Source organism: Trifolium pratense, linkage group LG6, assembly GCF_020283565.1.
Source record: "Trifolium pratense cultivar HEN17-A07 linkage group LG6, ARS_RC_1.1, whole genome shotgun sequence".
Taxonomy (NCBI): Eukaryota; Viridiplantae; Streptophyta; class Magnoliopsida; order Fabales; family Fabaceae; genus Trifolium; species Trifolium pratense.
The window spans coordinates 41,967,445-42,027,989 of NC_060064.1; the positions used below are offsets into that span (position 1 = coordinate 41,967,445).

Sequence of the window (60,545 nt, forward strand, 5' to 3'; positions counted from 1 at the left end):
AAACTTGACTATGGATACTTTAAGAATAGTGTCCTTATGTTTAATGGAGTCTCACTATTAAGTCACACTTAATGTTCCATTAATTAGACTAGCTATTCTAGGGACTTTATTAGTTTCAAATAAACATAATAAAGGAATGCCTTATTATATATATTAAATATATAAATCAAAGTCATCATACAAAATACGATTCTATCAAAATAGATTGGCTTTTAGGGCTTACTCCAACAAAATTTAATTTAAGTGTGCAGATATTAGCTTAAGATAAGCTCTGAGTGAAGCTCAGAAGATTTATATTCAGAAGTTTACAAGCGCTCAGAAGATGTTGAACTTCAGAAGTTACAACCTTCAGATGAAGAAGGCTTCAGAACTTCTTAAGGTCTTAGTCTCATCAAACTCTTAAGATCTTCTTGAAGTCTGTGAAGATTCCCTTTTGCAAGTCAACTCTTCTACCAATGAAGAAAAGGACCTTTCAAGCTTGATTAGAACAGCTACTCTCATTTTGTCTGTCCACTCTTGAGAACGTGGGACATCAGACTTGTTAGCTGAATAAGGAAAGTCTTCTCTGCACATGGTCAAAGTATCTGAAACTCTTACTCAGTTTTAGAAACAACCAAACTGCATCAAGACAAGTTGCTTGAAGACAAAAGGCTATCTACTTCAACGGTCATTTCTGCAACGACTCTTTTCTAGCTGTATATATACTAGAAGGATCAGTTGTATTATATAAAAAAAAATAAAGATAATCAAGGATTTAACACGCGCTGACACTACAAGAAAATAAGCACTTTGCGACGGTTAAAATTGCAGTTTGCAATGGTTGAAACTGTTGCAATTGTACATTTGCGACGGTTGGCAAACCGTTGCTGATTTGTGTGTCGCAAGAGAACTTTGCGACAGTTTTGAAAACCGTTGTTACAGCAGTTTCAAACCGTCGCTATGTTTTCCCCCACATAACACTAAATTAATGTTGCAACGGTTATAAAACCGTCGCAAACTTGTTTTTTTTTTTATATAAAATTAAAACACTTTATTCACTAAAAAAATATTTTTTATTCATTTTGATGGCTTATTAAAGAACAATTACAATATCCATATAGGAGTAAAGAAATTAAAATACACAAATATATAAATATAAATAACTTAATCTCATTTATATAATTCATTCAATAGTGACGAGATCCATACATCAAAAGTTTAATTCAAGTACATGAAGTTCCAAACGAAAGAAACTAATGTAGTTCAAAAACTAAAGCATAAATATTGTTAAACATAACATTACATCAAAATAAGTTTCAAATGTTGTGATAGTTTCTCCAAAGCCACCAATCCTCTCCATCCGCCGCCAAACCTGATCAAGAAAGTGAACGATTAGTCAGAGTAAGATTGGTGAACGCAGATTGAGCATCTCATGGTGTTCTTCCTTCTGAAAGGCGAACAGCGGTTCAGAAAATCGGATTCGTGAAAAAACCATATGTAATAAATACCCCGACTTGCTTGAGCATCAGCTTCAGTGTTATGGCCCTTAAAACATTAAAAACAGGCATTTGTTAAAATCATGAAACAGGGAGGTAAAATTATATGGACTAATGCCATTGATGCTAGTGATTTTCTATTCAAAGTAGTGGAACTAGTATTTTTAATTTCAAATCATACAGGTTTTGACCATTCAAGCATTTGAATCATATATGATTTTCAATAAAGATATATGCTAGTGATCTTTAGTAGTAGACAGATGTGCCAATTAAAAAACAATTTGAATAAGTATGATCATAAATGATTTTCAAATTCTAGATGAAAAAGTGAATACCCTAGGAACATGTTCGACAGTGACTGACTTAAAAGTTATCCCTCAGCTGCTGAGCCTCATTACACAGACCACTTAAATTCTGGTTGTTCACTTTCCAGGAACCCTCAAACTGTTGCAAAACCAATAAAAAATGTGGTAAATTCGTTAGAAAAAATATGGTTATTAATAAGTAATAAGCAGAATGATCAGTAGTAATAATCTTCTTCAACTAACCATTGGGAATTGTATGAATTAAATGAATCCTTGCATTGTGTTTAATGTAGAAGAACAAAACTAATGAAATTTTTGTACATGATTTTTAACTTAACCACCTATGATTTCCTCAATCCTCTAATCCATAATTTTCTCTTGTCCAATGTAGAAGTCATATAATTGCTTGTAATTTCAAATCAACATGCAATATTTTTTAAACAATTGGATTATGTTTTTCTTTTTATTATCATTCATTTCATTCAGATGCAAGTTAAGTAGTGAAATATAGACCAAGATTGGTCAATGCATACTCTCTCTAAGGGAACTAACCTGGTTGCAAACAAGCTGAGAGTCACCTCTAACATAAACACGATCATATCCTTGGTTGGCTACTTCTTTCAATCCCAAAATTAAACCTTGATATTCAGCAGAATTATTTGTCTGAGTGCCCAGTCCTTGACTGAAGCGCTGAACCTGTAAAGAGACCCAAGGGTTACTACATTTGATATATAGCATATAGCTTTATAGTACAAATATGAATATTGATGCATAGAGTAGACACCTGGTTCCCATCACGCAGCACAGCTCCTGCTCCAGACCTTCCAGGATTTCCACTATTTGCTCCATCGAGTTCAAGGATACAAGAACCCTACAAGATTTAGTTGATGCTATGTTATCTCATAGATAAAATAGAGTCACGACTTAGGATATAAAACCCAGGAGTTGAACATGCATGTCATCACCTTCTACTAGATTTCAATTTTGCAGAACTTATATTTCCAAAACCATACATTACCACAACGTTTGAAGTGTAAAAAATATCATAACATAGACAAGCAAATTAACATCTAAAGTTAAAATATTAAAACTAAGCTTAAATTTAAAATTCACAAGTTTAACTAATTACAATCATCTGAGTCTAAATGCAAATAATCTAAGTCTAAATGCAAGTAAATAGATTAATTGTATAACATGTTTGAATGATAGTTTTCTATTTGCTAGTTTCTATTATCATGGAGCTTCAATGTAAATTTCAATAAGAGATTAAGTCTATAAAAACATACAACACAAATATCAATAAGAGATAAGGAATATGAGTGAAAATGCTTCTTTATAAAATCATTAGAAACTGGATGGAGCTCTTGTGAGCTTCCAAGGTATTGAGATGGGAGAACACTTTACCCCACGCCTCTAAGACGTCCTGGATGTTCTTTTCCAAAAACTGTTGTGTATGCAGCATCAGCCAGAGAAGAATTTTCTTTGCGATATGTTTCTAATTCTAACTCCTCCTGTATAATGAAAACTATAAAATTACATTTTCCACGGGAGAGATAAGCTTAAAAACAAAATATCTTTCATAAATTGAAATAGAAATAAGCAAATAAGCACTTCATAGAAATTAGAAGAATATCTTTCCACATAATATCTTTCACCATTGTCCAATTAAAAACAACATATATATCCATCTCAGTCACTTGAGAATGTACAGAGGTTGTGGAAATGTTGTGCAATTTTGATTATAAGCCCTACATCTGCAAACTGGTTAATTACTGCAGTGTGAGTTCAATTTAGTGCTGTTGATTTTTGATAAAGTTTAACAGCTTAAATTGTGTAATTGCAGATCCATTAATATCAGGAATGAAACTCAACTGGCAAGAATGGGTAGGTAATTTTGCAACACAAACTAACATACAACAGATAAAGAACAAGAAATAAAGTACAAAGAAATATCAGCATTACCAGAACAGCTTCAAGCAAAATCCAAAGGGAAAATTAACATTTCATCTTCAAAACTATCAAACAACAGAAGAATCCAAGAAATTAAACCACTAAACTCAAAAACCCTAAAATCAAACTATAAAGAATCCAAGAAATTAACAAATTAACAAATTATCGTCACTCAAAATAATCATAATCAAGTTAACAAACAATTAAGTAATCGCAGATAGAGAGAGATACAAAGAGTGATACAGAGAGAGAGAGAGAGAGAGAGGAGGAGATAGGAACCTGTGTTGAGAGAGAGTAATCGGAGGAACGGCGAAGGGGTTTGAGGTTCTTCGATTAGGGATTCGGAGGAGGGGTTTGTGGTTCCATATTTGCGATTCCAGGAGGAGGGTTTGTGAAATTTGGGGGAAAGATAAATTTTTTTTTTTTACGGCAAATTGGGGGAAAGATAATAAAAAAAAAGGTTATACTATGTTTTTTTTTTCTTTAGAAAAGGTTACACTGTATGTTTGTTTCTATAGAAAAATAAAATAAAAAATAATTTTAGTGAATTTTTGATTTAGGAGAGAAAGGGGCAAAAATTTTAGTGGGCGGCAAAAGGCAAAACATTGCAACGGTTCACTCATAACTGTCGCAAAATTCCAAAATTAAATCCATACATTGCAACGGTTGATCTAACCGTCGCATGAACCGTTGCAAAATTCTAACATTTAGCACATTGCAATGGTTTTGGTCAAATCGTCGCAATGCAAGTGTCGCAAAGTGACAATTTTCTTGTAGTGTGAACAAACTCTGAATTCTGTGTATACAAGCTCTGAACCTCTGATCTAGTGTTTTTGCACTTGTAGTTCAAATACTTTGTATTCATTGTATTTGCTCTTTTAGGTTCTTCTAAGAGCAGTTGTATTCTTTCAACTATATTCTATCTCATGTACTTGAGGAAACTTAAGCTTGTGTGCTTAAGTGAGAAGTCTTAAGCTTGTGTGCTTGAGCATTGTTGTGAAGTCTCTTGCTTGTGTGCTTGAGCATTTGTAATCTTGTGTGATTATAGTGAACTCCCTTGGAAGTGCAAGGGGACTGGACTACTCTCGTTTAGTGAGAGGAACCAGTATAAATTGCTTGTGTGCTTTCTCTCTCTCTCTCTCTTGTTATTATTTGTGTTACTTATCCGCTGCTAACGTAGTTAAGTTAAGAACTTTGAAAAAGTTTTAACTTAGCTAAAACACAATTCAACCCCCCCCCCCCTTCTTGTGTTTTCACACCTTCATGGTTGAATGGTCCCTAGAAGTGGAGGATGGACTATTCATGACAGGGTGTGTAATAGACTTGTCCATTATTATTCAGGCGTGTAGCTTTGGTGATGATTTGTTGTATGGTTTGATTTATTTTCAAACATATATTAACCTGTTGCACCTAGAATGTGGAGTGTGTGCAAAGGTCATTATGTTGTGCCTAAAGTTTGTTGATGAGTTTTCTAGTTTGAATTCTGCTGCATATATATCAGATGGAAAACTCATGGTGGTTTTGGGTGCTGAGTATGCAAAACTATGTTTTTCTTTGAAGATGTATCCCTTGGTGTGGTGATACTCGATGAGAGGTCCAACTAACTTGTTAGAGATGCCAAAGATACTTGAGGGTGATCTCAAGTCCACTCAAAAAGGCACTCATATATGAGTTTGTTGAAGAGAGATCTGTAGGATGCTATCAGCAATTTATTTTTTATTTTTATTTTTTTTTCGACCTAAAAGCCAACCTCTAGTGGCTTTGATAAAAGATCTCCTAGTATGTTCCTTGAAAAGGGAACTGATGTCCTCCCAAATGTTGGAACATCTGACCAGCAGATTATGTAGTTATTAAGGGGGAGTCCTTAATCTGAAGCTGGAAGACCTTGAAGACATGTCAGACTCAATGTCTTGACATCTTTATATCGAGAATTTATTTTTCTCAATATGAATGGTGGTATTTCTATGAAACAGGATGGAGGTTGTTTACTCTAACTTGATATTATCAAGGCTATGAGAGCATGGAACTCTTGTTCTGTTGTAGTAAAAAGAACTTCAAGGGATTATGAACATTAGAGTTATTCAACTTATGTTCAATGGTTGATTGTTATCTGCACTTTGGAGTGTCATCCAAATCACCTAGGATGAGCATTTTAGTTGTTTCAAGCAAGGAGGAGTTATTATTCTTGAGAGCAAAGGATTATTGGTCTTTGATATTGAAAGTTGATCAACTACTGATGGTTAATTCTCTTGTGTCCCCCTGCTATTGTTAATCATGATGTTGGTGCTTCCACTAAAACCACAAGTGAGTTGCTGCTGATTCACTCGTGGAACTCGGCCCTAAGACGGATGTTGTGTCAGATGTTGATACATCTATGACACTGGAGACAAATGTTGTACCATGTGTAGGTACATCTGCTCAGCCAATGGTTGGTACTCTCACTAGGAAGCAGATGAAAATTCTTATGTTCTGAATGTGCTCAGATATGTGATATTCAGAGGTGATTACTACTAGTATATGTGACTGTTTCAAACCTGTTTCTGAAACTTCTGGTTTGAAGTTCTTATGTGATTGTTGAAGATGGATTTGGTATATGCCTCTTGAAGTTGAAACTGGTTAATATTCATCTGTGTGTAACTCTGAGCTAGATGTCCTGGACATTATGTCACCTAATAGAAAGAAAGATGACATGTAAGTGTTTCTTCTTAGATGATGTCTCTTTCATGATGTGCAAACAAGGGGGAAATGTCTAATGTGGTGGATATGATATGGTTCCTCCACTACTGATTTATATATGATGAGGTATGTATCCCATTGTGTTATCTTCGGTTGTAGTAGCTTTGTGCACTATGTGGTTGATGTGATGAAGATAGTATAAGTTTATGTTTTATGACTTATGATCTTCATGCTATATTGCTGGAGTTTGGTGATGATATTGTGGATGAAAACTCGCATGTTCTCCGTATATTTTGTGGGCTTTGCCTTGGATTTCTAGCACCCCTGTGCGTGCCTATGGTCTGTAATATGTGCACTCTGATATTTCTCTTGTCTGCTACTCTATGTTTTGATAAGCATGGTGTTTGTCAAAATTATGGCTAAAAAGGGGGAGTAGTGTGTGTGTGTGTGACAAGTGTGTGGACAGATGTTCTTACATCTGGTGACTGTTTCTGTGCTAATAATCGTATGCTTGTATTGAGGGGGAGTGTGAGTAATATGCATGTATTGAGGGGGAGTAGTGAATTATTCTTTCTCTATCTGATGTTCGTATGCATGAATTCAGGGGGAGTGTGAGTGATATTATCTCTTGATCGCCTGAATATGTTTGATGACAAGTGTTGTGCCAAGTGTGATGGCACCTGACTAATGAGTCCACTATTCACTATGACTGAGAATTTATTTTTCTCAGATGTTTATGGGAATTTATTTTTCCCTGTTGTTCTTATGATGAATGGATGCGCTTTAACTATTAGGAGTTTATTTCTCCTATTTCTTTGCATCTACTATGGGAGTTTATTTCTCCCTTGTGTTGTTCCATGAGGCTAGTTGTGTTTTTTATTCCGTTACTTTCTTTCCTAGTTGTGTGATCATGTTGACTCGAAGGAAAGGTAATACTGTATCTCTCTATATACTGGTCTAATATTGTTTTAGCCAAAATTTGCCAAAGGGGGAGATTGTTGGGTTTTTGTATGTTGGCTACATTTTGCAAAAACATCTTTTAGCCAAGTGTTAAGAAATATGTGCCTACCCCAAGTGTTGTGACAAATGTGGGTACACTTTGGAACAACACCTGTCTGTATGACTGTGCGCGCCAGCTAGCGGGTTTTTATTTTCTACAAAATCTTTCGAAGATTTGATTGAAGAATTGTTTCAAGGTTTCTTACAGAGGAAGGCGCACGTGTTTAATGTGTTTCAGGAGGCAGCCAAACCCTAGTTATATTTTCTAAAGGAATTATATTTTTGGAAAATATATTTTTGTGTTTCAAAAATATAACTATTATTTTCAAAAATATATCAGCTGCTGCAGCAATTTTAGAAGCCCTAATTATGTCTTGAAGCCCAAGTTGTTCTACTACTATAAATACGAAGGCAAGCATATGGTTTCAAGCATCTAAAATCGTGTTCTTACAAAGCGTGTGTTTTAGGGATTTAGAGTGTTAATTGTGAGCCTTTCTTGTATCTCATTGATGCAAGCTTAGGACCTGTGTTTATTGAGTTGTAAGTGTGAACTTCTCCTAAGCTTTGAAGTACGGAGATTGTTCTAGTGTTATGTGTGATTTGCTCGTAAGCTTTTAAGCAAGAGTAAATCTTAGTTTTATAGGAGTGTGTCTCCACCATTCGTGATCGTTGAGTTGATAACAACGCTGAGTGTGTTGTTAAGGTGGGAATTGGGACGGGGTCTCATATCTAGGAGTTCCTAGGTAGAAGTGTCATTGGGTGGTGATTAAGTGAGAAGTTGTAAACGGGTGAGTTTAGCTTCGAAGTAATACTGCTGATAGTGGACTTCATTCCTGGATTGGTATCCCCCAGAGTAGGCAGGTTGGCTGAACTGGGTTAACAACTCTTGTGTGTTATTTACGTTACTGTCTTTATTATTTTGTGTTCTGTGTTCTGTGTATAGACAAGTGTTGACGCACCTTGGTCAACATCTGTCTACTACGTGACGGACAAGTGTTGTCTACTGTGTGCCAGGAATTTCAATCTCCTTCACAGGATGTTTGTTGATATGTCTCAGAAGGGTAAAGTTAAAGGAATGACTGACGAATGCAGAGTTCTGTTCAAGATTATCATATCATCTATTTGTCCTAGAATAGGTGGTACTGATACAATCTCCTTGACGCATCGTCACCTCATTTACTTCCTTCTGACTGAGAAGAAGGTTAATCTGGGAGATTACCTTTTTGAAAGGATTTGTGAAGCTATTCATCTAAGCAAGACTCAGAGGAGAACTTCTATTGTTCATCCTACACTTATGTCTGAGCTTTTCTTCCAGTGCAAGATTGTCAAGCTGGTTAAGAAATGTGACCCTGAACTAGTTGCTGATGAAGTCATGACCAGAAGTTCTGTCTGCTAGCTTCTTGACCAAGATGCACATCATCAACACCAAAATAGTTCAACCCCAGCAAGATTTTCAAATTCACTCTGGTGATCCTTTCTATATGGATGATTACCCCATCATCTTAGAACTTGATTGTGAAGAAGTTATTCAGAACTATTTAGAACAACTCAGAAAAGAAGGTCATAATGTGACAAGGGAGATGGTGCCTCCTAAGCCAACTACTGATATTCATAGTTTGAGAAGAAAAGGATCCAAAAGGAAGATTGAGACTCAAAAGCCAGAAGTTAAGCCAGATCTTCTGAAGCAAAAGAAGATTAAGGTGGAAAAGGAAGCTGAGCAGAGAACCAAGCAGAAGCATGAAGCTCCTGCTAAGAAGATTATTGAAGAACCTTCTGCGGCTCAGAAAAGGAAATTACAGCTTGATGATGATGCTGATTCTGAAGAAACTGATACAAATGAGCAAACCCTTGGTGCTGGGCTTCAACAACGAAAGAAAGCTCCTGATGTTAAAGGTAAATCTCTTAAGCTCACAACTAATACTGATAAAGAACTAGGCTATACCAAACCCCTTCAAACTATTCACCCTGACTCATCCCAACCCATCAACATCTCATCATCTGACAACTCAGAAGAACAAAGTTGTTCAACTAATGAGCTCATCAAAAGAGGTAAGAAAAGACTTTCAAAACTTACCTCCACTAATAAGTCTCAGCAGATGGACAAACAAATTCTCTCTGACAACCCCCTCCATGAACTAGAAAAACATCTTAGCCCAGACACTTTAAACACACACTCTTTCACCCATGAAACCACTCAACCACAAAAATCCCCAGAAAAATCTCAATCACCAGAAAAACAACAACCTCTTACCTCCACACCATCCTCACCAGCTAAACCATCATCTGACCCACAATCAGATGAACCTAAACAACCCTCTCCAACAAAATCGTCTGAACCTACCTCTGAGCCTATAGACTCTGATCCTATCTTTGAGCCTATGGACTCTGAACCAACCATAACCCCAAGTGTTTAACATGAATCTCCTGTACGTGTTCACACTTGTGCTCCTCGTCCTCCACCTCTCACCTTGGATGATCTAGTCATGTCTACCTCTGTCTTTGATGAAGCCTTCTCTCGCTTCAAAGATCCAGAAGTAGATGTGGTTTCTTATGTTTCAAGAAAAGATCTTCATTCCATCAAATTCATCAAAACTCCTCCTGAACTACCAAAACCATATAATGCCCCCTACACATATTCCACAACCTCTGACCCTAAAGTTGACCCTTTTGATAGCCTATTAAATCAGTTTTACTGTGATCTTCTGAGGTTATCTGAGCTAAGGAACAAGTTTCTTGTCTTTCCCTCTGATGTGGATGCTGAAATCTTTGCTCTCAAGGCCAAGTTAAGTGATCTTCTGGAAGTAATTGGTCAAGAGATTAAGGATGATATTAGAAACAATGGAATGGAAGCTGCTAGACTTATGATGGAAGCTGTAGAACGAGCCAGTCAAAAGAGATTGACTCTTCTCAGTCATGCAGAACTTGAGTCTACAAGATCTGAAGCTGAAGCGGCAAGAAAGGCTGAAGAGGACAAGATTCTTCAAGTTCTTAAGGGATGCAGAATGGAGTCTGAGTTGTTCAACAGATTAGAGGCACAACGCATTGAAACTAAAAGGCTAGCTCAAGAGACGCTTCTGATGATTGAATATCATGAGGATCTTGGTTCTTCCTCTGACAAAGGAAAAGCTCCTATGGACTCAGACATGGAAGATAAGATCAAGGGTCTAGAGGAAGCTATTGGGAATCAAAGGTCTGACCATCAACAGCTTGCTGGAAAAGTGGACAATCTGGACACTAAAGTGGATGGTCTACATGAAAAATTTGACAAGAATCTAGCCTACCTCTCATCTCTTAAACCCTAGGATTCTTATGTCTTTGCACATGCTATGATTTGTTTACTTTATTTTGTTATTGCACCTTCAAACCTTGGTTTATTTTTTTTAATTATTTGTGTTTTTCGTTTGATATTATTTTTGCATGTTCATGATGTTTTAAAAGAAACCAAAACTCAACCAGTATCTAAAGGAGCAAATAAAGAAAAACAAGAAGTTAAAAACTCAAATATTTTATTAAACTGGCTGAAAGCCTTGATTACATATGATAATGAAAAAGAAAACCTAAGAATCTACTCTGATGAAATCTCAGATTCTTCAGGCTCTGAAGACTTTCTCTCAGATTCATCTGAGGAGATCTCTATTGGGTCTTCTTCTTCTTCTTCCTCCTCAGGAACATATGTTGCCAGGTATTCCGCATAGTCAGCATCAATCTCATCCTCTTCAGATTCTGATTCAGATGAGATTATTATGACTTCAGCTTCTTGCTTCTTCTTTTCTTGCTCCTCCTGCTGTTTGTTGTCTCGCTCTTTTTCTTCTTCTTTCTTTCGACGGAATTCTGCGATTCTCATGCTAAACCTTTTCATCCTTCTTTGGTTTGATAATCTTTGCTTAAGTGTCTAATTACACTTACAAACATCAACAAAATGTTGCAGTCTCAGTACTGTTCGCTAAGCGAACTGTAGCGAGCTGTAGCGAACAACACCATGAAGACACTGACTCATGGCGAGCAGTGGCGAGCAGTAGCGAGTTGTTCGCTGAGCGAAGGCTAAGCGAGCCATAGCGAACCACACCAGTGGAACACCTGCTCGTGGCGAGCTGCAGCGACCTGTGGCGAGCTGTTCGCCACGCGTTCGCTGAGCGAAGGCCTAGCGAGGACCTCCTGTCAGGAAAACTCAAAACCTGCGTTTTCCACTCCAATCACCCAAAAATCCCATTTTTCATGTTATAAATCCCAAAAGAGTTTGTTTTCAAGCATAACAAACATGGATAGACACAAAAGGACAGTTCATTTCATAGATCCACATCATAAACATCGAAAAAGTAAGGATTGAACACTTTTCATCAAAACTCTCAAGAACACAAAGTTCTTGAGTTTAATCTTTCATAAAACTCGTTTTTAACCATTAAATTTGTTCATTCATCATGTTAAAAGCATGTTAAGCATGTTAAGAACCTTAGAACCGATTTCCATCAAGAAAATCCATTTAAAGCTAAAACGAAAATGGGGTGGAGAAAGTTCGGGTGAGGAGAAATCGACATTCTCCCCTTCCTCGAGTCACCCACGATTATGAAACCTACTCTCATACCTAGATTCGAAGAAAACACAAAGGTTGATCTTGAATCTCTAGCTTTCCTCTTGCCCTGGCTTCTCTTGAGCTCTCCCTTCTCTCTAACTTCAACAACAAAAGAGAAAAATGATATTTCTCTCTCCTTTCTTGACCAAATGGGCGCCCCCCACTATGCTCACAAGGCCCATTGGGCCTCAAGCCCATTGGCTTGGCCCAATAACGTGTTAACTCACTCTACTCGCTTAATAACTAAAGTACTCGATAAATGACTAAAGTTATTAACTTAATTAAGATGTCACGTCAATAAAATATTTTAAAACACGAAAACTAATAATTTGAAAATTGGGTCGTTACACTCACTTCTTCACAAATTCCTTCCACATGCTGTGCGTTTTTCTCGCTCTCAGACCCTTACGCGTTCCAATCCGTTCCTTGCTTCCACTAACAAAATTCTCGTCATGCTTATTCTGTGGATTCTTGTGTGACTCATCCTCTTCTAGAATGTTTGTGATATTGGGCCTTATATTGATATTGGGCCTCATTACATAACAAGGGCTATTGAAACTCAACATGGGAAGCTTAGTCCACAGGAGCAGAAAACTATTGATGCAGTTGTTGAGGCCAGGTGACTATTCTCAATAATTAATGTTCTAACTTTTCAAATATCTTAGAAAATTAAGCGGGAAGAGAACATTATTATTAAGTGGCACCGGTCATCAACCAATCGTTAGTTGGTTCAGTGTTGATAGGGAGGACCACGGTTGATCCCCGCAACTGCGACCAGAGGGGGCCGGTCATCTTACTTATGGACGTCTCAGATGGAATTTGAACTCTATACATTGAGATTTTGAGATTATAAAGTCAAATATCTTCTCTTATTTCTCTGCTTATTTTGTCACAGTAAATTTCCTCTAACAATCATATTGATTGGTGTTGGAGATGGACCTTGGAACAAGATGAAGGAGTTTCATGACAATATACCAAACAGGGCCTTTAATAATTTTCAGGTACATAATGAAATATTGATTCATTAGTACTTGTTACTATATTGAAAATTATTGGAATTCATCCCCTAAATCGTTGTGAAATTTTCAGTTTGTGAATTTCACGGAAATTATGTCAAAAAGTATTTCTTCTTTACGAAAAGAGGCAGCATTTGCTCTAGCAGCACTGATTGACATTCCTTCGCAAGAGAACTTGGTCTACTCAGGTAAAAATTTGATTCCTTACATTATTCTCCTAAGCATGTGGTCAGGGGTTCGAAATTTGGTGACCCTATACACATTCACCACTACAAACCATAAAAAAAAAAAATTACCATTTCATCATTTGACTCCACCCCACAAAATAATTCTGGTACCTAAATTTAATTCAAAATTGAATAAATTTTTGGAAAATTTAAGCTAAGTTTGTTGGTAGCCAAATTTTAAATCAAAATATTTGGGGGAAAGTCTCGAAAATTTACCGTGGCTAAACTGCACATTCCTCGAATTAGAACTACTACAAAGTACAAAACCATAACCAAAAATGACTTGTAAACTTGAATACTTAGACAAAGATTTCAAAAATGACTTGCAAACATTATAATAATTTCAATCATTCATGCATCAATGTTGCCATGATCTTGGTGTATTTTTAACTTGATCCATTTTGTTGTGAATTCATTTTTGACTGATTGCAGGTGGACCAATGTTGCTCATATAGAAGCAATTGATGGTTCCTTCATTGGAAAAAAGGAAAGTGGTTTGGTTTGGCAACGTCAAGAAGGTGGTTTTGGGTCATATCATTATCATTATCAAGCTAAAGAGCTTCTTGACCATTTGGAGAGTGTGCTTGCCAATGAGCCTATAGTAGTTAAAAAGGAACAACATTTTGTTGAAGTAAAGCCTCGGGTATCATATTGAAAGATCATTCTTTTTAAGATTTCATTAGTTAATTAGAATGAAGGTGAATTTTGCAATGGTGACTCTTTACCCCGATTATAATGTTCGAAGTCATATTGGTTCTGCGTTACTTGTGTCGGTTTTATGGTAACCTTTGTTCATCCCTCTCATGTATGGGAAGATATGTTAATGGATATATTTTTTAAAAACTGTCAATGTTCGTATGAATTTGAATTTTGAACCTTTAACTCTTTAACTCTGGTTCAAATCAGTTGAGCTATCAACCCCCACATAAAACCTCAAGTATCTATGCATTTGCTTTTTATTTACCCTTTGTATTGAATTTTTTAAAATAAATAAATTTATTATGATTTATTATTTATGATTTTTACAGAGTGATTTTAGGGTAATGCCGAAGAACGTCGTCTGGAAATTTCAAGGTGTTAGACCTAGGTCATTGTTTTGTGATCACAAAGCTTATGGTGTGTCTTTTTTTCTCAAAAGTGTGGTGTTGAACCATTTCAATATTTTTTCAGAAGCTACGGAGTTTTAATTACAAAGTAATGCAGCGTTATAAGTTATAACAGGGGAAATGTTAGTTTACGCGAAAATCATTTCACCGAAATATCACGATAGGCACGTTACTCTAGTACACCTTCATTTTACTTCCAACCAACTCATTCGTGATAGATTCACGACCATAATTTTAGCTATAAATAGCACAGCTCTTGTCTTATTGAAGTGTGTTAGAGAGCGTGATGCTAGCATTACTCTATGGTGTATTACGGATTCTCTAATCTTTTGGTGTATGATGCAGTGGCTCTCAAAAAATCTTCGTTGCATTGGGTATTTGGGAATAAAGTGAGTTTCCTTACTCTTTTGTTTCTTCACACTGTATTCTACCATGTTGAAAGACATACTAGAGTTAAACAAAACAATATATTGCATTATTAATTATTTGAAATTGATAAAATAAGAATAATTGATTCCGTATAAAAATATTGCATTGCGTTGAAGTAACCGCACATAAGGTGTGACGGGAAAATTTAGACCCAGAATTCCACTAAAAATTTCACTGCCCAATTTTCACTAAGGATGTAAATACATCCATGAATCTTTTAAGTTTCGTATTGTAACAGTTATGTTCTTGAAGTTTTTTAAGTAATAGTTAGGTGTTTAAGTTTTTTACGTAATAAATAGGTCTTTTACGTTTGTAACTTGTTGCAATGTTAGCCTTTCGGTTAACTTTTGTTGCCTTGTTGCATCGTGGTGGTTAATGTTGACCTCGATCATGATTAGTATTTTGTTAAAAAGGCGCATATATATGTTGGAGGATATTAACGAGAATGATAATGGTGTAATGAAATTTTTGTAAATAAGGATAACTGCAAAATTAAAAGTCCAATAAGTTAAAAACTTAAAATCTATTTGTTAAATAAAAAATTAAAGATTTAACTATTAAAACTTAAAACCCTTTGATGCATCTGGGGAAGTAAAATAAGTTTTTGCTTTTAATTTTAATATAATTCTAAACAATATATTCTGAAGCTACATTGATGGGATATTTCATGCTTTTCTACAGGATAATAGAGAATTTTCTCTTCCTTTATACCGGAAGGAACAGGAAGAAATTTGTTTGACCTCGATGGCTTTTATGTATTACACACGTGACAGTGTGTTTAACATTCACCCATAATATCATTGGGCCTTACTACTATTATGTGGTAGTTTCCTTGAAATTTTCTCATTCCACCCACTCACTTTCTCCCCTACCCCCCTAGCAATTCGGAAAACGTTTTCCGAATTTTTTATAGTGTAAATTTTACAGTAGAAAAACAACCAAAATTTCAAAAGTTATCAAGCAAAAACCACAACTGCTCCATTTGATTTAGGATTCAAAAGTTCAACTAATGCACCACCACGATCACTACTACTTACATTTGGGGAAGCATTCTTTCCAGAAATGACACATATAACAAAGTTCATGTTGTGTTATTTTCTTACATTGATTCTGGTTTGTCCACTAGAACCTGGAGTGCAGATTTTTTGTATGCTACTATTGATATCTGCACCCCTCTTTTACTTTCCTGAGCTTGTTCGCAGGGCTTCGGGGATTAGTGTTGCTCTTGGATCATTTAATCTGCCTCTAATTTGGTTTGCAACTTTTGGGGCTGTTGTGCTCTCTCTAATTTGTGGGCTAGAGTAGTGACATTGCTACTGGTTTATATTAGCTGGAGGTTATTATACAAAGGGAAACCAAGAGTTAGAGAAGTTGAGGTTAGTTTTGATGGTTTGTCTGAGCTTTTTGAAGGATGAAGCTGATCATATGATGGTGCGACTAAAACATGATGTGGATCATGTTGAAGGGAGTAATTCAAAACCTGTAACCGGTGGCTTAGCGAGCCAACCCTGGCTTAGCAAGGGAAATCGTGCTTTCTGGCTTACCTAGCTTAGTTTGGCTAAGCGAGCACTGTGACATTCAGCTTTTCTGTTATGGCAGTTAGAGCCAATGTCTTTAGGAGAAGTTGTTAGCTTTTTACTTTTGTTGTAGAGTAGTTATGTTTGTTGCTTGTAGTTCAAGTAACCTTGATTGTAGTATAAAACCAATCCTGGTTTCATTTTAATGAAAATCATACAGATAATGTAAAAACTATGTTTATACTCTCTTTTTGTTTGGGGGCTTTTGAAATTAGTACAGATTTTTTATTTTGACAATTTGAAATTAGTATAGATGGCTGATTGGTTTGCATTATAAATAACTGCACTGATCCAATTCAGGGGTTAGAGGAAAGTCATAGAGATTTTTTTAATTTTGTGAACTTAAAATCCTGTATATAGATTTTTTTTATTTTATTTGTTACAAAAAAGCATCTTAAGCTTCAACATTATATTTATTTATTTATTTATCTATCATGAAAATATATTGGTTCCCTAAAAAAAATGGCCCTATTTGATCACACACTCTAATAGACACTAGACAGTCAAACGGGCTTCAAAACAAAGTTCAGGCTGATGATGTCTAACAAACATAACAATGGAAAGCTACGATAAGTGGCTTGTGAAAATCACAAAAAAATGTGCATTGTGAAGCAATTTTAGTCTTGCAAAAGCTAAGACAAAACATAAGCTTAATGTGGAACAATTAACTCAAGAAAAAGCTAAACAAAATATAAGTTTAATGTTGAGCAAAGCACATCGTTACACAATTCTTTTTTCTCAGCAGATGTTTGAAATATGAGGCAACATGTGAATCAATGACAGACAAGAAATCTTATTCAATACACGAAATTCTAACATAAATATCCAAGTTTTCAATTGATGGAACATAACATGTTCTGTTTTCATCGAAAACAAATGGCATCATCTTTGAATCCTTTCCTATAATAAAGAACAAATTTCAATTTCCGATCAGAGATTCAGATCTTTAATTTCAATTTCTATTCTTACTACTAGTATTTTCAAACACTGACATTGTAAACTCCTAAACTTAAACAACAGTTTCTACAAGACGAGCAGATTCCCTTTAACTACATGCATATGACAATGGTCAGCATTGAAACATAAACAACAAGAACATAGATCAAAACACAACAGAACATAAACATAACATAAAGTTCATAATATCATCAAGAGATTCCATACATGATTAATATGAAACTATGTTCCTCGAGTCAAATCATCATATTATAATTTAAATACAAGGCAGCAACATGATTTACCACTAGAAAGAAAGAAAAAACCAAACACTAAAACGCTACTAAATTCACCGGACAATACATCATAATCTAAAACTAATCATGTTCCAAAATTTACCAGAAACAAAATAAAAAAAAGAGCGATCACAGATGAATATAGCAACATCATTATATAAACCTAGCTAAAACAAGCATGATTTTATCTCATGGTCATGGGGTGAAATGCAAACACATAATCAAAAAAGTACCAATCTTTATTATCATAACTATCGATTATAGATTTATCTACGATTCTGAGGGTGAAGCTATGTTGTTATTGGTGTTGCTATTGTTATTGTTGTTACTATTACCCTTATGCAGTTTCCTCTTCTTGTTCTTCTCCGAAACTGCTTTCGCAAAAGCTTCAACAATCTTCTGCTGAGACTCAAGAATCATTTCAGTACGCTTCATCTCCATCTCCATACGCATGGTTTCAATCTCTCTAGCCATCTCCATTTTCATTTGCTCCATTCTCACAAACCCATCTCTCAAAACCTTAATAGCATTCACCATTTCACCAATTGGATCTTTTTCTCTCTCTACCTCTCTCTCCCTCTCTCTCTTCCCCAATCCAACTCTCTCTTTATTAAGCCTCATTCCACCGCCATTGATCCGAGAACCAGATTCCGAACCCGATCGGTTATCAATCATTTTCTGAAGATGGTTACCGATGAAAGTTTGCGCCACGCTAACGCCACTCGGAATCCTGATACGAAAACCACCACCGGGAGGACCACCACCACCGGAAACTCCATTCCGGTAGAGTTTATCGATACTCCTGCTATTTCCAGATCCACCACCAGCAGCACTTCTAAGTTCCTCGTAAAGATCATCATCGTCAAGATCATCGTTATCAATTAGGGTTTCACGGTGATTAAGATGATTAGGGTTTTCAATTTTCATCGGCGGAGGAGAAGGACCTTTTTCCATAGAATCCATAGATTTAAAATGAACCCAAGAAGAAGAAGAACGAGATCTGGGAACAGGAAGAGATCTAAGCCGTTGGATCTCAGATCGGTAACGTTTACGTAATTTTTCCATTTTATGACGGCACTGAACGGCGGTTTTGTGTGTCGGTGAAGCGTTAGGGCACTTAGCGGTAACGGCGTCAGCAACTTCTTGCCAATGAATTGCTTTGAGATTCGTACGGCCAAGAGAATACCATTTGTCACGATATGAATCGATTAAGGCAGATGTTTCTTCTGGTGTCCAGCAAGGAGGAGGAAGACGGCGGGAAGAGGTTGTTGTTGTTGGTGGTGGTGGTGGAGCAGGTAAGGAGAGAGGGAGAGGAACGGCGGATGGTGGATTGGAGTCAGTTGGTGAAGAAGCCATGGCGTAGGATAGAGAGAGGGGGGGTAAGAGAGAAAGTTATGAATAATAATAATAATATTTAGGTTGTTGAGGAGGGTGGTGTAAGGTGGTGGAGGAAAAGAGATAGAGAGAGAAAGAAAAGTAGTAGTTGTTATAATGTGACATGGTGAGGAGATGGGTTAAAGAGGGTGGTGCGGCAGGATTAGGTGACGTGGGTGGATGAGGAGACGACCACCGCTTAGGTGAGAAGGAAGTAAAGGCTAATGTGCGCCGTAGGGTGGAGAGGTCCACACCTCTCTGACTATGATGCCCATCAACAATCTTATTTTTCTTTGTTATTATCATCGTCATCATCAAAATTAGCTGTTTGTGTGTGTGGGACTTTTGGTTTTGGTTAGGCTAAGAGGAAAAAAGTTACTCGACCGCTAAGTGGGGTGACATAACATTTGTTTCAATTTTTTGGTTTTGGTTGTCATATGATCCGTGACTGGGTGAAATTTGGTTGGGTTTGGTTTGGGTTAGTGAATTTTAGGAATATTTTTTAATGATTTCATTTTGGTCGATGGTGTGGTGGCAAGGCAACAGGTGTTTGGTTTGTTTCACTGATGAATAATAAATAAAATAAGGAGAATGTTAACTTGTGCCCTTAAGGGCACATGTTAAGAAGCTAAATGTGGAAAACATTTATTGAAATTGTGGTGTATTCAATTATCTAATCATTAAATTCTTTGTATCATTAAATGCTATATTTCTATTTTTAGGTAGCTTAACATGTGCCATAAGGGCACAAGTTAACATAACCCATAAAATAAAAATGGGTGTGGTGTAAGTGTAAACTATTTTTCATTTCATTCAAATTAAAAATAAACATATAATCACATATTTAAAATAGCTAAAAACTGAAAAAGATAAATCTAAACAATTTTGCCGCACCTAAATTAATAACATATAACGGTATCATGAAAGTGTCTATAAATATCATAAAATAAAAGTAATAGGAATATCCATACTACCGGATTTGCAACGCTAACGTCCAAATCTTCATCAAACATGTAATGAGTTGAGGTAAATATGTCAATTTGAATCAACAAAATACCGTACTGAAATGAAAAACCAACGAACGACGCATAAGACGACGACAAACTTAAAAAAACAAAAAAAAAAAAAGCAAATCTATTTGGATAACCACTTATTTAAATAAAAGGGAGACAAAAACGATCTTGAGGAGTGATTCAGGCCAAAATTCGCCAAAAACCACCCCAAAAAATAAAAGAATGAAAAGAGAGAAAAGTTGAGAGAAAGATTAGTGTGGTGTTACTGCTATTCATTCATATATATCTGAATAAATAAGCTATGTTGTTAATTCTATTTTTGGTTAAGTAGTTTACTGGATTGAAATTTCACATGGATAAGTGTGATGACCGGATTCGAACTCTGATCCGTTGCATATATAATACAATCTCCCGCTAATTGAACTAAGTTCTAGTGACGTTAACATTTTTTTAAAAAAGAGATTATATAATATAAAATAAATGGTTTTGTTTTTTACACATAAAATAAATAAATGGTTACATGACTTGATATTGTTCACTAAATTTTTTTTTTTTTTTTACGTGGTAATTCACTAAAATTAAACTCACATATAATTGTGAGATCCCGGGTTCGAACCTGGATCACAACGTTCGGTCTAACAATTTCAGCATTTTTACCAGTTGAGTTAGGACTTATGGGACTGTTCACTAAATACTTATATGTGGTTGAACGTCTTTCATTTTTTGATTAATAATGAAGTAGTGAAAATTCTACCAAAAAAAATGAAGTAGTGAAAATAATTATTAAGATATACTAGAACAAATATAAAATAGATCGGGATTCAAATCTTAGACACTCCACTTATTTATTTAAAGGTGAAATTTTTAATCACTAGCCTAAAAAAAATTTCCCTTTGTTAAATTGGCAATTAAGGATTTTAGGTGGTTCACGTCATCACATTTTCGTGATTGAGTACTAAACTCATGTGTCGTCACAATCCAACAACCAATCTGAATTACGTACTCCTTTGTATATTTTTATTTTGTGGTAGAAAAAGTGAAAAATACTACTCTACTCACATGTAACTAGAAGATTTCAATCCTTTGCTTGGGAATTATATTCCATAATATGGACTCACAGATTGGACAGTGGCATGATAGCAAGCGAGGAATGGTATGGTCAAACGAAAAGCATATCATCCTATATAAGCAGCATTTTTGAAGTGGAAGCGAGCGAGGATTGCGTACAAAACCTCATACCACTGAGGGAAAGAGTTGTGTGGGGGGGGGGGGGGGGACACACCACAACAATTAGAGAGTTAAAGTGTCGTGTGCTTTTGTGCCTCCCCAGTGGCGACGAGTTCGAATAAAAGCATTCAACGTAGTAATACCAATATTTGTCGGTTGAGCTAAAATTTATAAACTATTCTTTTCTATATTTGGTTCTTAACAAGTGATTAAGAGCACTTATTAGTTTTTTTTTTTTTGTCAAGTTATTAGTATTTTCTTTGCTATCTATTATTCTCATTTTTTCAATTTATATTTCTCATTTCATAATTTTATAAAACAATTATTAATTTTCCTTTATGTTAAAATATTAATTGTATTTTTTAATTTATATAAAATTGTTAAAAATTACTTATAATTTGAAATAGAGGTACGTATCCGAGATTAATTCTTTTTATATGAGTGGAAAGACAGGGAGAAAAGCATTGATAGTTTTCAAGTTCCACCGCTTGCCTTTATTTTATATAATAAGCCCGAGGGGACAAGAGAAGAGCAATAAAAGGCCCGGCCTTTCTTGTTGTAGCTTCAAGCCAGCCACTCAAGCAGAATATTCTTTCAAATTATTAGATACCTTTATTAGCATCTATATCTATATATATAAATCCTAAATAGTTCTCCTACCATTAATCCTAACCCTAAATGTATTAACCAATCATAGCTTTTAAATCATTTTCTTTAAAAAATAAATAATAAAAAAATTAACAATTGTAAATTTGTAATTAATTTTTATTTATTTAGCCACATGCCACATTATTTCTAATGATTTGTCACATGCCACATTTAATTAATCTCAAGCATTCATATGCCATTTCATTTCATTTCTATTCATACACCATTATCCTTTTCATATGCCCAATTTAATTACCAAGAAATCTAATGGTTTCCAATAAAAAGTTTTTTTTGAAACAATGAAAAGTTGTACAAATTTAATTTCATATCTTTCTGGTGGACATTGTAAATACTTTTCTATTTCTTTGTTTCTTTTTCAATTTTTTCCATCACCCGAGTCATTTGGAAAGAATTGTTTTTCTTCTTTACCTATGTTTTTTTTATCTTCCATTCACATTCACTTCTTCATTCTTCTTATTTTTTCATTTTGTTCCTTTTTAACGTGCTTGCACATGGTATTAGGTAATAGTTCATCATTTTAACTATTTTTGTTTCCTCCATAATTACTTGCATTCAACATATTTGCAGTAGTATGTTTAATTCATATGCTTTGAATATCTATAAAATCTTTTGTTTTGTAGATATACTAATTTACATTGGTTGATCTAACAAATACTTTATTTTAATTTTTGTCCAGGTAGATATTGCTAACATCATGGAAGTAAGATTTGGTGTGATTGCTTATATATTTATAATGTAATACTACTATTATGCAATTGCCTTTATATATGCTACAATTTATTTTGGGTTTCTATTACGGGAATATATATTAAATAGTGTATTGTTTTATTTATTTATTTATACTTTTTTATGTTTGCATTATATATATATTTTGATTTTAATTTAGAGATTGATATAATTGATCTATATGTATACGGGATTTATATTATAATTGTGTTTCTCCAAGCAATTGACATTGTTTATGCTTAATAATTGATTTGTTTGTTTGATTTTTGGTTACAAAGTTGGAAGAACTTGAAGAACTATGTTTGTACCAAAAAAACAACTTATGAACTATGTATGTCCTTGCCTAAAAAAAAGTATTGTTCACGGTGTTTTTTTTTTTTTTTTAATTTCAAGTTTCAACTATAGGTCATTTCTCCTTCAATAATTTAAATTTTTTAGTTGACGTTATATTATAAACAACAAATAACACTCGTGCATCGCACGGGTAAGAGTCTAGTTATCATTATTATCACTGAAGTAGTAGGTTACAAACTAGTAGATTTCTTTACCTCTTCTTTCAAATTATTAGATACCTTTATTAGTATTTTTTAAAATTGTTAATACTACTGATTTGTCTTGCAATATTTAAAAATTGATGTTGAATACTTCTATAATACTAATTTATCTTGTGATGTAAATGTTTGGGATATATTACCAGAAAGGAGGGTTTTTTTTTTTAAATTAAAGGTACCATCCGCGCGCAACTGCAGAGACTAATTCCCTCGAGGTAACTGAGATTCATTTAAGGGGTTGACCTCTCCCAACAAATATTTCTCCATATGCACCGGCTGGGGATCGACCAGAAAGGAAGGTTTTGAAGGCAAATAAACAAAACACACAAAAATGAGTCACGAGAAAAATATGTTATAATATAGTATTTGTGCTCATTACAGCTCCAAGAGCAATAAATTGATATTTCATTACTTATCCAGAAAAAATCCCAAGCATATAGACTTTTCTGACCAATCTATAATATATGGACTACATACATCAAACATTCTATAATATGAACCGGAGGGATTATTGCTCATTGTGCTCATTGCTCATTGAAACAAAGAATGCTCATTTAAGAAAGTTAGAGTATAAGTTCTTTAACTCATGCCTCTACTTCTACTTCAATAGTTATTGCTCATTGTGCTAATTTTACAACTATCAAAAGAACAACTGAACAAGGCAAAACTACAACTTAGAACAGATCACTAGTTTAACATGGTTCTGTGAATAAGGTGATTAAAATTAAGCTGTAGCTTTTGCTTTTTTATCCACTTGGGAATCTACTACTAAATTATGTCCAAATACTAATAAGTTTAAACGCATTGACAAATTTAAATTTATCAGCATTTGATCACAAATTAGCTTTAGATTCCCAAGTCCTAGCGCAAGATTCGTTGCTTGGTCGGTAGAGCAGTGCTGCCAAAGACCTAAAATATTGCCGTGAAAAAGAAAGAAAGAAAAGTACACGAAAGTGTATAAAAAAAATCTACTAATGCTTCTGGTGTCTTTAGAGCCTATTTTCATTTTCTCTATGCATTCTTTTTCTTTTACATCTATATTAGTTTCTTCAAAGGAAAAGAAAGAAAAACAAATCACGAAAATTCCTCAAAGTCACATACCTATCAAAAACTAGTTGAAGCAGCATACCTAACTCTAATTGTTTTGCAATCTGAATCAGCTATAATTTTGGCGTCAGAATACCTAAATTATTTGAATCCCTTTTTATGCATTCGAGCATGTAGAGAAGGAACTTGAGACGAGATCCCTTCATGTATCGCCTTGATTGATAGATAAACCGTGATCACTTAATAAAGGGAAAAGAAATTTATGAGAGAATGAATGGAACAATGAACAATCTAACAGATTATGCGCCTCATGGCTCATGTGTGTATTCTTCGAAACCGTAAAATAACTGGGTTTTCCAAGATAGAGACAGCAATGTTACTCCAAACATCTGATTTAGTTGGAAGCTGAGAAATTTTCTCTAAAATTTCCATATCTTTAGATAGAACATAGCCAAACACAGTATATTGATCTCTCCATTCCTTGTGATTAGCAAGACTGATGAAGAACTCTGGACCAGAACCAACCCATGCCACAGACCCTCGTTTTATGGCAGGACAATGTTCTTTTGGAATATCTTTGAACATAAATTCATGGGATTCCAATGTTCCTTGAATTAGAGCAAAAGGAGGTCCAAATTTAGCCTACATCATTCAAATTCAAATATTAAACTACAATCGTAGTGCTTAAATTCTAATTTCAAAACAAGCACGCATTAGGTATCTAAAAGGGGGAAAGACAAATTGTTCGGGAGAACCCGAGTTCAAATACTGACTAAAACAATCCTTTGTTAGACTTTACTTACCTGACAACCGAACTCTAGATTGATAGGCTCCCCTTCCCCTCGGAACCGAAGGGTTAAGACCATAAAAAGGGGAAAGGATACATGCAAGATTTTGCATAATCATTTGTGTAAGTAAAAGTTGCAAAGTCTAGGAAAGGGTTGGATCCACTATAGCTCTATTTTAAAGTCTTTGTATTTTCGAAAGGTTGATTTTACAACGTATACCTATGATCTCGTAATCACATGATGAACCTTACCTTTTTTATATGGTTTCCCTGAGCATCCCAAAAACTTCCCCGACTTTCAGCACGATAAATCTGGCAACCAATACAATGAGGCAACGCCAACAGTTCAAGAATGTAGGCAACAGAATGTGGAGCACAGTCTGGCAAAAGCTGTAGCAATGAAAGTTCATAAAATGTTTAGGAAATATAACTCAAGTAATAAAAATAGATAAAAACTAATTGGGATGACATTACAATTTTTCAGTTTCCAGCTTTCAATTCAAACTATCTATTAAAAACCAGATTAACATTAGATTATCAGAAATCATATATCAGTAAGCATTCAAGCCATTGTAACAAGATGTCGACTATGAAACAACATTATAAGTCACATTAACAACATTACCGATACCTAGAAATGATAGAATCCATATCTCACAAGGGCAAAACTACAAGCAGAATTCAAATCTAACTACCCCCTCCGACACAGCCACTCTCCAACTAAAGGAAAGTATGAGCAAAAGACGAGGATGTAATGATGTAACTTGTAAGCAATATGTTCAAGATATAACTATTTCTCGGTACTGTTTATACCAGTGTTGTCAATCGCGGATCACAGAAAATGGGTTTGCTCGAGTTCACCTAGGCTACAATGCTATAGCGCTGTTGTAGCTGCTATTTGACAAGACCTTTGTGTAAATAACTATTGTGGAACGATACTGATTTTTTCAAGTTCCACACCATTGAAGCCGCTATTTGACAACACTAGTTTATGAGTCACTTTTTGTCTATAGGAACTTGCACTTTAATATCGAACATGTCCTGAACTCTGGTTAACAAATTGGACTTTTACTAACCCAAGTACGAAACCATGTTCCTAGCAACTTTAGCGCACCTGCATCCCAAGCTTAAATGCAACAACAACAAAAAAAACTACCCTTAAAGATTTTTATATATATTGTATTCAAAGTGATCTTCTTCCCAATAAAATGTCTTTAATCCATGCTGCTCAAACCTTCGGCTGGTGATATCAGCAGGGAATTTTATCAACCAAACGAAGTATAATCATAAGTTCAAAAAATTCCTTTATTATTGTAAATTTTTTGTCCCTCTGCCTTAGACACATACATGCACAAACACATTGAGAACCAAATAAGCAATCTACAGATAATTGCATGCTTTTTAGATAGGGACATATCTCATTTGCCAGATTAAATATTATGAAATAGACAATAGAAAATATGATAAAATGCAAGACATATTAAGCATTTTCAGTGCAAAATAAGAAGGTAAAATGTGCAATGAGCATCATAGACAAACAACAAAGTAGACATGTAGAGAAATACTTACTTTTATTCGAAGAATTCCATAGTCAGTTTCCAAACCAACAACCCCCTAAAAGTATAAATATATAATAAAAAGATAAGTATGTAACAAAAATAAATATGTAACAATCACATAGCGTAAAGAAAAGCACAGAACAAAAACCATTATCATGACATAAAACATTGCTTACAAATTAAATGTACTCATGGACAGTTTTCAAGATCATGAAAAAACAAAATTCATTAATACATATCCAGTTCTTAGAATGAAGTGATTATAGCGTAAAGCTGGATTCTCAAAACATTGTTGGATTGGAATAACTTGTAGTGAATGAAAGATGTAATACTTTTGTAAATGCATATAAAATAATGCGAGAAATAATTACAATAACACAATATTCTCACCTCGCCCTTATCAAAGACAAATCCAGAAGTCCACATATTTTCATTTCCTGGGTCTACTCGTTCAGGGTTTAAAGCATCTTTTTGTCGTTTTAACCAACACTGAAATGAAAGAAGAAAATGGTATAACACTATATAAAGTGCATATAAAATTCTATGCCTAAGAGACATGAATTTCCAATCCTTACACAATTTTACATTTCAAGCAACAATAATAAGCTACAGATGCTAAAAAAGTTAATCTTTATAATGATTATAGTGTCAAACCAAGTAATATAAATCATAATCCATATATGAGTATAGTTCAGTTACAGCAAAAAGGGACTACACCAACCACCAAGATTCATATCTATCAAAAATGATGTTTGAGATAATCTTCTCTACAAGTTCATTATGTCAAGTATTAAGTAAACAGAAAAATATAATTCTAATAAAAACCAATTGGAAATTAGGCAAAAATTGAAAGCATTATTATTTATTACTAATAAGATAGGTAGCTATCAGGGTCATGGAACAATAATGGCCCGTTTGGATTAGCTTATTTTTTAACTTATGCAAATAAATAAGCTTTTATGTTAATTTATAAGTTCTCACTAGTAAAAAATTGTATCTTCATAAGCTATGATTTCATAAAATACCTTAACAAACTTATAAATAATACATAAAAGCTTATTTATTTGTATAAGTTGTTTTGCATAACCTCAAAAATATGTCATTCCAAATGGGCCCTAAATAATCAATTGTGAAGAAAAATCTCCATATTCTAGCTTGATGTTATAATCAATTCTACTCGAGAATATACAAACATGTCAAAATCAATCATACCGACTAGAAACAATTTTGAAATGGAACCAAAATACACAATTATGAATTATGAAGTATAGTATTAACACCAAAATAGAAGAAGATAGAATTGCAACAATACCTCGCCAAATCTAGGTCCACAAGCATCTCTATCACCACACCAAACCCAAGAATTACACAAACAACGTCCACCACCACTACCACCACACATATTCTTACAAGCCATACAACAATCCTCAGAAGAATTAACCTTAAATTTATCACCCCATTTTACAGCTTCACCCCAAAGTTCCAAATGTTCAACCCCTTTACAACATTTTCCTTCTTCTTCACTCAACAAATCATCAAAATCAAAATTTTCAACCAATGTCACATCCTGCATGGATGGCATGGATTCATGGATTGAACCAAAGACCACAGTAAGGAAAAGGTACACCGCGGAACAGGAGATTGTACCTATTAAGAAGAGAATGAAAAGGGTTGATTTACCGAAATCTGAGTCGTTTTGACGACGACCCATTTTCAGATTATGGAAAAAATTTGTGGGTTTGTAATTGTTCCTTTTTGGGACAAGATTGTGTTATGGTGTCCGTGAAGGACCCTGTGATGAGAACAACAACAACAACAACAACAACAACAAGCTTCGTAGGTTTTCATCTTTCTTTTTTTTTTTCACGATGAACTTGCGACAAAGGCTAAAAGTAATGTTTCATTGTCACCGTGAACTATAAATTTATGACACGTTGCACCTTTGCTTTTTTTTTCCCCTCTAGTCTATTTTACGAGCGTAAAGATCCCTTGAAATCTCGAAATTTGTCAGATATCCCTGAAATTTAGAAATGGGTAAATACTTCTTGAAATTGTAAAATGTCAATCAAATTGTCTTCTGCTCCGTTTACTGAGTCTATTTTGAAGACGTGACAGTTAACTGCATGAGTGGCCTCTGCCAACGTGGTGTCACATTACAATCACATCATCAAAATAGACGTGTATCCTGGGAAATTGATTATGATATACGTCACAAGTAATAATTGACTAAAATTTGCAAAACCAATGGGCTAATTGCTCTAATTTCAGTCAATTAGCCCTCTGATTTTGCAGATTTTAGTCAATTACTCTTATGTGATGTGTATCCTGATCAATTACCCACCTCATGTGACGTGGCACGTATGCAGTTAACAGTCACATCATCAAAATAGACCGAGAAAACAAAGCATGGGGCAATTTGATTGACGTTTTATAATTTTATGGGGTATTTGTCTATTTCCAAATTTTATGAGGGTATTTGACGAATTTAAAATTTTAGGGGGGTATTTGACATTCCACTCATATTTTGCTTTATACTCAACACTTATATATTATTCAGATTTTTTCTTTTACAATAAAGCAGAGGATCGAACCCATAACATACGTATATTATTCAAATCTCTCATCACTATATCAAACCTAATGGTTCATAAATCTTTGTTTTTAGTTCGCAAAATGAAATGGTAAATATCATTAAAACTTACACATTATAATGTTGATTTTAAGTTAGATTTTTCTAAAAAATTTCGTTAGAGTGTGTTTAGATGAGAAAATATTTTGAGGTAATGTAATTTTTTATTTATTATATTACACTTAAAATGTTTGGAGTTGAATTTTGATTATATGATGACAAAAGAAATGTATGTGGCAATTACATGGGTTGTAAGTAGGGTTGGGATGCCAGGCGGCCTACGGGCGCCTTCGGCCTGACTTGTTTAAGTCTGACCTGGCCTGTTTATTAAGAATGCTAGGCTCAGACTTTGAAAAGAGCCTATTTACATAAATATGTCAAGCTCGGGCTTTTAAAAAAGCCTACAAAGCCTGATAGGCCGGCCTGTTTATATTTAATAATTATTATTTGTAAGTTTAAGAGTGCAACCTAAGAGGGAGGTGAATTAGGTTATGAGACTTTTTGTTTATTTTTAGAGATGTTATGGTAATTTTATTTTTCTTGAAGGTTTGTGATGAATATATGAATAAAGTGCAGAAAAATAAAAGTGCAGGGAAAGAGAAAATGGACACAGGAGATTTATAGTGGTTCCCTTAATGATACGTCCACTCCCTTCACACCCTGTGAAGGATTTCACTATGATCTTTATAAAGTGAAACAATAGAACAATCCTCTCTTTTTCACTCTCTTGCTTCCAACAATCCTGGACAGCAAGGTGATTCCCTACAAAGTGAAACAAGAGACAATCCTCTCTTTTTCACTCTCTTGCTTCCAATAATCCTGGACAGCAAGGTGATTCCCCTTATAATCTCTACAAAGTGAAACAAGAGAACAATCCTCTCGTTTTCACTCTCTTGCTTCCAACAATCCTGGACAGCAAGGTATTCACACTAATCTGAATTTTATACAAGAGTTTGAGTACAAGAGAATTTTGATACAACAAAATTCCAATAATTTGTTTTCACTTAATATAACAATTCAGAATGATAAACACTAAGTGCTCAAGAAACTTTTATCTGTTACGAAAGTTAGCAGGAAAGTTTCAAAGAGTTTTGTAAAAGTTTGTACAGAGAATTGTTATAAAAAGTTAATGAAAGTGATTCATTGTTTTTGAGAAAATTCTGATGTATATTTATATAGAAAATGATACCTCTTTGAAAATACAATTGCAATGATTTGGAAGAGGTATAATAATGAAAAGGTGTGTTTACGTATAAGAATTTTCAAATGGATGCAGAGGTAAATCGATTTTCATTACCAGGTACATCGATTTCCCTTTCCTTTTTAACGTTAAAAGAAGTTTCAAAATTGCACAGGGTAAGGCTCTGTTTGGTAACATAAATAAGCTAGCTTATAGCTTATTATATGAGCTTATAAGCTTGTTTCAAAAAATTAGAGGTGTTTGGTAACAAGCTTTTTGTACTAGCTTATAGCTTTTTTTCAGATGCTATTTCAAGTAGCATTTGAGCTTATAGCTTATAGCTTTTTACACTTTATTCCATTTTTACCCTTTAATTTAATAACTACCCACTTTAAAAAATAAACTACCCACTATCAATTATGTAATTTTATATTTAATAACCACTTTAAAAGCTAATTTTACCAAACACTTTAATTTCAATAAGCTAGCTTTTCAGCTATCAGCTATAAGCTAGCTTTTCAGCTATCAGCTATCAGCTAGCTTATAGCTTATTTTTACCAAACTGACCCTAAATCGATTTCCCTGTGTGGTAAATCGATTTACCTGTCAAAAATTTAGCAACAGAGTGTTGGTAAATCAATTTCCCTGTCAAGGTAAATCGATTTCCCTCTTTGAAAAATAGCATTTCAGAAACAACAGACTGTAGGTAAATCGATTTCCCTGTTTAGGTAAATCGATTTACCTGCTTAAAAAACTTGAAAAAATTCTAAGTTAAAACCTTTTTGGATGGGAATCATGCAACATTATTATAGTAACTTTAGAAAGGTTTTGTTGGAACAAATAGCACATTATGTGTGAATTGAAAATAAAATATTTGAGTCCCACATCGGGTACTAGAACATATTAGTATGTATTAAATACTAATGTGTATTTTGAGTATAAAATTAATAATAGAAATAGTAGTAGAAAAGGTCAAGCATGTGTTACTATTAAGAAGCATTTGATATTTTCTTTTAATATATAAGTGTTAACTATTAAGTGGGTTGAAAAAATATTAACCCTAATTTATAATAACACCATATTAAAGTGGCGGCTCACAAAAGAAAAAAGGGAAGTACCAACCGTTCCTTGTTACACAGAGTTCGCCACATGAACACAAGATTAGTCACATTGAAAAAGGGTATTCAACTAGTTTTGGCAAATTTTGGTTGTGCACTCACAATATATCAATCACTAGTGGAAAGCTTAACATGGAAAATGGGTAGATTGTAGAGAAAACCTCAAAAACCAAAGTTGCCTAATCAATTTCGATCATGCTCAGCCAGTGAGGTTGGTATACTCATTTTCATCTTTTATACGGTTTGGATAATGGCATTAGTTAAGAAACCGAATGTTGTACTCATGCTTTATATCATTCGGTTCATATATAGACTAATTGAATATATGTCATTATTTCATAGAGTTTTTGCTAATTGATTTATGATTACCTTTTATCATTTGTTTTTATCAAGTGATAGTATCAGATAGTTTGTGTGGTTCATAAACCGTGAATTATATGACTATATGGATTGTGAAGAAATAGACTATAAGCTTTTATTTCCTATCAACAACTAAGTGGACTAGATTTTGTCTAATTCTTTATTGTGTTAACCAGTAAGGTTGTTGATAATTTACACAAGTAAGAATCAGACCTTTTCATATTAGTACTTGTATTAGTATTAATTTGTCTTTAGAGTGGTCAAAGTATCACAGTTCCTTCAAGTTAAGAATGGTCATAGTACCATAATCCCTTTGATTTAAGAATGGTTCAAGTACCATAAGAGAGTGGTCTCAGTACCATATTAGAATGGTCATAGTACCATATTAGAATGACTTAAAACCACAGCGCAATGGTTTTGAGTACCATATTTGAGGGTGTAATTCTTGCGCGATATCTACAGTGCAGTATTTATCGGTATTAGTAGAACTGGGCTGTTTTATCCTGGGGACTTCGTGGTTGATCGTCTGCCTTGCACAATTTTGGGCAGTGCCACGAAACGTCTTAAAGAAAGCGTATCGACCCGCGACTCAATCCAGTAATATCTTCGGTGGCTGAAAATTATTTTTAACGATTTTGAACCACGGAAACAACAGGTTTAGATGAAAGTTTGTGAGCACCTAAAGCTTATAACAATGAATTGCATATTGTACCTAAGATTATTCCCCATAACTTGATCAACATCTTCATGTGATAAACTGAATTTCTTCAACCTTGAGCACTTGAACATAATCAATCTTTTTCTTCTTTTCATATATTTGTCTTCATCAAAATAACTTCAATCTAGAAGCTTGTCTTCACATTCTCCCCCTTTTTGATGATGACAAATGCATACTTGATGTTTGTGAGTTTTCCGTAATACTCCCCCTAGGATGAATCATGAATATCTCCCCCTTAATCGATGACTTGTGTTCATTTGAAAATTCATGATGTACTTGGATATCAAGGAGACAAGGAAAACACACATACATATATACATCCTTCTCCCCCTTTTGACATTATCAAAAAGAAGGGAAAGATGGGTAAAAGTGAAAGAAAATCCAAGAATAAATGTATATAAACATAATCATCCAAATAACATAAGTAATTTAAACATAGGAAATTTTAAGCATAAATGTCTAGACAAGCATAAATGCAACATTAACTTTAGAAGATTCAATTTGAAAGACAAAAGCCATATTTAAACATGCCTCACATAATTTATCTTTTAACAAACTTAATCTTTGGCAAATCAATAACTATATTACGTTTCACTAATTTAAATGATTCATATGAATATGAGCTGCCCTTTTATGCCAAAGTCATGTGTCATTGTTGTTTATCATGAGACATTTTACTTTCAAAGGTGGATCATCTAAGAAAATCATGAAAATGTTATTAATTTTTTTACCTTTGAGTTTTACCTCATGATTGGCTTCATCTTTAATCAAGCATTCATCCTTGGTAAACTTGATTTTGAAGCCTTTGTCACAAAGTTGGCTTATACTTAGAAGATTGTACTTTTAATCCTTTAACATTAAGAACATCTTCAATGGATGTGAAAGGTGGTGCTCCAACTTTGCATACGCCAAGAATTTTCCTTTGTTGTTGTCTCCATAAGTGACATAATCCTTGACTTTAAACACTAGATTTGAAAATTTGTTTATTCAAAAAAGATTTGAAAATTTGTGTATTCAAAAAAAGATTTGAAAATTTGTGTATATCTCCCGTCATATGCTTAGACCAACCACTATCAAGATTCAAGATACCATAGATTTGTAGTGGTCTTCAAGCAAACCTACAAAACAAATTAAGTTTTTCTAGGTACCCAAATTGCTTTGGGTCCTTCATAATTGGTTCCTTTCTTTACCCACACATAATGCCCACTTGGTACACTAAAGTTTCTTACATATCAAGCAGCATTAGGTGTATGGCCACTTATACCACAATAAAAATAAGTAGGAACAAAATTACTTCTATATCTAGGAACATAAGATTTCTTTTTAGATATCTTCTTAATATTATGATTAACTTTTTGTGCTTTATCCACTTTCTCTTTGGTGGATTGATCAATTTCCTTAACAAAGATTGTTTTATTTGGTTTGTCAAATTTAGAATAACCAAGTCCACTTTTATCATTAGAATGTCTTTGTTGACTAAGGATATTGTCCAATCCAATTTGTCCTTTTTCATACCTTTCAAGAACTCTTTTCAACTGGACAATTTGGAAGGAAAGTGAATCACACTCTTTGCATGTAAAATTTTGTTTTTCTTTTTCAAGAAAACTTTGTTTTTCAATTTCAAAATTCATTTCCATAGTGTCAATCTTTTCTTCAAGAAATTGAATTTGTTTCTTTTGTGTTGACACCGTTTTATATAGAATTTTACATTCATTGAGTAATTCATTAATAGCACCTTGAAAATCATTATCATAAGAAGAAGATTTACTACTAACCTCTTCACATTCATCATCAGAATGATGTGATGCCATTAATGCAAGTTTTGCATATTCTTCGCTCTTCGAGTCGGATGATGAACTTACTTCATTATCATCCCATGCAATATAGGCTCTTTTGGGCTTTGACTCCTTTCTTCTTTTGAAACTACTTTTCTTTGCACGTTTTGGACAATCCGTCTTTATGTGTCCTTGTTTCCCACATTCATAACAAGTGATATTTTGTGTGGAAGTGGATTCGTCATTAAATTTCTTTCCTTTATCAAATTTCTTTGTTTTGTCTCTTTTCAATAATTCCTTAAGTTTCTTGACAAGTACTTCTACATCATCATCTTCTTCACTTTCCGATTGAGACTCTTCATCATTACTATCATAATCTCTTGCTTTAGATTTTAAGGCGAGACTTTTGTATTTCTTCTCTTGCACTTCATGCTTTTCCAATCTTCCAAGTTCAATTTCATGTTCTTGTAGTTTACCAAATAATGTTACAGAAGTCATTTTGGAGAGACTTTTCTTTTCTGATATTGATGTTACCTTTGGTTGCCATTCTCTTGTCAATGATCTCAGAACTTTGAGATTTAATTCATCATTAGAGAATGTTTTTCCAAGTACTTTTAAATGATTTGTCAAATGCACGAATCTTTTTTGCAAGTTGAGGATTGATTCTCCGCGCTGCATTGTGGATAATTCATATTCTTGACTCAAGGTGTTCAATCTAGATCTTTTAACTTCAGCAGTTCCTTCATGAGTTTCCACCAATGTATCCCATATTTCCTTTTCCGTTTCACATGTTGAAATACGGAAAAATTCATCCATGCTAAGTGCACTTTGAAGTATATTGATTGCCTTTTTGTCGTTGAGTACTTTTTTCTTATCATCCTCATCCCAAGAACTTTGGATTTTGGGTGTGCCTACACCATTTACAACACTCATAGGAATAAATGGTCCATCAACAACAGCCTTCCATATACCATCTCCTTGTGCTTCTAAATGTGCCTTCATACGGATTTTTCAAAAATCAAAATATTCAGCACTGAACAATGGAGGCTTGTTACTACTACCACCATCTCTAAAAGTCGGATTTGCGAAAGCCATTCTTGATCTTTTAGGAACAGGTTACATATAACCCGCTTTGATACCAATTGTAAGTTTAAGAGTGCAACCTAAGAGGGGGGTGAATTAGGTTATGAGATTTTTTTGGTTATTTTAGAGATGTTGTGGATTCCTTTATTTTTCTTTGAAAGTTATGATGAAGGTAAGAACAACATGCAGAAAAATAAAGAGAAGGGAAAAGAAAAAAATCGACACAAGAGAATTATAGTGGTTCCTGATGGTTTATGGCAGAATAATATTGAAAACTAAAGTAAAGTATGTTGAAGAGAATAATACTGAGATGAAATAGGGAAATTCAGTTTATTAATGACTGCAGCAATACACTTAATAGTAAGTTCAAAATATCAAAACAGAACACAACCACATCACCATAGAATTAGGAATGTGGGATAATAAAAGCTACTTTCTCTCCTAAGATGTAGGAACCACTTATTGACTCAAATAAAAAACCGAAACAATAGAAAATAAAGATAAAACAGCCACGTAATGCAGTCCAAAAACAATAATTAACACTCCTCCTTGCTTTAGGATCTGCAAACTCCAATTTTCTGCCTTAAAAACTCAAACTTGCTGACAGGAAGTGGCTTTGTAAACAAATCTGCCAATTGATCCTCTGACTTGCAATAAACCAAAGTCACTTCTCCATTTTGCTGCATTTCTCTTAAAAAATAGAGCTTGATGTTAAAATGTTTAGTCTTCCCATGACATACAGGATCCTTTGAAATTGCAATTGCTGCATGGTTGTCAATAAATACCTCTATCTTATGATTTTGTTGGAGATGTAAATCAAATAAAATCTTTTTTAGCCACACAACTTGATTTACAGCTGCTGTTGCTGCTATGAATTCGGCTTCTGCAGTGGATTGTGCTACTGTCTCTTGCTTCTTTGTGCACCATGAAAAAACTCCTGAGCCTAGACTGAAACAATATCCAGAGGTACTCTTCATGTCATCAATGGATCCAGCCCAGTCACTATCATAGAATCCACACAACTTGAATGTTGGACAGCTCTCAAATTTGACACCATAATCAACAGTGCCCTTAATATATCTCAGTATTCTTTTTGCTGCTTTTAAATGCATTTCACTAGCACAATGCATAAATCGAGAGAGAATACTTACAACAAATAGAATGTCTGGCCTTGTTGCAGTGAGATACATTAAACATCCAATAAGACTCCTATAGTATCCTTCATCAACTTTGTCAAACCCATCTTCCTTGCTCAACTTCTCCTTTTGGTTCATTGGTGTGCTAACTGTTTTGCACTCCTCCATCTAAATTTTTTTCAATATTTCCTTTGCATACTTCTTTTGGTAGATGAACACATCATTCTCATTTTGCTTGATCTCAGTTCCAAGGAAAAATGTCATCAACCCAAGATCTGTCATTTCAAAAGCTTGCATCATTTCTTGTTTGAATTCCTCAACAAGCCTTGTATCATCTCTGGTTACTAAAAGATCATCAACATAGAGGGAAATTATGAGAGAATTTTTACCCTTATGTTTCACATAAAGAGTGGACTCAGATAAACTTTTTTCAAAACCTATGCTCAATAGGTGATCATTTATCTTACTGTACCAAGCCCTTGGTGCTTGTTTTAAGCCATAAAGGGCCTTCTTAAGAAGATAGACTTTATCTTCTCCACCTTGCACCGCAAATCCCTCTGGCTGCTCCACATATATCTCTTCTTGTAAATCTCCATTTAAAAAAGATGATTTAACATCTAACTGGAATATTTTCCAGCCTTTTTGTGCAGCAATTGCTAACACCAATCTAATTGTATCTAATCTTGATACAGGTGCAAAAGTGTCAGAATAATCAACACAAAAAATTTGTGCATACCCTTTAACTACGAGTCTGACCTTGTATTTATTGATCAAGCAATCTGCATTAAGCTTTGTTCTGAAAACCCATTTAACTCCAATGATGTTTCTATCTTCAGGCTTGTCAACGAGTTCCCATGTCTTGTTTTTTTGAATCATTGACATCTCCTCCTCCATTGCATTTTTCCATTTTGGATCTTTTAGTGCTTCTTCACAACAAGCAGGTTCACATACTGCAACATTGCATCTTTGATAGATATCTGACAGCAGCCTTGTGCCTCTAATGGGAGGATCATCTTCTAATTCGTTCTCACACAACTTTGTTGTTTGCTTTTCAAGATAATCATCTTCAATATCATTGAAAGATCCAATTGTTTTTTTAGGATTCTTCCAGTCCCATTGTTGATCTTCATTAAAATGCATATCTCTAGAGACAGTCATCTTTCCACTTTGAGGATGATACACCTTGTAGGCTTTTGAAACAGAACTATATCCCACAAAAATTCCTGGAATTGCTTTCTTGTCAAGTTTATCACGCTTAACTTGTGGAACATGTGCAAAACAAACACAACCAAACACTTTAAGAAAGGTTAGTGAAGGCTTATACCCATACCAAGCCTCAAAAGGAGTTTTATCTTTCACAACCTTTGTGGGAAGTCGATTTTGAAGATAAACAGCCGTGTTGGCTGCTTCTGCCCAAAATTGTTTTGGCAAGTCTTTCTCATGCAACATGCATCTAGCCATCTCCATTATGGATCTATTTCTCCTTTCACTAACTCCATTTTGCTCCGGAGTGTATTGAGTTGTGAGTTGATGTACAATGCCAGCTTCTTCACAAAATAAATTAAACTGTGTTGATGTATACTCCTTCCCATTATCGGATCTTAGAAATTGAATCTTGCAGCCACTTTGAGTTTCAACCATATTCTTGAACTTTACAAATACTCCAGCCACTTCATGCTTAAATTTCAAGAAAAAAATCCAGCACATTCTTGTAAAATCATCTATGAAGAGAACAAAGTACATACTACCTTGTAATGACGGTGTTCTTTGAGGTCCTGCCACATCAGTGTGAATGAGTTGCAGCTTTTGAGAGGCTCTCCAAACAGTTTTTGGAAATGGTTTTCTGATTTGTTTACCAAATTGACAAGCATTACAATTTGGCAAATGATTAGAAAGCACCGGTAGACCTCTTGTCATATCATTATTCTTCATGTTCATCATTCTTTGAATATGACAATGACCAAGTCGCTTATGCCACGGTTCAGTGGGACTGACTTCAGTAAAATAAGCACTCTGCTCCTCCTCAATTGGATCAAATGAGAAGCTTTTACCTCTCATCTTAACCCTTAGAATCTCCCGACCAGTGGTGTCGAAGATTAGACAAAGTTGATTTTCAAAAGATACTTTAAATCCTTTTTCAATCAATTGGCCTACACTAAGCAGATTTTGGTCAATATCAGGTACATAAAGAACATCTAAGATTGTCTTTATACCTGAACTCGTTGAAATTACCACAGTTCCTTTTCCTTTTGCAGAAATATAGCCATCATTCCCAATTCTGACTTTTGAGATTTGAGTAGGCTTCAAATCTTTGAAGAGAGTTCTATCATATGTCATGTGGTTTGTACAACCACTATCAATCAGCCAGCATTCTGAACTACTTTTAGTTGAAAAGCACGTTGCCACAAAAATCTGATCTTCTTCATCTTGCTCTACAACCTGGGCATTGACTTCATGTTGTTGAATTTTGCTTTTGCAAATTATAGCTTCATGTCCTAGCTGATTGCACTTGCTGCACTTTGCGTCTGGTCTTCTCCAACATCTAAACGGTGGGTGACCGTCGAGGCCACAGTGCTTGCAAGAGGGATAACTTTTCTTTTTACCTTTGTCTTTTCATGGGTTGTTTGCGGTACTTCCAACTTCATGATGCTTGGCTTGTAAAGCACCTTCCACCACATGATCCTGTCTCATAAGCCTTCGTTGCTCCTGGGCTTGCAAGGCGTGCAACACTGCTGCTAAAGTGATTGTGGACAGATCTTTTGTGTTCTCCAAAGCCGTTATTGATGCTTCGTATCCCTCTGGTACTGTAACCAAAATTTTTTCTACGATCCTCGAATCAGCAAATTGAGTTCCGAGTAACCTAACCTTGTTTGCAATGGAAAGTAATCTATCTGAGTAATCTTTAATTGTCTCAGACTCTTTCATTTTCTGCAATTTGAATTCCCTCATCAAGTTCAGCACTTGCATGCCTCGAGTCCTCTCATCCCCTGCGTATTCTTCCTTCAAATAGTCCCAGATGGCCTTGGCTGTTTTGAGCGTCATGATTCTGGTGAAAACAGTTTGTGAAACACCGGCAAGAAGACATGTTTTTGCCTTTGCCTTTCTAGTTTTTTTCTCCTTGTGATTTTTTAACTGAGCCATGGTTGGATTATTCGGAAGCGGAGGAACTTCATAATCCTCTTCCACGGCTTCCCAAAGGTCCAAAGCTTCTAGGTAAGACTCCATTCTTACTGCCCAAAGGTCATAGTTGTCCCCATCAAAGGCAGGAGGAGCAACTTGTGAGAAACTTGTTTCAGTTTCCATTTTCACAGGTCCCGTAAGATGATAGCTCTACTACCAATTTGATGGTTTATGGCAGAATAATATTGAAAACTAAACTAAAGTATGTTGAAGAGAATAATACTGAGATGAAATAGGGAAATTCAGTTTATTAATGACTGCAGCAATACACTAAATAGTAAGTTCAAAATATCAAAACATAACACAACCACATCACCATAGAATTAGGAATGTGGGATAATAAAAGCTATTTTCTCTCCTAAGATGTAGGAACCACTTATTGACTCAAATAAAAAACTGAAACAATAGAAAATAAAGATAAAACAGCCACATAATGCAGTCCAAAAACAATAATTAACAGTTCCCCTATTGGTACGTCCACTCCCTTCACACCCCGCGAAAGAATTCACTATGTTAGAATCTTTGTTACAAGCAATCTTACCCCAAGACCCCCTAACAATCACCTAAAAGAGCAATACTAGCATTCCCAAGCTTTGCCAGATGGGACCTTCTAAGTTCAACTTCCATATATACCTGGTCAGAAGGATCTCCTCTTACCGAAAGATAAAACACTCGTGGTTCAACTTTCATATAATAATTTGTTTTCTCCGTTGTTCAAATAGTATTCACCATAATAAAGGAGATCGATCTTTATTATGGCACATACTATTTGAACCACAGAGAAATCAAATTATTATGACATTTATGCCACATTTCTCTAGTGCACCGAACACGGTTTTATCTTTCGGAAAGAGGAGACTCCGGTTTTAGTGTCAAATACATGTCTGCTACTAATTAACTGAAATTTTTAACGCATCCGCAACTTAAGTCACAGAGAGGATTCCGTTATGTAATTAGCGGACAGGGCTATATTGATAATTTCGTAGGGCGCGTCCCAGAATCAGTAGATGACAAAAGTAAATCTCTTTAATAAATGACCTGTTTGCTTCTATTTGTGGTTTTTTCAACTATTTATTTAATATTCGGTTTAATATCCAAAGGTCCCATCGGTTCGATCATCGGTTCAATTTTTAAAACATTGATCGTTCTCAACAGTAATACTTAAATGTAAAAAAATAGTCACATAATATAATCATCTTTTCTATTAATTTTTTAAAAAATTTGTGTGCGCTCAACTAAGTATATCTATCTTCGCAAAAATCTGTATTTTTATACGGGCAGAAAATTTATACACAAATACACAAATAAAAAATAAAATTGATACGTCAATTAATATTTTAATTTTTTTTGAATATTTGTTATTATAAGTGTACCTAAATATAATTTATTTAAAATTTTACCCATATAAGTTTTTTTTTTCCGCCCATATAAGCATTTTTTTTCAAAAATCTGAATTTTTTTTGGGTAGGAATGTGATCAACCTGACCAACACAATATTTCTAGCACTCTTGGTGTTCAAGCTGTTCTAGGCAATGACAAATATTTGGGATTGCCTTCTGTGATTGGTACTTTGGTAGAAGCAAGAAGTCAACTTTCAATTTTATCAAGGATAGAGTCAGGAAGAAAATTAATTATTGGAGTAGTAAATGCTTATCTATGGCAGGGCGTGAAGTGTTTGTTAAATCGGTACTTCAATTTATTCCGACTTATTTCATGAGTATATTCATACTTCCTTCCACTCTGTGATGAGAAGAGAAAATGTTGAACGCTTTCCGGTGGGGTCATTCTCGGACCCGTGATAAAGGTATATATTGGCTCTCTTGGGATAAATTATCCATGCATAACAATGATGGAGGTATGCTACCATGGTAGGTAGCTAAACGAGGTGTTGGGTAGTTCATTCCTGTATATGCCTTGACAGGAACATTGTGGTTTTGATGATTGACAAAAGAAGTCTAAGAATGACAATGATGCAAAAAGCGAAAAAGAGGTTCAAGCTTTCAAGACTTGTTTATAGAATTATATAATCCATATTTTTTAGGATCATTATGTGAGTAGTAAAAATAGCTCTCATGAAAATATAACACACACTCACAGTAAATTTTACTTAATTGTGATTTTGCATAAATTGTCTTTGGAAATTGCATTTTTTGTTATCTCTTTAAAAATATTTTTAAGCATGCTTTTGAACAAGGTCACAATTATATTACAGCAAAGGAATTGCTAGCTTGTTACTAAACGTGATCATGATTTAATTTCCTTGCTACAAAAATATTTATGCAAATAATCAATTAGCCAATCGTTGTTTTAACGTTTTCCTTTTAATGCTAATTGATTATTATGATCAGCAAATGAGGAAATAGTATATGGCATTAATCCATGATCTGCATTAAACAAATTCTAGCCGTTGTGCATTATATTATTTAGGCACGTATTTTTTGTGTGGCATATTGGATGGAAATTCGTTTTCAATGATATTCAGTGATCATGCAATGGATTATTTATCACATTGTCCACACCTGCTAATTGTGCATTAATCTTTTAACGACTATTTTCTAAATTTAATTGGCCAACGGCTAAATTATTTTCATTTGCACCTCACTCATATTTTTCTATATAAATGGGTGCTTTGTGGCAGCTCAAACTAGAGCTGAATTTTGCATCAAAATCATATTGAAAATAATACTCATCACTCTCATTATTTTTACACTTGCTAATATATTATCTTGCTAATAGTACTTGTGCTTCAATTTGTTATATCTACACTTTTAGTGTAATCTTTCAATCTTGTAATTTATATTGTATTGGGTGTGATCCCGAGGTTTTCAAAAGATGTGAAATCACTTGGTTTAGAGGCTCTTGCACAAGGGAGGTGATATCTCATTGTTTGTGTTGAGAGTTCTTGGTTATAAAAGTTATTAGCTTATCCTGTTATAAAAGCTTAGTTTAGTGAAATCTCAAGGTGCTTTCCTTGGGGACTGGAGTAGACCCTTTGTTTTTTGCCGAACCAAGATAATTTCTTTGTGTTTTGCTTCTTACCCTTTCATCTCTTTTATTTCTCGCTGCAAATTATTTTATTTGTTTAAAATATTTTAAGTGCTTATCTTTAATCATTTTTTGAGTACACAATTCGCTACCCCTCTTGTGTCGTTTAGAGTCACTTGACTAACACTGTGCATGATAATTCAACTGCCAAAAAAATAAACTAATCCAAAATTACAAAAAAAAAAAAAAATTACAATTTAATAAACCAACTTTTTCGAGAGCGGAAAAAATCCAAATCAATTGGCCATGTTTTCATTCCAAATGAACAGAACTTGGAGCTATCTTACAGAACTAAGTTTAATTACAAATCACATGCTTGGCACTTCTCTTTTCGTCTCGAGTTAACCTCACCACTTGCAGCACAAATTTAAGAACTTCAACTGTCTATCTGGAGAAGACCAAAGATATATATTGGATTGAAATAATCCTTGATTTGTGACGAATTCCATATCAGTCTATAATAACTCAGCAATGTTCCTTTTCTCCAAAATGGCAGGCATCACGATGTCCATAAGCATAAAAAAGTACATCCAACAGCAGCATCTGTTATATTTAAATATGTTCAGACAAATTCAATGGTGAATGGTTGTGCAATCTTCACCGCCATCCCTTAGAGAGCAATATAGAGATGGCAAAGGAAGAGATTTACTTATTTTGCGTGCTTCTCCGTGTAATTCATAAAATACAATGACAAGGAGTTATTAGATGACTTACTTCAATAATAAGATCTAGATCCACCACCACCCGTATAACTGCTACTACCGTTCATACCCCTGCTAGAATACATGGACGAATAGGAGCTCCGACCAACCTAAAGTATCAGCAGAATAAAAGTTAAGAATGTCACAAATATTTAGTCATATAAAAACATTACTTCCAATTCAGATAGGACGGTAACATACATCACTTTCACGAGATACGTAATCGCGACCATAACTTGATGAGTAGATACCCCCATCACTATCACCAATAGAACCTGACAGGCAACATACAAAAAGATGTAAAGACTAAGCAATAAAGCTTGATGTTTAAAACAACATATTAGATTATTTGCAATAATATCCACCTCTGCCATAACTCGTGTCATGTCGACTGCTATATGTCCCATGGGAGTTTTGAATAGATATAGAACTTCTACTGCCACTATGATATCCGAAACTAGATCTTCCAAGCCTACTAATCAAAATCCGATGAATAAGTTAGCAGAGAACAACAAACATTGGGTTGGGGGGGAATGGGAGAACCTTGCTCCTAGGAAACATACCTATCATCATAAGCCTCTCTATATTGTGAACCACTACCTCCATAGTCATAGTCTAAACGAGATCTTGATTGGCGAGCACCAGCATCAGCATACCGTGGAGAAATATCATCCTGGTGAGAAATAAAAATATATATATAAACAGAATTTCATTTGCTAAAATCAGAGCTAAAATAAATGAGACCCTCAAAATGAATGTTAAAAATAGTATTTACTATGGAAGCATAAGGACGTTTCGAGCCAGATTGTGTGTCATAATCATGGGGGCGTCCTTCACGGTAACTTAAATGGGGAGGTGGAGGAGGAGGCCTCTCAAGTCTTCGATCATAGCCATCATCCAGATAACCCCTCCTTGGTGCAGTACGAGATGCATTCCGATGCAGGTCAGAGTAGGCAGAATCACGGGCTGGATAATCTCCGTAAGAAGATGGACGTCTTTGAGAGGACATCTGGGAACCATAATCTGCAGAAACTCTACTTCTTGGAGGTGGAAGATCTACAGGTCGGTCATAAGCTCTCTTCATGCTACTTTTTGGATATGCAGCTGATAAAAAGACAGTATCATAATATAATATCATAAAAGAGAGACTAATAACAGAAATTCTGCTGGGGGCGGGGATGTATCTCATACCGGCCAATCTCCTGTCATATGATCTAGCTGGAGGAGTGATTGGTCTAGCTCTTACTGGCATCGATGTGACAGGACGTCTATTTCTCGCACTAGAAGGTCTAACTGGTGGAATATGATTTCCAAATCTTCTCACCACACGAGCAGGTCGACTCTGTGGTATAGGTCGATTCCGTGGTAAAGGTCGACTCCGTGGTATGGGACCACTACGTGAAGGCCTTGCCAATCTTCCAGACTTTCGGCTAGAAAAGTCCTTGCGAGTAACATGTTTTCCACGAATTTTCTGAAGAGGTCTCGACAATCTAGCCCTAACTTTTGCCTGAAAGAAGCTAGAAGCATTAAAAAAGCTACATTTAGCTGTTGCACATGTACATCAAATTTAAAAGCCAAACAAACCTTTTTGCTGCCTTCCCCTAACCCTGCACTGGTGATGCTCTTAGCACATTCCACAGCAGCAGCATGCGTAGCAAACGTAACAAATCCATAATTCTTCCTGCGAGCAGCTGGCATGTTCTTAGCAAGCTCAACTTTTTCAACCTCCCCATATTTCTTAAGAAGATCTCGGACAAAATCTTCATCCCATGAAGGAGGCAGTAAATCAATAAATACAGTTTTAACCTGCAATTTTGCATACATTTGATCAGCTACACCAAAAACAAATGGCACAACTTGACCAACCTATGAAGCACCAACACTCTTAGGTTTAGAGGTCTATTGCCCAACAGACAGCTACACTCATTCGACAACATATATGTATATAACACACACCTCTCATAAGTGTCCAAAAAAAAATCCTCTCTTTGACATACCTCTGACACAGCTACAGTAGGAGGCAGAGCACATTTTTTCTAATAAAATCCGGGAAAAAAAAAAGGAAAAAAAAAGGCTTTTAAAAGTACGATAATAGTATTTCAATTAGACATTAGAAAGGCTTTTAAAAGTACGTCTTGCCACATACACACGTCTTTATCTTCTCCAATCGTCGTCATCTTTATGTCAGTGTCCTATATTTTGCATATAGCAGCGTGTACATGTTTGTATCTGTGTCGTGTGTCCATGGATCACAGCGATCAACAAATTTGTTATATTTAAGTAATAAAATCTAAAAAACAATGACAATGGCAAGGATGGAATTCAAGCCTGTCCAGACATTAAAACTAAGGTTTCATCTTGCGATGCTTGTTCAACCTCCAGAGTAAACCAGGTTAAATTTGTAGAAATTTACTCAATCAATCTTAAAGTGAACCACGCAATTGCTTTTATAAGTAATCAGTAGAAAAATAAAGTCTTAATATCACGCCCCAAAATATAGTTTACCATAAAAATGAACCACTACTGAGGTTTGAAGCCAACATAGATGTGTACCAATGGCCCTATTCCCAAATGCTTGAATGAGATCAAAGAACCATGTTTTGCAGGTTCTATACATCAGCCCTTGACAAAAGCAAGGAAATGAGATCCAGAAAAATACCTGTGCCATGACATCATCACCCAGGTCAATAAAGGAGTCTGCAAAGGAAACGTCTGAAGGTTTATCATCTCCAAAAGCAACATCTGTCTTCTGCAATCGCTTATAGGCTTCCTTAGCATCTGAACGAGATGAAAATTCCAAAAATGCAAATCCACAGTTCGTACCCTCATTGTTACCATCTTCTACTAAAGTCAAATCCTTGAAACTTTCAACTCCATAATGTTTCAATTTCTCCTTTAACTGGCATCAGAAGTTTCATTAACAGTTAGAAACATGGGCCTTGAAGGTGGCAAGACGTAATACTAGTAAGCATTACTCGGCCTTGAAGGTGGCATGAAATAGACCCAAAAAAAAAGACTTACAGCTTCCTTTTTCCATGTCTTGCATATGTTATCTAAATAGAGAGTATCACTGTCCTGACATGGAGTGATACCACATTGTTTGCCATTAATCTGAAATTGTAGTCATGAAAACATATGATTTAATACACTACAAATTGTAAATCTGCTCTAACCATGAGAAGATCGAAGATTACCACTGGATGTTTTAGCTCTGCCAATGCTCTTTTCACTTGTTCAACAGTTTCAAAACGCAATAATGCAAATCCCTTGTTCTTTTTAGTCTGAGGATTCATCATCAGCCTGGCTTCAGTAATCTCCCCAACTTTACTGAAAACCTTCCTCAGATCATGCTCGGTTGCATCCTTGTCTAGGCCCCCAACAAATACTTGAAATTCCTTTTTCTTCTGCCTCTCCTTTCTAACTTCACCCTGTTCCTCTTCCTCCACATCAGCCAGATGCTCATGCCTGTTCTCCTCACTGGCATGCTCATCATCATCATCATCAGCAGCAGCAGCAGCAGCATCATCATCAGCAGCAGCAGCAGCGGCATCATCATCACCCTCAACTTCTTCATAAACATATTCAATTTCTTCATCACCTGTATCACCCTCTTCTTCATCCACATTCTCTTCCGGGCCTTCCTCCACTTCATCTCCGACCTCCTGACCCTCATCTTGTTCAATTTCCCTCTCGTCATAGTCATCACCAACATACTCCTCATGATCATACTCATGATAATTATCCTCCAAATCTAAGTGTTCATCTTTTTCATATTCATCTAAGGACTCCTTAATCTCCTCTCCATTGACTGCTATAAGATAAATATTTAAAACCATCCCGATCAAAACACTCTCGACTTTTCCAACATTATAGTATTTATTAAACTAGCGTACTCCATTTTTCGTAAACAATCCAGCATCATATGATGCAAAACATAACACAAAATAGAAAGGAAAAAAAAAAACTAGAGCAAATTTAAAATTAAAAAATAAAAGAAGAAAAGAAAACTTCACAGTATATATGATCCTATACAATAGTTGTTATCTCAGGTTGCCAAAATGAAGAAAAAAATTACAACAGAAACGATAATGTGCAATACCACTCTATCAAAGAAACGCTTTCTAGTTTCTAATAATCCCATAACTTACAAACTGGGCCAAGGGCTGATGGAATATGTCATGTACAGATTTACATCACTAAACCGTTCACTATCACCAATAGTCTCCCAAGACAATCAATACGTGACAAGACAATAAAAACAATAGAGCACTTCCATACCAATACCAATAGACAAGTAATCATAACTAAGGTTTTAAAAATGGTCGGTTACCAAGAAAATGACCATGACAAAACAGTATCTGCAGCCACCATTACAGTTTTTCACGTTTTTATAGAGTAAAAAAAAAATCACGCCGAAACGCCATTACAGCCACAAAATGCAAGTAGATAGAGAATTCTGTTTTTTTTTTCCTTTTTCAATTGAAATAGATAAAAATCACACTTTTAGTACAAAGATTAAGTAGTAGTCAATCCCAAATAGCGGAGCGGCCGACCTCAAAACTGGGATAGCGAAATACGGGATAGCCGCTATTTGAATATTTACTTTTATCTAATTAATTAATTTATATTATATAGATATTCCAAATAATTATTACTTTTAAATTATTTTTATGATTTATACTATATAAATCTGAATATTTTTATACTAAAAATGTTCAAATGTGATTTATAGTTATACATAGAATAGCCCAACAAGTTTATTTTTGCAAGTTGGGCCTGGCCTTAAGCCCAAATGCCTTCTCTCTTCTTCTGCTTTGACCTAAAATTAGACTGCATCAAAAACATAAACAGCCGCCGCTGCTGCATTTCTTCTCCATGTGTGCTTTCTACTTTTCTTCTACTGCTATTCTTCACCACCTCCACCCTTTTCTCTTTCAAACGATTTAAGTTTTAGGGGGTATGTCGGGTTTTTACAGAAAAAATAGCAGAAATTTCGAAATCCCGGCTGTAGCGGCTGCTAAGGCTAACTGCGCCGCTCTCAGCCATCCCATAGCGGCGAGCAACTGCTCCGTCGCGGGATCGACTACCCTGACATAAATACATTTATCCCCTTTTAGCTCTTTCCCTAATTCAGAACTTCACATCTATCTTTAATTATTCAAATATGATAGTACAAATAATTTTAATAAGATCTGTGTTATATTGTGATTAACTCACACCGCATTCCGTAATGCGGCATCCCTAACAGCCAAAACGGCAACAGCTATTTAAAACCTTGATCATAAGTCATAACCATTAGGTTCACTTGATAATCATCATTCAAAGTCTAACATAAGCAAAAAAAATTGAAATTTTGATAAATCCCATGTCACATAACAACCACAGAATGCATCAAACATAATAAAAAATAACACTGCAAATTCCACAAAAAAAAAAATCAAAAAAAGAGAGGAAAAGGGACTTACTTTCCACCACATCCAAACCATTAGGCACAATCTCTGGAGCCAAATTGTTTGTTTCAACATCAGCAACATGATTCTTGACAGGTTCAGGTTCTTGCTGCTGATTCTGAATTGTATTTTTTGAAGAAAGTTTCGCTTTTTTGGCCGCAGCACCTCTTTTTACCACTTTCGGAGGCATTGTTCACAGATTTCTTCTTGATAAACGAAGAAACGAGATTCCCAAACAAAAAAAGGTATAATTCGGATTACAAAACCCTAAAATAAAAATCTGAAATTTGGTGAAGATGGCCTTAATCGAAATAAAAAATTTAAAGCAACCCTAATTCTGAATATGAAAAAGAGAAAAAATTGGGAAAAGAAAGAGACTATATATATAGGATCATAGAGAGCGGCTGAATCAAATAGGTACCACGGGAAGAAGACCCAAAACTTTAGGAAGAAACAAAAAATTATTTTTTTGAAAAAAAATACATTTTTGATGAATTTTAATATTTAAGTGTATTATTATATTCAGTTAGAAAATTTATTTAGAATTAAATATTTAAAAAATAATAATTTAAAAATATTGTAAAAATATATGTGAAATTTTTGTACTATTTTAAAATCAATAAATTTATTTTACTAAAGTTATTGTTGCATGTATATTTTTAAGGTGAAAAATGTTTAGGATTTGAATTCCATCTTCATTTTTTATATATGTATAGATTTGTTCAACTTTTTTTATGTTATTTGAAATATTATTAAAATTGATGAGGACAAATTAAGTAACTTTGTAGCAATTATATATTGTTAGTATCTTTCTTATTAATATGGAATCGAATCTGTATCATTTGCTTAGAATAAAGTCTTTTTTAACCACTAAGGCATGTGCCTCAATTGTGATTAAAATTATGACAGCAATTCGTTAACCCTATTTTTATTGAATAAAGCATTTACAATGGAGTTCCAATTATGTTATTGGGAAATTTGGATCAAGCTCATGAGAAGATTTATTATTGAATGAAAGGTAATATCATGAAGCAATACAGGCGACCAAATTTTTATTCCCAGATTATCCTTAACACCATCTAATGTCAGAATTCCTTTCAAATTTCAACTTCAGCAGTTTCCTATCGCTGTCTCATTTGCCATGACAATTAACAAGAATCTGATCCATTCACTGAAAAATGTTCGAATGTATCTTTCGCAATTAATATTTTTACATGGTCAGTTATACGTTGCTGTGTTAAGAGTCACATCGAAAAATGGTTTGAAGATTTTAGTATCGCAAACGGTTATATAGTTTTCAAAAAATTAAAATACTCAAAAAATGTTTGATATAGTTTTGGAGATCGAAATACCAAAACTAGTTAAAGTTGTTTTGCTTATCAATTTTTGTTTTTTGTATTAAATTGGTAATGTTCATATATCAGCAAGGTTGTCAGAACCGGACCGGCCATCGAACCGGCGAGCTCACTGGTTCCAGGTTCAATTGGTCGGACCGGGTTCAACCGGGGGTCTAACCGTTTTTAATTAAATATATATTTTAATTAATATATAAATAAAAATATATGAATAATTGCTCAATATTTCACAATTTTACACATTAAAAAGATAAAACATCACAAGTCAAAATATAATAAAATTTATAATTCAAACCAAATTAGAAATTATATAATAAACTAAATTCAATAACACAAAATAGCACCATAACATCAATTGACAACATACTGCCTTCAAAAAAATCAATTCCTACGATGAAAAACAAATTTTTCCTATTCCTACGACGTGTTGTTTTGTTTCAGTTTTTTTTTTCAAAAAAAAAGTTAAAAGGACGTCGTTTTGCCCTGTTTTTTTTTTTGAAAAAAAAAATTTCTGCAGAACCGCTTGGACCGTGCCGGCCGGTTTGCCGGTTAAACCCAGTTCAAAACCGGTTCCTGCATTTTTTTGCCGGTTGGTTTCCTATCCGGTTTTTTCTCATAACCGAACCGTTTTCATGACCGGTTAACCGTCCGACCGACCGGTCCGATCCGGTTTTGATAACCTTGTATATCAGGCTACCAAACTACTACAGTCCACTACTTAAATAGCGGAATATATCCGCTACCTAGCTAACGTTTAAAATCTTGAAAATTTCTTGTTAAGGCATTGTTTTTTTTTTCCTCAAAATTCTCAGTTTTATAACGTTCGTTACTTAAGTTGACGTTTAAAATCTTAAATTTCATGTAGGGTGTTTTTTTTGTCAAATTTTTCATTTTTACAATTTTTGCTGCTTAAGTAGCGGAAGAATAAAAAAAAATCGTAGGACATGCGAGAAACTGGTGGAATGACAAAAGAAAATCTCATATTTTATAGAGAAATCTGTTGGAGTTAATTTAACATTAATCACATAAGACATGCTCAACAATAATAAATATTAAATCTATAATCGTATAATCTATCCCCTCTTGTAATATGTTAGGGCTCCCAAATTATCGCTTTTGTTAAAGTATTTCCAGGCTCTTTCTTTTGTTTGTGCTGCCCATTTTTTTTTATTCACCGTGATTTTATTCCATTAAATTTTTCCAATAAGGTTTTTAACGAGGTAGATGCTATTTTTTGTTGGAGTAAGCCCTAAAAGCCAATCTATTTTGATAGAATCGTCTTTTGTATGATGACTTTGATTTATATATTTAATATATATAATAAGGCATTTCTTTATTATGTTTGTTTCAAACTAATAAAGTCCCTAGAATAGCTAGTCTCATTAATGGAACATTAAGTGTGACTTAATAGTGAGATTCTATTAAACATAATGACACTATTCTTAAAGTATCCATAGTCAAGTTTTACTATGATGTGGGATAATAGTAAAACATAGAGACTATTATGTGAGTAGACTGATGACTTCATCTCACAAGTCATGGATATGAGATATCAAGTCTTCACATAGATATAAATATTAGGAGTAATATTTATATTGGATTGACCCGCCATGAGAATGCTACATAGTATGTTATGAAAAGTGTCATAAGTTATTCTCATAGTGATAATAGTGTATACCACCCTTCGACCTGAAATCACTATGGACCCTAGATGTGGAGTAGAGTACTTAGTTGCCGTTCAAACATTGTCCGTAACAGGATGACTATAAAGTCGGTTGATGGGTGCTCCATAAATCATGCTGAGGGACATGAGTGACCTAGATGGAATTTGCCCCTCCTACATAATAGGAGCAATATCTGTAGGCCTCTTGATGGAATATGACTGATAAAATGCGTGGCCACGCCGAATTAAGTCAATATGAGATATTGAGCTTATTCGTTACTCAGTATATTCTGGGATCAAGAAATAAGATATTGAACTATACAAGGGTGACACGATCTATGCCTTGTGTTCAATATAGATATAAGGGCAAAGGGGTAATTATACACACGATCGTTATCACGGAAAGGTTTCGTCAGATCACATGACATTCTCGTCACTTGGGTAGCAGTGATGTGTTGCTAGATACCGCTCATTGTTTATAATATTAAATATGTGATTTAATATTATTGCCAACGTTACGAGAACCTATAGGGTCACACACAAAGGACAGATAGATGAGAGAAATAAATAAGTAAGACTTATTTATAATAATAAGTAGGACTTATTAGTAATTAAATAATTAAGTATGACTAATTATTTAATTTATGAAAATAGAGAAATGCGGTCCACCGTAAGGTACGGTGCAGTGCTTGGCTTGATGACCACACAAGTGGTTCTATAAATAGAACCCTTGTGATGAAGTTTTATAAGCTTAACCTAATTCACAAAGTGAAACCTAGCCGCCGCTCTCTAAACCCTATTCTCTCTGAATCTCTGGTGGAATTGGCTAGCACCGGTCATCGGATTGGCTAGCACCGGTCATCGGAGAAGGTCTGTTCGTGTGGACTGAGTAGATGCATCGCTACTTTGCTTTGCTCGTGATCAGAAACAGTTTCTACTTCAAAGGTTCTGCACTTCAAGAGGTAAACACATAAACTTGTGGTTTTGTGTTCTTTGATTTGTGATTAATGGTTTAATCAAGATCCGTTCATCGGGATTGTTCCGCTAAGAGGATTAAATTTTTGAAAAACCCCTCTTAAATCCCTTCAGTGGTATCAGAGCATCGGTTTCGATTAAATCATTACATTCAAATCGTTTTAATGTATAATGATGATTATATGATGATATATTCATGTTTATATGCATCTGTATGATTAAGCTTTATTTTGATAACATGATGACACGAATATGATTCGTAATAAATTAAGTATATCATCGTTTGAATTATAGTAATTCTAAAAGTTTGTTTTTCAAGAGATTTCTTCTCCTTTCAAAATCGTATGAGTTTTGATTTTAGTGAAAAACAAGAAGCAATCATTTATACATATATTTGATATAACAGGAAACAATTTTTGTGAATATGTTTAAGTTTGAGCCATAGTTGCTTCATTCGTTTTCCTGTTGATTGCTTTTTATTTATTTTTTTTTTTTTTTGAATTAGATTCAAAATTATTCTGACAAGTTACGTTTTGACGTTTATTATAAGATTATATATCTTTTAACTTCGTTTTAAAGATAGTACTATATTTTTGCAAATAATTTGATTCAAAAGAGTTTTGATCAAATTATCATATTTTATAATTGGAGAATTATCAATGATTTTAATTCAAAATATTTGATTTAGAATTAAAAGATTTGAATTAAATTTAATTTAGTATTTTAAAGCAATGGTGAATCAAAAGGTTTGATTCTGCTTTAAATTAATGATTTAATTCAAAAGTATTTTGGTTAAATAAATTGTCATATATATATTTTTTTTTAAAAAGGAATTGTCATATATATTTAATAATTGGAGAGTTGTTAAAGATTTTATTTAAAAGAAAATTTTCTAAAACACGCTGACTTTCTTTGCTATATTAATTGGTCTTGATAATATCTTAATTGATTGGTAATTGTTACATCAATTTAGAAATAATATATGCCAAATTAGAAATAGTATGCGGCAATTTAGATATATTGACTAAATATGTGTGAAATGTTTTTTGTGAAAAATTGTGTTTCACGATTTATTCGGCAAGTTTATATTTCATTGGATTTAGCCTATAATGCAATCCGTGTATTGATGAATAAGAATTGCATAATAATGATATTATAATAATGATAGTCATTATTATTTTATTGTTTAATATTTGTGCTATATAATTAATTTTAATTTTAATTAATTATTAGAGGTGTATAGTTATGGCCTTAGCATATTTGGCATTTATTTTATTTGGTTTAAATACGACCTGCATGTCGTGGTATTATTTTAAAATACGGCCTGCGTGTCGTGGTTTATTTTAAAATACGGCCTGCTTGTCGTGACAATTTATTTATTTTATTTATTTAAATAATTTGTAAATTGTAAATTGCTCATGATGATTGGAGACAAAGTCAAACAAAGGATGCCGACGGAGTAACTTGAGAAGTTTGCTCGAGGGTCAAAGAATTGTAATAAAGTAGTTTATTTAATTCTTTCGTTTTAGGAGGCCATAACTATACTACCTTAGTTTATTTTATGTATGTGATGCATGAGATGAATGTTTTAATTATATATGTCTTGAATATTTTATATAATTGTTAAACATATATTTACATGAGTGTCATGTAAATTGAAACACGTTTTGTATGAGATACAAAATACGGTGAGATTAAATTTAATTAAAATCCCTTAAAAGAAATATTAAGTTGAAAGCTTTCCAACATTTAGCACTCATCAAGACTAATATCGAATTATGTGGGTTCGCCAAAGCGAGGTGCATTTTCTATACTAGTAAGGTGCGATAGGATAATTGTAATATACGATTGCTATTTTTTGGGTTAACTTAACTAAACTAATTATAATATGATTATAAAAGTTTAGAAGCAAGAGTTGGGAATAATCTATATGATGGATTAGAATAAGGAGTTATTCACCCAACTAAGTAATGTTTGAGAATTGTATAAGATACAATTGGAAGGAGATCCTACCTAAATAGCTATGTTTTGGGTGATCAGCCAAAGCTGACTCAAGACATGGTGAAATACGGATCTCGACCCACTAGAAAATCTTCTAACAGGATTTTCCGAATTAAATGTGAAGGGTCATTTGGTTTGAGTAAAATAGTGGGCGCATATTTAATTAAAGGCCGAGTTAAATATGTTTTAATCATGATACAAATATTCTTATTTTCGTAGTTAGATATATTTGGCATATATTTTATATTTTACTGTAAAATGTCCTTAGGAAGGACAGAAGGTTCAGAAAGGAGTTTCTGAATTGGTACATGTATTGAGAATCGTTCTCTCAAATACGAGAAAAACTACTAATGATTTTGAAAGAGTTAAAATTGAAAAAAGAAGTAAGACTTCTTCATAGACCTTGTTATAGAAAGTTAAATTATCCACTTTTTAACTTAGGTATATGATACCAGATGTTAATTTCATATTTGTTGAAATATTGAAAGTTATTTTAAAGAAGTGAAAATTTGACCATAGATATAGTCAACCTACGTTTAAAATGAAATAGTTTCATTGATCGTAGAAGTTGAGTTTGACATGGAACCAAATAATTGTTATTATGTTTCATTTAATAATAGAAACATTGGACCTAAATCTTGTATTGACAAGAAAAAGGACTGCTTGTTTGAATAATAGACAAGTGTTATTTCATTATCCAAATAATGTTTTCTATTCTATTGTTCTAATTGAGTAATGAAATTGAGTTCCATCAACTCTATAACCTTATCTATAACAATGATGAATAAGGATCAAATAAGATTTGAACCTTGTAAATTAGTGGCAATTAATATTGTTTAGTACTAATAGGTGAGACACACATTTCCATACTCCATGGATAGGAATTTTTGGACTCATTTGATTTATATCATTTGAAGGATGTGAGTTCCGCTTTTGAAAATAGTTTAGTATGTCAATTACCAACTAAGGCAAAGTGACATTTGATCTATTTGAAATATATACATATGAGATGTATATGAACCACTAAACTAATTATTTGCTAGATATAATTTTATTTCTTTTACTTCATTTACGTTACTAATTAGCTTAGTAGATGTGAATATGTGTGGTTGACACAAAGTATGATTCTTTGAATTTGTTCAAAGAATTTATGAAGTAAATGAATAATTTTGAAAAAGTATTAAGACCATACAAACAAGTCGTAATGGTAAATACTTAGATAAGGAGTATAGTAATAACTATTTATATTACATCATGTTCGACATGATTACAAATAAGATAGTTCGTTTATCTCTGACGACTCTTTCGAAAAATTATTTTAATTAGAGTTATTCTTTACCCACAAAAGTTTCAATAAAAGAAATCATAAAGACACCATATTTGATATGGAGGTAAGAGTACCTAGTTCGACTTTATGATAGTTTGGATTGTAAGGTTTATTAGATAAACTTAATTCCGACTTGGATGAATGTGTATTTGTGGAGGTATCCTAAAGAAACTCAGGAATACTAATTCTACAACGCTCACTATGACAAAAGTTGTTTTGTTACTAGAATTAAAATATTCCTTTAGAAGGAATGTGTCTCTAGAATAGATAGTGGGAGTAATGTAGAACTTGAGTAAATTCAAGTACCACAAAATACATATCTTTTGAGAATGAACATGGAATCAGTTTCAACAGGAGTTGTTGGATCAACAGTTCGAGTAGCACAAGACCTATATAAGTCGGATATGTCATATCACACAGTTGAGAGTCACAGTTTTACCATGACTCGACAAGGTGGTATATGATGCTCATGGAAGATGCGAATGTGACTTATAAAGAGTCCATGTACACAAAACATATATGGATATTGTTTTGTCATCCAATTGAGTAAGACTCATAGGATAAATATGAGTCTTGTTGTAAAGACTCACATGGATGGTATTGTGAATACATTTAAGGTGTGATTGAATGTGAAAGGTTTCACACAAATCATGATGCAATTATGATGAAACATTTATTTCAATCATAGTGCTTAAACTCATTTGATTCCACTTGCAATTATTGTATGTTTTACTACGAGTTCTGGCAGATGGATAACGAGGTTGCATTCATTAATTGGAATGACCTTACATATGTATTTGACATATGGATAGGGTTTCGTTAATCTAAAGGATGCTAGAAAAGTATATAAATTACAAAATTCATTTATGAATTTGTTCAAATTTCTCAAAGTTGAATTATCAGTTTTATTGATCAAGTTTTATAAAAACTAAGATTAATAAAGGAACTCTTGTGCACACAAGAAAGTCAGTGGGAGTATTTAAATTAATCTGGTATTGTATGTGGATGACATACTGATCATCAAGATAATTTTCATACACTACACATGTAAGACATGATTAGGTAATTGTTTCTTGATGAAATACTTAGGCGAGACTTCCTAAAAGTTAGGAATCAAGATCTATAGAGATAGATTGTTGACATATCTCAACCTTAGCCTATGTACAAATTTGATGAAGTGTACAGACACCTCATGTGCTTAATTTTATTGAAATTATTGCATACGTCACATGATGTATTTTTTGTCTCAAAGACAATATCCAACCTCATTGGATGAGAAAGGGATGCATGAGAAGTATCCAAATGCTTTGGCAATTGGATTGATCATCCAAATGCTTTGGGAATTGGATTGATCATGTATATCATGATATGTACTAGACCAGATGTACTATATGCTATTAGCATAAACAATATGTACCAATTATTTCTAGTGATTGTCATTAGATCACATTCAAGAATATCCATGGATATCTTAAAATCACTAAGGATGGCTTCTTGATCGGATCTGGAAATGATCATTATAAATGAGTTACAATGATACTGATTGTCCAAAACCGAAGAACAGTATACCCAGATTGTAGTCTGGAATAACTTTATGCTCGGATGTCAAATCTGTAAGCTTACAAGCTTCAGAAGATTGATATATCTATTACAAAGGTCAAATATATGATTTGAATCATTTGTCTCATAAGATGAGGCAGAAAATTGTTTTCCTTACGTTGCAGATTCCCTTGATCTCATTAAAGATGGTAATGGTTTAATCTTGCAAGCAACGGAAAACCAGATCTCACCAACGATTCAAATACAAGTTTTGACACTTTATTTCTTTTGATAGAAGATCAAAAGTGTAAATTGGAAGATGTATCGGGTACCAACATATTAAAGAGTTCCTTATCCACTAATAGAAAATCTTGCATAAAAGATGCTTGATGATGACGCTAGTCCAATAGATGTTGAGTTAATATCTGATTGACTTTAGTGCTAGTGGGAGATTGTTGGAGTAAGCCCTAAAAGCCAATCTATTTTGATAGAATCGTCTTTTGTATGATGACTTTGATTTATATATTTAATATATATAATAAGACATTTCTTTATTATGTTTGTTTCAAACTAATAAAGTCCCTAAAATAGCTAGTCTCATTAATGGAACATTAAGTGTGACTTAATAGTGAGATTCCATTAAACATAATGACACTATTCTTAAAGTATCCATAGTCAAGTTTTACTATGATGTGGGATAATAGTAAAACATAGAGACTATTATGTGAGTAGACTGATGACTTCATCTCACAAGTCATGGATATGAGATATCAAGTCTTCACATAGATATAAATATTAGGAGTAATATTTATATTGGATTGACCCGCCATGAGAATGCTACATAGTATGTTATGAAAAGTGTCATAAGTTATTCTCATAGTGATAATAGTGTATACCACCCTTCGACCTGAAATCACTATGGACCCTAGATGTGGAGTAGAGTACTTAGTTGCCGTTCAAACATTGTCCGTAACAGGATGACTATAAAGTCGGTTGATGGGTGCTCCATAAATCATGCTGAGGGACATGAGTGACCTAGATGGAATTTGCCCCTCCTACATAATAGGAGCAATATCTGTAGGCCTCTTGATGGAATATGACTGATAAAATGCGTGGCCACGCCGAATTAAGTCAATATGAGATATTGAGCTTATTCGTTACTCAGTATATTCTGGGATCAAGAAATAAGATATTGAACTATACAAGGGTGACACGATCTATGCCTTGTGTTCAATATAGATATAAGGGCAAAGGGGTAATTATACACACGGTCGTTATCACGGAAAGGTTTCGTCAGATCACATGACATTCTCGTCACTTGGGTAGCAGTGATGTGTTGCTAGATACCGCTCATTGTTTATAATATTAAATATGTGATTTAATATTATTGCCAACGTTACGAGAACCTATAGGGTCACACACAAAGGACAGATAGATGAGAGAAATAAATAAGTAAGACTTATTTATAATAATAAGTAGGACTTATTAGTAATTAAATAATTAAGTATGACTAATTATTTAATTTATGAAAATAGAGAAATGCGGTCCACCGTAAGGTACGGTGCAGTGCTTGGCTTGATGACCACACAAGTGGTTCTATAAATAGAACCCTTGTGATGAAGTTTTATAAGCTTAACCTAATTCACAAAGTGAAACCTAGCCGCCGCTCTCTAAACCCTATTCTCTCTGAATCTCTGGTGGAATTGGCTAGCACCGGTCATCGGAGAAGGTCTGTTCGTGTGGACTGAGTAGATGCATCGCTACTTTGCTTTGCTCGTGATCAGAAACAGTTTCTACTTCAAAGGTTCTGCACTTCAAGAGGTAAACACATAAACTTGTGGTTTTGTGTTCTTTGATTTGTGATTAATGGTTTAATCAAGATCCGTTCACCGGGATTGTTCCGCTAAGAGGATTAAATTTTTGAAAAACCCCTCTTAAATCCCTTCATTTTTTCCCTTGGTTGTTTTATATTGAGTTTTTGTCTAATCCCCTAATAGTTGTAATTTCTCATTATTTTTCTTTTATTTAATATTTCTTTTGTCAAGTTCTTTTATTTAATTTTGTAAATCAACTCATAATCTTTCTTTTCCATAGAACATTAATTATCTTTCTTAATATGTGTAAAAGTGTCAAAGCGACATATAATGTGGTATGGAGGGAGTAGTAGAAAGATTGAAAGAATCAATATCATTGAGTAAACTGTCAAATACCCCCTGAAATTTTAAAATTCGTCAAATACCCCTCTGAAATTTGGAAATAAGAAAATACACCCCTGAAATTATAAAAAGTCAATCAAATTTAGGAATGACAATGAGTAGGGTATGGGTAGGGTACTATAGTACTCATCCCCATACCCGCATGAATAACAACCTTTGCCTCCGTCCCCATACTCTATGGGTACCTAGGTACCCATATCCTTTACCCGCATTTTTACTAAAATTAAATTGATCGATTATAAAATATCATATAATTTTAATAAAATTAAAAAAATTTCAAAGATTTTAATATTGACTAATGAAAATTATAAACAAAATTATTACTAACCTTATGTTAAAGTTCATATTTATGTTAAATATTCATATTATTTTTATATTATGTTATAAATAAACATTTTTATTAAAAATCTGTAATAATTTGGTAGAGTTGTATTGTTTTAAATTGATTTACATATATTATAATATAATAATACAAATAAAATAAATAAATATATATTATGCGGGTATGGGGCAGGGTGGGTACTAAGGTACCCGTACCCGCACCCATACCCGTTCCTTTTTGCAAGTAATTACCCATAT

The 60,545-nt window shown here is 34.1% G+C and overlaps 3 protein-coding genes and 2 pseudogenes across 3 annotated transcripts; all 5 read right to left on the reverse strand.

Annotated features, from left to right (window-relative positions):
• Positions 1 to 1,530: 1,530 nt before the first annotated feature.
• Positions 1,531 to 4,063, reverse strand: LOC123892295 (annotated as a pseudogene).
• A 13,387-nt stretch (positions 4,064 to 17,450) lies between these two features.
• On the reverse strand, positions 17,451 to 19,428 carry LOC123888522 (trihelix transcription factor ASIL2-like). The gene has a single exon (XM_045937605.1). The coding sequence runs from the start codon at positions 18,916 to 18,918 to the stop codon at positions 17,833 to 17,835; it is 1,086 nt and encodes a 361-aa protein (XP_045793561.1). The 5' UTR covers positions 18,919 to 19,428; the 3' UTR covers positions 17,451 to 17,832.
• Positions 19,429 to 24,080: 4,652 nt separating this feature from the next.
• On the reverse strand, positions 24,081 to 28,401 carry LOC123888523. The gene is made up of 5 exons (XM_045937606.1): positions 27,828 to 28,401; positions 26,906 to 27,004; positions 26,526 to 26,570; positions 25,209 to 25,346; positions 24,081 to 24,811 (listed from the first exon to the last, which is right to left on the reverse strand). The coding sequence occupies exons 1-5, from the start codon at positions 28,224 to 28,226 to the stop codon at positions 24,485 to 24,487; spliced, it is 1,008 nt and encodes a 335-aa protein (XP_045793562.1). The 5' UTR covers positions 28,227 to 28,401; the 3' UTR covers positions 24,081 to 24,484.
• A 10,726-nt stretch (positions 28,402 to 39,127) lies between these two features.
• Positions 39,128 to 39,817, reverse strand: LOC123892296. Its single transcript, XM_045942093.1, has one exon. The coding sequence runs from the start codon at positions 39,815 to 39,817 to the stop codon at positions 39,128 to 39,130; it is 690 nt and encodes a 229-aa protein (XP_045798049.1).
• Positions 39,818 to 42,949: 3,132 nt separating this feature from the next.
• LOC123888524 lies at positions 42,950 to 49,323 on the reverse strand (annotated as a pseudogene).
• Between the last annotated feature and the right edge of the window lie 11,222 nt (positions 49,324 to 60,545).

Bases quoted from the DNA above. Each gene is read 5' to 3' on its own strand.
- LOC123888522 (XM_045937605.1), bottom strand. From the start codon at position 18,918: ATGGCTTCTTCACCAACTGACTCCAATCCACCATCCGCCGTTCCTCTC.
- LOC123888523 (XM_045937606.1), bottom strand. From the start codon at position 28,226: ATGGGTCGTCGTCAAAACGACTCAGATTTCGGTAAATCAACCCTTTTC. The intron at 27,005-27,827 runs GTATTGTTGCAA...CTTTCATTTCAG, and splicing joins GTGGACCTAGATTTGGCGAG to TGTTGGTTAAAACGACAAAA. The intron at 25,347-26,525 runs GTAAGTATTTCT...TCATTGCTACAG, and splicing joins ATGGAATTCTTCGAATAAAA to CTTTTGCCAGACTGTGCTCC.
- LOC123892296 (XM_045942093.1), bottom strand. From the start codon at position 39,817: ATGGAAACTGAAACAAGTTTCTCACAAGTTGCTCCTCCTGCCTTTGAT.